The 72,089-nt window shown below is 38.9% G+C and overlaps 1 protein-coding gene across 5 annotated transcripts; it reads right to left on the bottom strand.

Moving 5' to 3' along the window:
- Positions 1-4,681: 4,681 nt before the first annotated feature.
- Positions 4,682-55,569, bottom strand: MACROH2A1 (macroH2A.1 histone). 5 transcript variants are annotated; one of them, XM_068959174.1, is made up of 9 exons: positions 55,374-55,569; positions 45,853-46,053; positions 30,045-30,151; positions 28,356-28,553; positions 25,761-25,871; positions 17,499-17,589; positions 13,481-13,570; positions 10,176-10,350; positions 4,682-5,409 (listed from the first exon to the last, which is right to left on the bottom strand). In XM_068959174.1, exons 2-9 carry the CDS (start codon positions 46,022-46,024, stop codon positions 5,244-5,246), a joined length of 1,110 nt encoding a protein of 369 aa, XP_068815275.1. In that variant the 5' UTR covers positions 46,025-46,053; positions 55,374-55,569; the 3' UTR covers positions 4,682-5,243. The 5 variants fall into 5 exon arrangements, with proteins under 5 accessions (XP_068815275.1, XP_068815273.1, XP_068815276.1 ...); XM_068959172.1 differs by lacking the exon at positions 17,499-17,589 and adding an exon at positions 19,107-19,206; XM_068959175.1 differs by having other exon boundaries at positions 25,761-25,868; positions 55,374-55,548.
- Positions 55,570-72,089: the final 16,520 nt, after the last annotated feature.

The following is a 72,089-nucleotide window of genomic DNA, read 5'->3' on the forward strand; positions in this document are numbered from 1 at the left end:
AGTTAGGAGGGAGCCGATGTAATGCACTCTCAATTTGTAGCAGACAAGAGATATCATTCAATGGATCATCACAACGGTAATTAATCTAGTCTGTGAGAAGAATGATCAATACTTGGGGAAAAACTGTGTGGAAGCAACTGAATTCGGGCTCGGAAAGTAACATCCTGTACTTTTTGTAGTTGACATTTGAGGTTATAATGCCACTTAAAAAGATGCTTGCTGCAGGCATTTCTTTGAAACATACATGTAACAAATGAAAATCCAATATAATCTGGAAATAACCATGTAAATAGAGCATTACAAGGAAATCCACCGTTCTCACCAGATGTCAGACCTCTCCTTGTAAACTCCCGTGAATGTTGGCATGTCTTAAAGGCCCAAAAATGTAACCTTGTCAGTAGAGGGGATTTCTTTACGCAGGGGATGAGCTTTTGGATAAAGTCTGACCACTGTTGTAACAGTAAGGCATACGGATGGACATTGCTTTCAAGACAGGAACCTAGGGCAGACCACGAGGCTCTTGGGATCTCTAGGTGGAAGCAGTGGGTTGAACTCCAGTACCCACCGGCAATCAGCAATGTCCATAGGGCAGCAGAGAAGTAGGGTAATGGTGAGGGACTGTACTTGGCGAACTGGCAGTTGTACTAGTGGTCAGTTTCCAGATGTTTTAAGATTTGTCCATCTAGAATTAGTCAATTTATTTCAATAAATCTATAATTTATTAATCTTAAAACAATTAGAACAATTAGTTGCTCTTAGTTATCCTAGAAGCAAAAATACTAATACTACAGTAGAAGAAAGACCGAAGACCTCCGAGCCAAACACAATGACTACAAAGCTATCCGTTCTGTTGCCTGCCCGTTTGTCAGAAAGCAAGGGAAAATGTGGTTCCCAAACTGCAAACAGGCTGCATCAGGGCGGGTGCAGCCTCCATCATATTTCCCTGCCTCACATCACCCATGTTTTATGAGGATTGATCCTTGCTCGGCATTTCACCAACGTCCCAGTTTCTACTGCCAGACAAGATGTCCAAAGCGCCATCTGAGCTGGAAGAGGTAAAACAGCTAGTTCATACCAAAACCCTCACACAAAGCACATCAAGGAACACTGGGGAAATTTCAGCCCGGATTGCAGGCCAGATGGGAATGCTAGGGGCCTGTTCATACCTTTGAATTTGCCAAAACACTAAATCCAAACTTCCTAAAAGTTGAGATCCAGAGAGGAGCTGAAGTTAATGGAGGAAGCTTGAATTTTAAATTAATCACGAAACATGGAGGGCTGATTTCAGTGGAATGTAACATAAGACTGAAAGTCTAACCTGTCTGTCACGGCACTCATCATCCAGAAGGCACATCTGCATTACTGCTCCCAAATAATCTGCTATTCTCAATTTTTTTTAGAAAAATAAAGGTTACACAAATGTCACTCGTTGCTCCCATTTCTCAGGAGGAAAAAACGGACTTGAGGAAACAAGGATTCAAAGAGGCAGATGATCTACACAATGCTAATGAACTCTCCCTCTTCAGGAAAACAAACAAACAAACAAACAAGAACTCCAACTTGCATGTTTGCTTACTTCCTCTCTGGGGCAAAGTGACGCTTCTGTCAACAGCTAATTGCAGCTGTAACCTAGCCTGGCAACTTGACCATGAACGCAGTGGGATAATTATATCAGATCAACAGATCACAGAGGCTGACAACTTAGAATGAGAAAAGCTGTGGGAGGATGATAGGCTGTAAAATCAGAGGGAACTTCTAAAGTTACACGATTTGATGCACCCTAAGGACAGTATTATAATGAATTTTCTCCTCTACAGTGGAAAAAGTCAGTGGACGACAAGCAGGGTAACAGTGAACAGGATTCGAATGCTATAGGCCACAAAATGCTTTTAACCCTTTAAAATATTTAACCCTTTGAAAATGGGAGGTACATTTTAACCTGTGTTCTTAGGTAAGACCCATAATGGATTTACCAATAAGAGAACAAGCTCTAAAGACACTTCGACTGAGACTTTCCATACATGGCGTTTCCTAAACGTGACTGGCTTTATTTTTGCAAACTGAGCTTGCACAATTAGATATAAGAAACAAAATGCTAAGAAGGTTCCAAAAGTAACGTTGGCTTGGCTGCAGTACATCTTAGCAGGAATTTCTTCTGTTTTTCTATTATGCATGTAACCTGATCTATTACTTTTTAGGTTCTTGAACATATGCCATAATCTACTCAGGACACATCATGTGGCTGGGTTCAAGCTTGTTCCTGGATCATTGGCTTCTTTCCTCTCTGACAGAGCCTGCTGGATTTTGGGATCTCAGAGCAGCATTCTGCAGACTGTGGGAAACATGGGTGAATATAGACAGGCAAGGGCCAAGTCACAGACCCACTAACTCATCCTCTAGGCAGATTTACCTTTCTACAAGAGCAGGGGGAACCAGCTGCGCAGCAGCTTCAAGGTCACCCAGGGAACAAACTGGGTCAGAACAACAGATTCATTGTATTCACTGCAAATACAGTAGGCTTGCAGGCCTTTGACTGAACTCCAGGAAGAAGGAGGATGCTCTGGGATTTGTGCAAAAGGAAAATAGAGGGATACTCCCTACGAGACCAGCTTCAAAACTGCAAATGATTTTAAACAGGAGCAAAACACTTTCTAAGAGCTCACAGGCTGCAGACTTGTCTGCCGTGGGAAGCAGATCATTCCATTGTTCAAGACAATGTAAAAAGTCCTTGAAAAACACTTCTGTTCATGTTGGGACATGACAGGTTAGAGTTTCCTCAGATGGGAGCTCTTCGTGGCCCTTCATTTGCAGAAGGCCCTGAATCCAGTGGAAGCAAATTGCACATCAGAAGCAACCCCAAGGAAATGTACAGAGCTACTTACGGAGCTAGTGGCTGAAAAAGCAGACAAGAGTCTAGGTCAGAAGACACAAATCCATGTAATTGGGATTACATTCCAGTTTGCTTTTGGGTCTTCTTTTAGTTGAAAAATAGAAGTTGATCCCCCCGCCATGCTGTAACAATGTAAGGATGGATTTGTTAAAGCCTGTTTTGGAGGCTGCATTTTAACTACTTTGAAAATACCTGCGGATGAACACATCTGGGGTTTTCAGCTATTGACATTAGCATTTTGCAGTTGAGACTTTACACATTACAGTACAGTCCACTACAGCGTATCTTCTTGGTAAAGAGGCCAGCAAGCTGTAAACTGTTGGGTACACACTCATTTTGATGTGTACATTCCTTCTGTGTTAAAAGTCTACTTCTGTGCTAAAAAAATCAGTGCCATCCTCGCACCAAGTGTTTACTCAGGACCCCCTTAGCCATGCTTTTGACTATTTTTCAATCCTTTTAGTGACATCTAGTGAAATTTATGGAAAGTGCAGTTTCAGTTTTCTGTAACTGTGAGAAGCAATGCAACTACAGTGACATAGGCATTTCACAATTAAATGCTATACTATTTATTTCACTGATTTCTTGTATTTCCACTTAAATTGTTGTCTTTTAAGGCTTGTGGTATCAGGTGCATTTTATTCATTCTTTAAAAATCTTAACTTTGAGCTCGTGGTATGGCCAAACATTGCATGTATTTGAGGCACAAAATTAATTTACTCGTTGCTCCTCTTAGCTTTGTGTACTTGTTTAAAATAACTTTCTTATTTAAAATACTTAAACCGTAGTATTTACAATAACAAAGTTATTTTCAAACTTATCATCTGCTGTTGCAGATGTTCCTTTACAGCAGTTCACTCCAAAGTTACAAGTATCCAGAATTCTATGTAAAAAACCAGACTCTTGCAGGAGCTCAAGCTATACATTTTTAATATTTGGTTTTCAGGACACATATCTTAGTGAATTTAGAGCTTACTGAAACCAGTGAGTCACATTCAGTCCACTCATTGCTCTGGATCAATCCAGAATGAATGTGAAGTACTCTTTCATCAGCAAATGAAGTTTTCAATAAAAATCGAAAACGTATGCCTACTATCTAGAAAGTAGGCTGAAGACTTCAAAGGAAGAACTTCCTATTCAGAGATAGCATTCATATGAAATAGCTTTTGAACATGTAGTCTCCTCTTTCCTAAAGTACAAAAACAAGTGGCTTCCGTAAAGGTTTATGTTGGTATGGATTTCAGCTGTGCAAACTATACAGCAAACAGTACAAACTGGACTCATAAATATTTGGAAAAAATACAAAATGGCTTCAAACAGACTAATATTAAATTACTGGAACTAGTTCAAAAAACCCCCAGACTTCACTTGAATCCTATATCTTGATTTGTGTAAACCAGAACGACCAAAAAAAAAAAAATTACCCAACTAACTCCAAAACCCAAAGGAATAGTGGAAGGGCTTGAAAGAATCTATACAGTGTGTGCAGGCAGCAAAAAATGTTTACCGTTAAAAGGTTTGAACCTCCCAAACTAAACAGTCAATTAGGTCAAATTCTGAACAGGAGGGTCTGAAGAACCTACTGGAAAGTCTGAATGCTCACTGGAAAAAGATCTGATTCGGAAAGTCACTGAGCATGCAGAAATCCAGCCAAAACCTGTACGATGCCCAGCATCTCCACGCAGTACACTGGTACGGATTTGGTATTTTTGTCATGCTTTTCATAGCTAACTGTTCAGAATTCGTAAAATGAATGCTTAAGAGAAAAATTAATTCAAATACACCAACAGCTACAGTTCAAACATTTTACTAAATCAATTCACACAATTTTAAAATTGCAAATATAATTAAGGACAACAGCGTTTCTGTATTTTTTCTTCCAGATTTATCATTAAGACAATAAACAAACACAAATTAGGTTTATAGCATCTGTTCTTTAAAAAAATGAAAGGAACGCCACTCGATGTATTGATAAAGCACCACAACACAGTTACAAAATAGGGTCTGCCTGATTCTTTCACAAGTAAAAGACTACATACTCCTAACAGCTTTCTGCTTCAATCCATACTTCATTAAAATAAAACTATAAAATCTCCTAGATTACACTAAATTCAGACGATGCCTGGTATACAGTGCATTAACAGCAGTAATGCCAACTATCAGTGCCAACATAAAACATTTGAGAAAGAAAAATAAAAAACAAACCAAAAATAACAAACAAAACCAAAAAAACACTTTTATTCCCCTAGATGAGCAAAATTTAAAATAAGGGATGCTCTGCTTCACAATGAGTTAAGGATTTGGGGAGGAGGAGGATGGCGGGTAAGGAGGCTGGTACTGTAGCTTTCTAGGCTTAGTTGGCATCTAGTTTGGCCATTTCCTGCACATATATCCCTATACTCTCACTGTCAAAGAGCACAAAATACACCGTCTTGATTGAAGAGGACATTGTTGACACAAAATAGCTGGAGATGGCTTTCAGGATCAGCTGAGCAGCCGTTTGCTTTGGGAAGCCGTTTCTAGCAGGAGAGAAAGAAAAAAGAAAAAGAAAATCAAGACTTGCCAAACAAGTTTTTGGTAGAATAAGCTTGCAAGGAATGCTCAGGATTTTCTCGTATGCAGCACGGTAAATAAAGCTACAGAGCAAGTGTTTACAATCGGAATTAGAAGCTACAAACGTGTTTGTTTAGGCAAGACTAACAATTTTTAGAAAGCTGCTTGCAGAAGAAAGCACTCTCAAAACACGAATACGGAGTCCACATACATTAATGGGTTGAACCTTACAATATCTGATGGCTCAGTTACTCTCATTTAACAGACAGGTAAATCAACGCTCGGTCAGGCTACAGGACTGAGGAAAGCTGCATATATGCTAGAGTCCTGAAAGCAGACCAAACATTAAAGAAGAAAAATAGGAAAGGATAAGGGAACTTAGTATAGAAAACAAAGTGTGAGAAGACACAAAGAACAAAAATGACTTTACCACTATTAATGGTTAATAATATAGTACAAAATTAAACAAGTTGCTTATACAACAGGCAACAGTGCTTTCATAGATGACAAATTTGTGCCTCGCTGAATTTCAAAGCTGTATACCCAGCCTGGGGATACTTCTTACAGGCTTTTTCACGTTTACATCTAGTAGCTCTTTCTTGTCTGAAAGTTTCATCTAATCTTAACACAGGTCGAACACAAGCAGAATGGTTTGAACAAAGCCGTGACCTGAACTACAACAGACGTGGCTATGGTTAACACCTGAGATTGCACCTGGCAACTATTTTGAAGGCGCTCTAAATTTTGGTGCTGTATTACTGATGCAGTGCCACTACCTATCTGGACCGCACAGCCTTGCCCTAGGCAAAATTTGCCCTAGCCTTTGCTGAGCATAGCCCCAGCAATGCACATTGCAGTAGTCAATCTGAAGGTGATGAGATGTGATCATTCTGTTAAAAGTAGTACCCCAACAAAATTTTAGAGACCTTGTTGAACATCACCTGGTTGCTTTGCACATGCACATGTACAAATACGCATTGTCAATACTCCCTGTTAAAAAGCGTGGATCTACTTGAATCTTTCTTAGCTGTAGGCTAATAAGGAGATAAAGAAACCATTTTCACATGAATTTTTGATAGTCAAAGATGGATGGTCCTTGACAGCTGCAGTTCTAGTAAGAGCAGTATTTTGTCCATCTTTGTTTCATTCCTTCTAATTCCATGCATTTGGTGATTTTTTTCTCCTTTATTATAATAGATGGATTTTTTTGGAGAGGAAAAAACAATAGCTGTTTTTGACTAAAACTATAGTTACCTGAAAGCTAGCAGAATGCAGCTACTGCTCAGAGTATGACAGTCTATGGAACTCCTTGTTCTCTCTGTACTATGTCTTCCAAGTATCTACGTTGCTCATGATTACTCATGGCAAGGATAAATTCCTCTCTCACTATGTAAGCGCAGCAGGAAGAGGTGGCACAGTTAGCGTTAATGATACAGAGGATAAAGTAATCTCTCTGGAAGAACTTCTAGGCTTACACAATGTCCCCTCTGCCACCGGTCACAGGAGGGCTATGCTAGCCAGCATCCTCAGCACAAAAGCTCTTGCTGGAAGAGCTCATGACATTAATGCTGCTTTTTTTTTTTTGGGTGCATGTGTGGAGGTAGTCTCATGGACAGCAGCAGCAGCAAACCACTGGGTGATATGGTTGCTTGCAATCAAAGTAGTATGAAACTCTCTGTGACAGGTCTGATGAGTGTGTTAAATGACATCTCTTTCCCCTATTTCACTTTACTTTGTAAAACTTCCTTGGATAGAAAAATGTAACTGATAGTGTTTTCTCTTCAGAGAAGAACAGCAAAGAAACTCAGCTGTGTGTGACCACCTGTGTCATGGACCACTTACTGCACATTACCTTATCATAAAATAAACTTTAAGAGCAATTCTGTGGTAGGGCTGCATGTAATGTGATATTGTACATGCTGCATGAAAACAATGCTCGTGATATTTCAGAAATGATGAAATAGCACATGCTGTTTCCCTCCTTTCTGAAAAGGCCCAATTTTTTCTTTTACTAAAATTTCTTCTACTTAAATAAAGGAAAAAACTTGTACTCTTCCAAAGGCAATTTAGCTGGCCAGGGAGAATCAGCTATCTGACAAGGTAACCCACTGAGAGTATATTTTGTGCATAGAAGCTACTTCCTACTGTTGGCTTGCACAGATAAAAGGGCATGCAGTGAGTCTGCCTCTGCATTCGATCACTTGTCATTTACTTATGGATGCTGCATCCTAGCATCTACTAAATAGACCTTCAATGAATTTTGGTCCTGAGCAGGAACAGTCATGCAGGTCAGCATCAAAATCGGGGTAAACACTGTTTCTGAAATGCTCCAAGGATAGTCTGAAGCTGTATGACCTTCACTCCAGTAGTGTTCCAGCAAGGTGGTCACAGTGGGGAAAACGACAGCAGAGCTGCCTCTGATTTAAAGGACGTATGCACACATGGAAGCTGATTAAACCGAATTGCTTAGGGCCAGTGTCTCAAAAAAGAGGAAGAGATAGAACGGAAAAATCAGAAGGATGCTGACCAGTGGCCATGTGTGGGCTGCAAGAAGCAACAGAAGCCTCTTGCCTTGGATCTACTGGTCTGAATTAAATTCTTGTAAAAAGGCAGCCAGAGACTTTAGCCAACTTAGTGTCAATTCAGATCAAAGTCAGAGCCTCAGAATGAAATCCCCACTCAGAGGTTGATTTTATGCTCAGTCCCAAACTCTTCTTTCCCTGTTCTCCTGCAGGCCCTACCAGAGTGAACTCCAGGCTACCTTTGTACAGCACCCAACTTGTGCTTTCCACAAGTTGGCTGCGGCTGAGCATCTGGCCCACTGAACGCTACAAGCATGCTATTTTATTTCCCCCCATGATTTATTTGAACTGCCCTCGTGTAATCCCATTCCTTAACCATAAAAGAGAATGAAACTGTTTATGTGGGTTTATTGGGTGATGTCTGCTTGACAGATGTCTGTACCAGAACAGCTGCATACATGTGCTGTCTTTGGCATTTGCTGTCCTTAAAAGCTTTACTTTTTTATGCTTTTGACTTTATAAAAACAAGTATTGTCAGAATATATTCTTTTTTCTTCAAAATTAATTTATGCTTGAGCATCTCCAAAGAAAAAAGGGGAACTACACAACCTCATATTTCCCAAGGCCTATTGATTCCTCTCCATCTTCCAAAATCACTACTTCAGCTGCCTCGAGTGAGAATTACGTACATATGCCAAGCTGACAACACAGCCACAAATCTCCTCTGTCAGTAACCAGATTTGATAACAGAACGTGATTCATAATTATTCAGAGTTTCATCATGTTCCAACACCAATCTAACTACTTCACAACAATGGTTGTGAATGGTTCCTTACTGGGAGCTATCCAGTAAAAAAGCAGTCTAGGGAAGATGCTTTACATAGCTTTGCCTTAGGTACCTAAACAAACAGTTCCACAGCGACTCTACAGTCAGTGGAGGAATACAGTTCCTCCCAAAAAGCAATTCAGAGAACAGTCTAATTTAGTTGTGCTGGATCACTGTCCAGAAGAGCTTCTCTTTTTACTGACTAGACAGCTAGCTTGCCAGCTAATTCAGCTGGTCAGTATGAATCCTCCACCACGTTTTCTCTGTGGTTCCACAAAGTCGGCTTATGTTACCTCCTTAAAACGACACCCATGTAAATCAACCTTTTTCTGAAGCTCGGTCTGATGCAAGCTGCTTAAATTTATTATCCCAGTGAAACTTCTATGTCTTTATTGTCATTCACCCAAAAAGCTCAAGTAATACTTTCTGCCCTACACCGAATACGCAGGAATTAATCTCACGTTGCAGCATGGCACAATGGGAAGAATACTCTTGCTGAAGGAAATCAGCCAACTTCTTTCATGGCAAATTGAAAGTAGCAGTTGTTCAGGGTTAAATACACTACTGTAATTCAGCATGGATTTGGTCCTTGGTCTTCATACTGAGCCATCATTAAGGGCCAAGCGCTCCAGCTGCACCCCCCTGCTTCCCCAAGAGCCTCAAATTAAAATTCTAGCCCATATTTAGACTTTTAAGAACGTGATCCAATTTTCAAAGGCATTAAGCATGCTATCACAGCTAGAGGACCTTAACTTTAGACTTTGGCTTTCAAAAACCTTGGCAAAGACTTTAAGGCCTTTTTTTTCTGGAAGAGTTCCATGATGTAAACTGTGTGGTATTCAGCTTATGGATTTTGGGAGAAAGTGACTCTGCAAATCCTGAGAATCAAGGCATTTCAAGTCTGATGCTTAAACTAACACTAAGACATGTCTTCTGGCTATCGTACGAAAGACGTATACAGTAGGTTTAATGATGCAGTAAAACTAGGTAAGATAGATCCCCCCTTCTTCATGTGCTCCTCCACATCCTCAATTTATAGGAACAAACTGATAGTCCAAAAAAAAGTCTTTTAATATACTCTTAAAAAGTTAATTTTATGCTCTTTAACCTCTTTAACCTATTTGTATGCTTTAACTTTCTGCAGGGATCACTGTTAGACTTGCCAAATTTGAACTAGGATTCACGATAATATTCTAGGCTTCATGTGCAGCTTGAATGAATCTGCAAGAAATATTTCATTCAGAGAATTGATCTAAATGAACAAGAATAGAGTTATTATTGGAGCAACGGGTTTTATACATGAGAAACAACTGGAACATCTATGATGGCATTAGAAAATATGACCTATTCGGCATGAAGTATAAGGTTTGCATAACAGCCTTACCTGCCACTGCCAATCGAAGGAAATGCAATTGATTTCAGCTTCTTTTCATCAGCCAGAGCCAAGCAGTTCTTCACTGTCTTTTCCAGCAGCTCCTCGCATTTGTCTGAGCCCCAACCTGGGCTATTACAGTGGATCACAAATTTTGCGGGCAATCCGTGGCCAGCACTGACAACAGCTAGTCAGAAATGAAAGTGAAACGTAACTGCTTTCCTCTCATTAGGATTAAAAGAGTGCATATGTGATTAAAATAGCAAACAATTGACAGACATTCCTTTAGCCCCTGTGAGTGTTTTAGATTACAAATCACACAGGCTTAAAATACAACAACATGATTACAGAGACTCTACATTTCCATTTCCAGCTGCCTTTCACTGTGGTAATTTATAAATCATAGCTATAATTTTAAAGAGAAAGCAAGAATTCATGACTGACATCAAAGGAAACACATTTATACTGGGGATTGTGCAAACTTGTGTAATGTCTAAGCAGAAAGGCAGTAATCTGTCAGAATGTAAACCCATTCAAGGGATGATCTTGTTTTGGTTCAGATTTTATTGCAGAGCTACAGTAAATGTCAGAATAATATAGTTATGACCTCTGTGACCTTTAGCTTCTCTTGCTAAATACACAGTTTGTTTAGCCAGCTTCTGATCAGACTGCAGCCCAAATTGGGATCAGTTCAAAACTACTGGTGTTCTGCAAACTGGTAAGCAAGGCTAGGAAAGAGGTGAGTTATCGAAGATTTTTGTTTTATTTCCAGCTTCATTTCTGAGTAAGTGTAAAGGAGGCATTTGGGACCTGTTCTTATTTAAGCTTTTTGTGTATGGGTCATCCTTCATTGTTTAAACAATTCTGTTTTCTAGTTTACCTCTTTCATCACATTTTTGACAGACTGTTGGACAGGATGCATTTACAAGTTTACAATGCTTGATTCACTCTGTTTATACACCAACAGGCGAGGCCTTGTACGTACAAAGAAACGAAAAAGAATTTTCACCACGGTAATTGTATGTTATCACCATGGTACTGCATGGATATGTGGGGATTAAGCAGACACGGGAGAGCCTGCAGGCAAACTACTGGCAGTCCCCAGAATGGTGGCCTTCTCGCAGCAGGACAACATATTCTGGATTCACCATTTCTGATCACAGAGCAGCAACAGATTGTGCTCTGCCTGCCAGAGAACAGGATCACTGTCATTCTGAACTCATAGGTCTGTGGTTGCAATTAAAAACTTGCAACTTCAGTTTGTTTAAAAAAAAAAAAAAAAAAAAGATGGAAGAAAAACACCCTATTCACAAGCTCATGGCACAAAAAACACGTAGTTGAAGTCTCGCAAGACCATACACTGAACCTTTACAAACAGTCAGCCCTCTAAGAGGCTTTGGGATACAATCATACACGCCCACAAAAGTATAGGTGTAAAATGGGAGCTTGCTTCTTTAAAAACAATAATAAAAATACCAGTAAATAAAAACAATTAGGTCTGTAAAGGTACTTAAAGGCCAGAAATTCCCTACTCCCTTCTGGAATGTTTATGAGGCATTTTATTATTAAATTATAACTCCTGGATCACTACCATCACACACGGATACTATTCTGTAGCTGCTGCAGAACAGCGAAAATAGACTTTGTCATGTTGCATTCTCACAGGAGGTTAATCAGAAGTGTAAATTTTAAGGGACAATGGAAGCACAGGCATTTATGTTTTTATAGGTTTGTAGATTCTCAACATATTGAATAACCTCAGCGTTAGGCAATTTTAATTTGTCATAATGTGAATCTAAAATGTTGGCAAACTCAGAATACATCATATATCCAAGAAAAAAAACTAATAAAAGCAGCTGTCATCTCTCTACTCAGATGTGGAATACTGATGACATCTTCATATGGAAAGAATAAAATACTGTATTGATACCCATCATCAACTTTAATATTTCTGAGACAGGCAGTGTTTTCTAGGGTAGTCACTAATTAACTCATTAAGATTCTGTTGTGGGCACCTCTGAATTGCTAAGAGCAACGGTCACTTATTTCAAATGGAAACACTCTGGAAGGGAAAGTACATTACATTTTTTTCTATTTAAAAAAAAGAATCATGGACGAATTCTGTGCTAGTTCCAATTACATGCACAGTAAGGATCCTGGTTATTGGTGGATTAAAGGAATATCCATATAATTGAGAAATCTGGGGAAATGGCTTGTGTCAGTTCTGCTCTAGAGTCCTCTAACATATTTCTAACAGTCAGTTTCTGCTGGTGTAATGCAGAGCTCCCTCGCAAGGTAAACTTGCCAAGCTGCCCTCGAATCGGAGGAGCGAATTGGTGGCTGAGAAAAAAATCTTTCCTTTCCAACTTGAAATCTAGTTCTGAGCATGGTTTGGCCTAGCGAACCAAGGAATACTCTACAGAAGTGAGCAAAGAATAGGTGAGTAATTCATTCTACTTTTTTTGCAAAATAAGGATTCCAAGAAAATGTTATTAAAAATTTAAATGAAAAGCAAATCAGGAAGAAAAAAAAAAAAATCACATTAAGCACCAAAAGTAAACAGTCGTAATTTCTCCTATCATAGTTGAAGTCTTAGATCTCCTCAGCTTCAGTCAGAATTCATTTACAAAACTGCATGCAGTATATTTATTTTCATAGCATAAACACAGATGGCATAATCAGAGTTCTATATGAACAACATTTATCAGCAATTTGACAGATGGCGTAAAAATAAAAAATGGGATTTATCAAACTTTACTATTTATGTATTAGATTTTTCTCAGATACTACATGTATTTTGATAGCTAGGCATGGAAAAATCATAAGCTTTTACAGCGATAACTTAGGCACTAATTAAACAAGGTACCTAAGCAGACCTTAATTTGGTTTAGTTGAGTGAAAGGCAGTGGCACTTCAGCAAGGCAGACGTTTAACCGAGTTGAACTTCAACTGCTCTTTAAAAATAAGCATCTAATTAAGTACTTTCCTGAACTGTGTCCTTAATAATCAACATTCACTGTGTATGTATGCATCTGTGAACAGCTTGTTTTTATTTGTAATATTACATCACTATACCATCTCCCAGATGTTTTGATAGAGTTACTTAAGATGCAATGTGTATATTTTACCATTTGAGAATACAAATGTCATGTAGTCCACCAATGCTGTCTGAGGACAGCATGAACCCAAAGGGATTCTCACACAAGCATTGTACTGGAACGAGTTTGGTTGACTGACTGCAGTGAAGACTGCGGCAGACAGCAAGAACACACTGCCCACCATGCTCATTTGTGGATTTCCGAAGCGCAGAACCTCACCTCCAGCTATGTCCAACGGCCCGTTCTTTTTGCGAAGCTCAATGACAGCTTCCACAAACTCCTTGCCGCCTTTCTTTTCCAAAGTGCTCCCTGAACAGAGAATTGTTATTTTACTCCTCTGATCCCAGGTTTCCACAGCACACACGTGACTGACCATTACTTGTGATTACGTAATTCTATATTTTTCTGCCCAAACGTTTTTTGGGGACTGCAAAGTAAGATCTAAACCTTTTGGGACTTCAGAATTAGCTAGTCATTAAAAACAACAACAACAACAACAAAAAGAAAAAACCAAAGAAGACAACCCTAGCAACCCAAAAAACCTCACATCTGTATCCCTTGCTAACATTCTCAGACTCTGATTTTAATGTCAATACATCTGACATGATATCCTTATCTCCTTCCTTATCACGAGCATCTGTTAGTGTGAAATGTTCCAGAAGAATGTGCTAGCTCAAGGGTGTTGAAGGTTCACAATTCCTTCCCCTAAGGTTCATTTCCCCTCTCTCTTATAAATTGTTTTAAAGAGCCATTTGCCACAATAAGAATTTGAAACTCACCTGATCTTGGTCCCTGACCCCAACAGGTGGCACCAGGAATGAAACAGTCTCGTGAGTGCAGCGGGCTGCTTTACTTGGTAACTGCCCAGCTTGTTGAGCCACCTTTAACCAAGAGGAAGAGCCTCAGAAATAAGGAGAATCTCTAAGGAACATATTCCTCCAATGAACTTCGCTAACTACAGCTAAGGAGCTGGACAAAGTCAGTCTGGGAAAAGAAGAGCTGTGCAGTGTTTCAGGGCAACCAAAAGGTATGCAGTTTACAAAGGCAGTCCATCACTAAATGGTTTAGATCTTATTTTGCAGCTCTAGTTTTAGATATTAATATAAAAAATAGCCCAAGAAAGCATTTTCCTAACTACATAAGCATCCCAAATAAATTTTTCACTGTGCATATTAATTATAAAGGTAGATAAGTAAGAAGCAGTGGAATCATAAAGGCTCTGATTTCTTACTTTGAAAACTGATTTCCAAAAATTCAGAACTAAGATCTCTAAATGTCCAGACATTTATTTGGTGAAACCCCTTACTTTCACTGATGAAGAAAGAAAAACTGCATTTTCTGATGGAAGTGCACATACTCTATGCTCAAGGAAGCAGAGCCCCTCCTCCAAGATCTAGTCTACTAAATAGGGCTATAGCTCTAAGAGCACCGCAAGATGTTTTTGCTTTGACGCCATTGTTAATTTGTTTCCAAAATGAACATTAAGAGTTTGTTGAAAATAACTGAATGCACTTGTTTGCTCATTTAAAAACCATCTCTGTGACCCTGCCTCTATTTTTGCTGTGAGCAATCTGTTGTCTTTGGGGTAAAAAAGCTGAGGACAATTTTTAAAAAAGCTCTTATTTTGCTTTCTTCATAACTAATTCATAACGTGTGTTTGCCGAAAGCTGGATTGCAAGGTCTGGCTGTGCAGGTCAGAGTTTAATTTGCTCCTTGCAATCATTTCAGCTTTTTTATATAAACACTTTGGTCTAAATTTATTTAGACACGCTCCTCGCTAAGATTTTTCTGAAACTCAGTTAACTATCCCTGTGCAACTGAGTGGAAGACCTCATATTACAAATCCCTGAGATAAGACGTTAATGGTTATATTTGTAGCAGAAAGGTGTCTCAGGAGAGTGTGCTAGGAAAAGAGATCTACCCCCAGAACAGAAGTGCTTGGCAATACACTGCCTTTCAAAAGCATAAATGCTATCATGTGCCACACAGCATGAGACACAGTGCCTTTTGCTGAACCTGTTTAACAGATACAGCTAACACTAGGGTTTTGTTAAATCACTCTGACAGGGAATGGATGGGGACAGATAGGGACAGTCCTTCATTCCAGTTATATTCTTGTTGTGTATTTTTCATATCAACCCAGTTTAAATATATATATGTATGTATATTCCAGTTATATTCCACTGGAGTCCATGAACTCAGTTCTAAAACTCATGACATTGTCAATCCTTAATATCTCCTGTTTCAAGGGGAAACATAATTAAGCCTTGCCTTAGAACCTGCAAACAGAAGAGATCTATTAACTAGATCATTCCTTTGCTGTTGCAAAGCTGTCATACATTTAATGGAATTTAGCCTAGTCTGGTTTAATTCAGTCTAGAAGGATCAGCTTTTTCCTTCTACTGGGAATTAATTTATAATTAAAAGCAATGAACAACCCAATCTGTGTACTTCACATAAACTAAGCTCTCCTTGCAGATCTGGTGCAAAGAGCAAAAGTATTTGGTATGAATCAGTGATGTTTTCCGCATTTACTCTACAATGACGTTCTTCTTGTAATTAATAGTGAAGGTTTACACTGAAATTACACTTCAGAACAATGCTGTAAATTAGCTTCATCTTGGTAAGGGCATACTGTATTTAACCATTTTCCACTACATTAGTAAGTTTCTTGACGGAAGTCTTGCTTCACAGCTTCAAGGTTAGTAGCTTATTTGCTCATAGGCATAAATATGTGTCACTCCCATGAGAATTAGGTCATTATCTCATGCTTTCCAAGCAGGCATTGGAATCAGTGTTGAAAACAGCGTTAGAAGAAATTTAGGCTCTAAAACTCTCAGGATAAGCCCCCAGTACATTTAAATTGTTAGGGAAAAAAAAAAAAACAAAAATTAAAAAAAATTTAGATGGGTAAAAGTTAATCATTGGAAGCTAAGCATTTGTGCACTTCTATTCTTTCTTACAGCAGTCAGAAGTAACAGGAACCTACACTAAAGTATGAGTAGTGCAGCTTCGAGAATTTTCTTTGCAGGGTAGCTTCGAAAGCATTTCTTTGTCAAAGGATAAGAGACAAGCACATTAGCTAAAAGAATCTGACAGACATTAGAAGCATGTTCCTGAGATACAGGGCTATTATGACACTTCTCTTCTCTTAACGTCTCTGCAAAAGGTTGTGTAGCCAGCCAAGTCACAGCTGTTCCTGCTTCAACAGGATATACGGAGCTGCATTTGTCCGGACATTACTCAAAAAGCAGCCCCTTCAGAAAAAAAACAGGTGTTGCAAGACATGCCAGCTCTGCAGGAGGACAGACACACGACCCTCCGAGCCAGTAATGAAGCACTGCCTCTGGCATGAAGGGACACTATTTGCATAGTGATGATGAGGTTAAGATGAGATGTAAAACAGAGGCCAGGATTATGCAGCATTTTTGTAAAATATGGTGGGTCATCACCATTATCGGCAACTTTTGTATTCTGCCCAAATTCTGATTTGCCTTCTTAAATTACCAAGGCAGTTCAATAAAGCAGTGTTACCCATTTATGAAAACCTTTGAAATACTACACTGAAAGGTGCATACAGAGGTGTATTACTAAGGTAAGAGTCGCTCAGGGGAACCATAAGATACTGAATTAAGACTTCTGTCATATGGTCTATCATGCCTTCTCTCATCAGTGTAGTTTAGATGACCGCCTGAAAAACGTATGTAGCAACACTAGACGTATGCCTGTGCTTATAAGGTCAGCTCAGCAGGACTGTGAAGGTTGACTGGTCCACAAATTAAACTGTGAAAAAACTAACTGATCTTAAGAGTTCAGAAATTCCAGATGGGCGAGATCCAGCATGTCAGATGTGAACATCTGAAACTTGGCATGAAGAGAGCATATTGGAACCAGTCAGAAATCTAAAGATCAAGACTCAAACTTTGTTCATAACAACACATTTAACATGTCAAACAAATAATGCAGTAACTCATTTTCCTTGATCACATGTCTGTGTTGAACATACTGTTCTTGCACTTCAAATTTTGGCGGTGCATTCCATTATTACTTTTAAAAGTCTGATTTGGTGATAAAAATCAGAAATGTCTATTGAGTTGGCACTTACTCATTTCTTTTCATCGGTCAGGACTGCTGGAAGTGAGAAATGAATGCAAATCTGCATAGCTACAACAAGCTTGTGGCTGCTGATTTACCATGCACACACATACAAACTCCGCAGCACTGAACTTTCCATTACCTACTTCACCACCGGTGTAGAAGTCAGAGTTTGTCGGGTGAACGACAGCATCACTGTCGATCGTGGCAATGTCAGCCTGTACAACTTGCAACTACAACAGGTAAACAGATGTATATCAACCACGTTGGACAGAGACCCAGCACAGGCTCTACATTTACACATGTACCAACGTCCATATTTTCCTACCTTTACACCTCCAAACCTTGCGCCAAAGGAGTATGCTGAGTTGTGTGTGCAGGTGTGTGTAGATAAAGGGGTATAGGGAACAGGAGGAGGAATACTGAGTATGACATGTTCAAATAAATGTTAAAATGACAAGTCAGAGCAATTACATGAGATCATTGCCAAAGTTTTAAAATCAGCTAATACCCCGTTTCACTTTGCAGAAACCTAGAACAACCAGTACCCCACAGACCATGACACTAAAATATGGCATCTGTTTAAGAAAGAAATTCAGGATCATCAAACCAAACAAAATAATTAGTTTCTCCATTTTGTCAGCATCAATAAACCGACAGGTACTAATTTTAGAAATTATAATGTTTCATAATTTTGTTTCTAAAAATGATATATTTGCAGGCAGGTGGTATCGTATTCACTTAAAAAATACAAATGATCCATCTCCTATTTTAGAGGTAAGGCTTATTTTCTACCTGTGTGTTGGGCATACAGTTTTTCCTGCAGCATACCATTTCTTAATTTTTCTCTTCATACAAGACACTATATGGCTGAGACAGATGTAAAAACACACACATTTCTGAAGATGGCTGATTTATAACTTCACCTTCTTAAATCTTTTTCTTGTTGATTTATACATACACTTCCCCTCAGGAAATGCAGTATTTGAAGAATTAAATGCTGTATTCCATTAAGGAAGTTTTGAATATGATGACAGCAGCGGGTATAATCAAATAAATATGGAAGACAGTACATAATACGTGAAAGTTAATTCTGTTTTACTTTTGATGAAGAATAGGCTTTTGTCAAAGAAGGATTTTTTTTTTTTTTAAATCTGAAACAAGTGAGAAGCTTTAAAAGCAATACACCATCTATCTATCTTCAAGTTCAGTGTTGCTCTAATACCAGTATTTGTTTTCAGCTGAATGTGAAAGTCAGAGAGAGGAAGTAATTTAAGCATAATGAAAACAAATTATTTGACTGAATTGTAAACACAAAATCAAGGTAAGAAGAAAATTTGGGGATAGTTAATTATTTAATCATCCTGCTTTAAAAGTTTCTATGCCTACTCAGGAAAAAAAAACAGAGGTTGCAGTTAGAATGGAGAAACTGCTTATTTTGAAAACAACCTGACAAAGTAGTATTTTAGTCCTCAAAGAATCCACATAAGAAACCCCCCAAAATAGCTAACAGTCACATATGATCATTATGGAAAAGAATTTAAATGATTTTAATCAAAATCAACTTGAAAGCTAGCAATAGATTCGAGTATTCAGATTTGGTGAAAAGTCTTTTGAATCTAGTTCTTCAACAGAACCTGGAAGATCTGAATTTCCGCTTTTAGTTCAATGTATGAAGTCCTAGAGAGTAAATTCTGGGTTCCATAATTTCCATGTGACCGTTAGTTGTGTCAACCCATGCCCCATTTACCTAGGTCATCTTTAAGGTCAATGTCAGCATTGGTAGGATTGATAATGGCCTCCACCTCGAAGCCGGCTAAATTACTGATTTCACTGTGAATAAGGTTCAGCTGAAAAGAAAAGCATGAGGTGGGAAATAACAGGACAGCTGGGAAATCACAGAGAAGCTGCAGAAAAGTGAGCTTTGCAACACAGATGGAGATAGCATCACTGCAAACAAATATGCAAAATAAAAGGCAGGTCATAAAGGAGGGTTATTATCAAAAAAAATTCAAACACAAGACTCAAACATTGTTCACTCTGGAAGAAAATGATGTACCTCTTAATAAGCTCTATTTTGACTTTATGCTAACCGCTATTTGGGATTCTTATTTTCACTTTATAAAAGGGTATTTGTTTGTCCTCAAAGTATAGATGACAGATGTTCCAATCCTTTCTTATGCATCAGTTATAGGAACGTGTCATGACTGTTCAGAACTGAAACTGGATAAGGGATCTGGCTCTTTATTTAAGCCAGTAAACATGAGCAAGTCTTTGCGAAAACAGGCACTTGCCTCCAGAGATACCTCCATCCTAACAAGGGGGTATGCTTCTTTTTCCTTCCATATTATTGGTCACCATAGTCTGTATTGCAGTCTCTTCAGTTTTCAATTGCACAGTTCTGCTGCCTTTGTGAAACGGCTGGTGAAGTACTTTCAACAGGCATGGTAATGCACTTATTTATAATACAGGTGCTCTGCCGCCCAGTGGAGAGCTTTTGTTTGCTTTACTTCCTCTAGTCATTCATGAAAATAGCATTTTTAACCCTACCCACTACTGCCCTTGAACCCCACCCACTAACACTCATATATTTTAAATAAATCTCCAAATCGCTATCTTGATCATTACAAAATTAGAAGGATTTATTTTGGGCATATAGGAAGGAGCTCAAATATCTAGAGATTAACCTCAAATCTGCGCTTCATGTTCTCCCCCCTCCCCCCCCAAAAAAAAAGAATTAATGAAATACAAGGAAGTGCAGATTTCAACTTCTAACAACATATTTTGAGCAAGATTTACAAACTATTATAGAATTATATCAGAAGTCAAGTTCGAATGAGAAAAACAGCCCATCAGTGGTAAGGGACTGACACTGCCACACCATACTACTAACGATGTTTTTTATAAATGCTTAGAGTGTAATGTGATAGCACAATCTGTTTACTGCTGACAGTTTGGGAGTCTCATCACAGTCTGATCCACACCACAGAAAAAATTCCATAATTTGAGGTAATTTGATGTAAAGTCCAGACTCAGCAAAAGTAAAAACTGCAGTAAACTGGCAGGTATGGGGGGAAGCTTAAAACCAGAGGCTTGTAACACTGCTTTGTAGCCAATGTTGGGAAGTCTAATTTCACATGCACCAAGTTTACTACCGCCCAAGTTAAAAAACTTTTAAAGTGTATAAAATCTTCCAGACCTTTTCATATCTGGAAATATATTATCTACATTATAATTTATTCTTATATCTACCAACCAGCATGTACATGCATTTAAAATGATTGTTTCAATAGCTGATTAGGCAATATGGAAAGCAACTACTAAAGAGAAAGTTCTCATTCATTTATGCAGGTCCTGAAGGCTGCTGAAATTAAGTGAGGCTTTTCGTCTAATCCAAAGTTCACTGAATTCAACCTATTAACCATAACATTTCAGTGTAACAAAATATATTCAGATATGGTAATTATTCTCATCAATAGCTGAATTTCATCTGTTGGTTTGTAATCCATTTTTGTAAACTTAATTCCATGTATATGTGAGTTTACTAACATGGAATATAGAGTCAATTCATGAAACCAACATGAGTGAATGGATCATTTAAGGAGGCCAACATTTATACATTTAAATTTTATGGAGAAAAAAAAAAAGGCATTTACATTTCATTCATGTGATTACATGAATTGACCTTCTTTTTCTTTTTAAAAGCCTGCAATTTCATGCAACTTGCTAAGTTGCTTGAGTAAACTTTGTTCCCTCAAAATAGGGTGATTTTGGCTACAAACAAGCGTACTTCAGCCCTGTATGGGTCTGTGTGGGAATGTGTAACAAGATCTAAGAAAGCTTACTTTCCAAGTAGCTTAGAATCCTTTAATATTTCACACGTGGCAAGTTATTTATAGTTGAGTTTGAGTCTTGAGTTTGACTACAAGCAACTGCTGTTTAAAAAAAAAAAAAGAGTCAAATCAAATCAAACCAAAATGTTAAAGAAACTTTATGAATTTTGAAATTAAAAAAAAAAAACAACAGAACACATGCACACACCAAAAGACTGTTCTGTGGAGTTTTTAATAGTAATATGTACCTATTTTGTTAAATTTTATAGTTGACTTTTTTTGATTCCTAATTCCTTTTGTTCTACAATGTTTTGCCAAAGATCTATCAGCTGCAGACTATTCTAGTTTTTACATCTTTATGCTATTTCTGCATCTATTCATATACGGGATTTACATAGCAACCAATTGGTACTTTAAGTCTTAATTTAACAACCTTTCAGAAGAAATACTGAAAAAGCTGACCATTACTGATAGGCTTGTGCTGGCAGCTAAGTATTATTTTGTTAAATTTTGCATTTACTGTTCAACAGGTTGCTAGCTAATTGCCAAATACTACAGTATAAATCAAAAACTTTCTTACAGCATTAAATCCTTGGATAAGTCATTGCACAATGTTACTATACAATAGTATGAAACATGTATTTTAGGGGGGGCACTTTATTCCTGTAAAGGGCCACATTTTATAAAAATAGCCACAACCTGCACGTACCTGTGCAACAAAGAATAGACATAACTTCAGGTAACGTTTAAATTAAATGTTAGTTAGATAAAATGCAGATGACACTTAGCATGTCTGTAAGTGCTTTTTGAGCCAAGCCTTGCATTTCTTATTTCAGATAAAATTACCTTTAAAGTTGTGGAAATTTTGCTTGAGGGAGGACTTGACTTCATATTATTTAAGAACAGTCTCACAGAAAACTGAAGATGCCTGTTGCAAGCCAACAGGTTACCTGAGGTCTCTTAAGTCCAAACCCCAACGCTTAGGCCTGAGGACTTACAAAACTGGGCCTCTACTCTGTAATTGTCTCAGAAGAACGAACTGCTTAATATGCCGAGTAGCAGATTTCCATGGGGATGTCATTTGTAGAATGCACAATCATTTAAAAATTAATTAGATTGTAATACTTTACGGTGTAATACTAATACATTTCTATAGGTATAACGGAACGGTTCTCTGCCATTTCCTGATCCCTAAGAATCTCTGAATTTGCCTGAATGTCAGCAAAGCTATCTAAAGATTTTATGCAATAACAGTACATTTTAAAATCCGAACAATACCCAGGTTTGCAGTGTTCTCAACTGTTTTCAGTAATTACATTTGGGGATATTAAAGACGGAGAGACCATTCTTGCAAGTAAAACCCTTCTCTTCTGCAAACATGGAGTCAAGAAGACAGACTTTTCCCATTAAAGCCTTATGAGTGACATGATAGGAAGAACAGAATTATTTTCTGGCTTCTCCACATTGAGTAGATAATTTCCTGAGCTAGCAAATACCAGCTCTGCAGTCCTACTAGACATGCTGTTATTGTGTTCAAGATGGTCACAGGAGGTATGAAAAAGATTGGTTGTTGTTTGGTTGATTTTTTTGCTTTTCAGTTTCTATGTTTGCACTATAGTTTATATTTCTATTAAGAGCACATAGACCATTATAATATACTGAAAAAAAACCAGTGGTTTAAACTCAAGAACAATTAAAATAATTGTGATTAATAAGAATATTTCTGCTTTTCAAATGGAGTAGTTCAAAATGTCTTAACCTATTACGCTTTCCTACCATCCTTGTGAAGAGTGTATATATATATCTCCACGTCACAGATGGGCAAGGCAACAGAGAAAGATGAGGTGATTCACAGTATCTCTGAATCAAACAGAATTGAAGCCAGGAGGCAGTTTCCAGGCCTCTATCTGAATTACCTAAGCACGCTGTACTCTCTACCCATGCAACTAAGGGGTTTTGCCTTCCCTCAGTTCACATTAAGAAGAGTGAGGCTATGCTGAATAGAGAAAAGTTCTCCTCCAGACGGGCAAGCACCTTCTGTCCTCATGCTCTTTGAAAATAAGTGACATGCACAGTCCTAAGAAAACTTCTGCTTATCATAAAGCCAAGCTGCAATAATATGGTTTAAAATAGCTATCTGTGGTTTTAAGAAAATTATTAGATCATTATGTTTATGAATAGCATGTGGTAATAATTTGAAAAATACAGCAAAACAGATTTTTTTTTTCCTGGAAAAATAGCATCAGACTTCACAGATTTATCTAAACACTTAAAACCAATATTACCTTTTTAAACAGCAATTGCATGTAGACATGGCTAAGCAGAAGCATTTAACTGATTCAAAGTCACTCAAATTTTTTAAAGATAATTGTTATATTTCATTTGTAAATTTTCAAAATAAAGCAATTATTTGAAAAGCCCATGTGTCCTTTAAATAATTAACAACTATCACCAACAATGAGGTCCCAGTCTGCTAAACTTAGCGACAGACATCCTGTCATAGCCGTGAACTTCTCACCTGGACCATGCAAAACGCAGCTAAAGTTTAGGAGACAGGAGGCACTCGAGTCCCACTGATTTCATCATTGTTACTGACAGTTTTAGCTTTGCCTTTTTATCACAGAAAAAAAATCAAATACATACTTTGATAATTTGGAAAATGCATGTTTTGAAAAATAATTTCTGTGGAATGCTCGAAAAATGTTTACAAATGAGCCAACATAATGGTTTTTCTTTTGCCTCCATGCTAAACAAAATTTCTCTGATCACTACAGTGCAAGTTTTCTTTGCATTTTAAGCTTTCCACATTTTCAGTCTTACCATGAACGCTTAAAAGAATTCAGGTTGGTATAAATGCGTTATTTGGGGGGTAAATCAGACCGAATAAATTAATATATTATTTATCGGCTCAAACAAGGTACGACTTTCACTTTTAACTCATAGATGAAAGCATGTGTTATGCATAGCATACTTTCTATCTTTACATTTTTACACTAACCATTTACTACTGCCTCTAAAGACAGTTCTTCATATGGAGTCAAAAGCAAAATATAATCTATGCTAGACACATCTCAACAATATCTATGCATATCCTATCCTTCAGAAGAACCACCCCTTTTATTTGGAGTGTTCCCAGGAGGCAAAAGTGGTTTTCATTTTTTCTTTAATTAGATGCATACTATGTTACAAATACAGGCCAACACCTGGCCCCTCTGATGTCAATGGAAAAAATGCAGGGCTAACTGACAGTGAAACAGTGTGGGGATGGACACTTAGTACTAGTAATCTTTTCAGGGGGCTGCACTCCAGGTGAATGAGAAAGCCAGAAAGTCCATTCCCCAGTGCAAGGCACTCACTGGAAAGCTCTACAACAGATACCCTGCAGCTTAAAGCGGTCTTAGAGCTCACCCTTCTCTTGCACTGAACTTAACAGCAAAGCCCCACTGATTTGCTGGATCTGGCTTGTTAGAAAACACAACCTTAGCCTTATTACAGTTTTCCTATGGTAATTAAAAGGAGTGCAAAATCAGGTTCAAAAGCCTTACAATGCTGTCTTTCTCGAAACAGTAATTTAGTTTTAAAATGTCAGGTTCTAATCAAGCCTTCAAAATGCTTTAAAACCCAAATATATGCTCAAAATCATCCCCCTAGAAGTAGCCAAATAACAAAACCTACCAAACTGACAATCTGGTTCCAGTTGTAAAATTACATGTAGAAAACCAGAAGTCTTGCAAAAAATAATGTTACTTTCATGCATGTTAAACTTAGCAGACAAACTGTGCAAGGGTAAACAGAGAACAACCTCAATATGAAGTAAAAATGAGTCAGAGGAGATACATTCCACAATGGACAAAAATGGCTCATCTTTTATGACTTACAACACAATGATCTGCCTACTGAATGACAGAAGAAAGATGCAGTTTTACTTAACAAAATCTTGTATCACAAACTAAAGGCAGGTTTCAAGATAAGAGACCAGATTAACTTATTGCACTGTCTCTTTAAATGGCTATATATTTGATTAAATCATCCCAAGTCCCAAAACATTCACAGGGAAAAAAGGATCATTGACTTCTAGCTTTTCATAAAAGCATCATTTGTTATTGCACAGCATTAACTTTTGTAAAAAACAAAGCAGAATAAAGCACAAAACCACTATTATAAACAAATGTCTAAAAGAGAATTTGATAAAAGCCTGCAAATCACTTATATCAGCAATGAAGTGGGCTGCTCTTTGGAAAAGCCATTTCATCCTTAGAATAATTTTTAAGCAGCTTAGCTGTAACAATTATGCTGTCTATAAATAAGTGAGATAGATTACAAGCACACAGGCTTTCCTTCTATCTGAATATTTAATTATGTAGGCATATAAAGACCCATTTATATATGTTTAAAATGTTGCAGAAGTTGTTTCAGGGAATTTCTTTGTTTAAGGACACACCTCCACATGTGCTCAGTAGTGAAATGTCAATTGTACATAGACCTTTTGGGAAGAGAGGGATAGTGGGAGGGGGTATTCCCTAAACAGCACTGAAAAATAGGAATTCATTTATAAAAATGCAGGAGCATACCTTCTGGCCAAGAAACAGACTTTTGGTGGACAGGACTGTGAAACCATCTGCAGGAGTTCCCTCTGTTGTACTGTCAGCACTGGCTGATTTGCTCACTTCTCCCTGCTTCTTCTTCCGAAAATACAGTTAATTAGTTAACTCAAGGCTGAGAGAAAAAGATCGTTTAATAACACTACAATATATGACATGCCATAAATGCTTACCAGGCAATAAAATGCCAGAAAAAAAACTGGTGTTTATAGTCTATCCTTTAGTCTAACAAGTGACTGATTATTGCTGAGGGAAGCTATGCTGATCAATAGGAAAGATGACCTTAGAATTTGTATATCTACATAAGCCTTTCCTGCCTATGAAATTGCACAATTTAGATGACAAACGTTTCAAATGTTGTAGGGAAAATTATAAACAATGCCATACTTTTAACAATTTTCTAATGGCCTATTTGGAAAAAGATACGTACCTATTTATACATATGGGCAGACACTCATTCTAAAGTAAAAAATGACTAGTCAGAATGCAAATTTTGGTCCTCTATGAAATGAGGCGCTCACAGATTTCACAGAAGTATTTTTAGAAATACTGTTGTGAAATCTGGCTGTCCTCAGAGTCAGGGTCAGAAGAACTCATTCTACAGTCTATCTGTCTGGTAGTCAGAAATGGGCTGAACAATTTTCTCTGTCTTGGTTAACTTGACCACTTTCCTTTATCTCCAGGACAACTGTACGTTCTTTTTCCCCCGCTCAACCAGCATTCCTTTAGTTCAATTATATCACTGAATTAAATTGACAGGTTTCAGGATTGAATTAACTTATCGGACAAATATGAGAACTACCAACCTTTTGAAAAGGATGCTTCATGAAGATAGTACACTGACTACTGTGGTTATCAACTCAATTAGTGCCAAACATCATTCTGTATTTTCAATAATGCATCACTTGTACTTTTGTATAAATATTTGATGCCTCAACAATACCCTTGCTGATGCTCAAAAGCATACCTGGAACACTAAGTAGGCTACCGTGTTCTCCTAGCCTCCCTTTTCAAAGCATAAAAACTAAATCTGTGGTTCAGCAACTAAGATGGCTTTGATGCAAGCATATATTTGTGTTTCTAGGAGGTGTAACCTTGCTTTGCTTTACACAAATGTTTTGAAAATTAGATTTTCATGGGTCCTATTTCAATTCCCCAGGAGTTTACTGTTAGCCAAATACCAATATAGTAAGCAGACAATATAGTTTATTGTGTGGAAGAAAAACAGAACCCCACAACAGACTTCCTGCTTTTGTAATCAACTAGGAAAAAAAATTTCCAGATTTAGGGAAATTATTAGTGCATGGTTATTAGAAGCACTGCACTTGAAATGTCAGCTACTAGGTGTTCTAAAGGGGAAAATTAAATGCAATAGTTAAAAAAAAAAAAACAAAAAGGGGGGAGGGGGGAAACAATCAGAAAAGCGACCAAGTAAACAATAACGGAGACATACAGGATGAATACAGAAGCTTTGTTTGACTCAGAAGGCAACATTTTCAAATGCACTGTGAATTTCAGGCGAAATTTGTGTACCCTTCTTTCTACATTTGTAATCTACTGCTTGACGGCATTTGCTTGGCAGAAAAAAATCCCCTTGGTTACACGCGCACACATCAGAAAGATTCCCTACTCCTACAAACTGAAATTGAAAAAAGGAAAAAAAAAAAAATCAGCTGTGTTTTTCTTATTTTCCTAGTGTAAGAAAATCACATGTTGATGGCCTTGCTCTTCCCCTCCCTACCTCCGCTCTTCATTTTGAATGAGTTTAATTAATCATTAGGAATTGAAAACACCAGGGCTAAATATGGAAGAGTCTCACCTATAACATGCCAACAACAGAGGGGCAGTTTTGTAGGTCCTTAGCTCAGCCAAAGGAATTCTGTGCAGCCATAATAAACACAATTTCTTTGACGATGAAACACTGAGCTACCTGCTCTAAGAGAACTGCATCCTACTTCAGAAGGAGTACTTCACCCTCTTCAAATGTCAACAAATCCACTAAGTGAGAGGAATCATATATACAATGCAAGTGACCTAGAATGCTGTTTTTATTTTATATTCATAACTGCAGAATTCTATTTTAATATGATTTTACTTCTGAAAAAAAATACCCAGATCACTTATTTCTAAGGGACAAGTATATTGATATTATTGCACAAAGTCCAAGAAAGTTTACACCACCTAACCCAAGGTACCTATGGAGTCACAGCAAAGCTACCCCTATAGCTATGTGAGACTTCTTGTTCACTCACCAGTAAGCCACAACCCTAGTCTATCACCTATACATCCTCCTCCTCCACCTCTTGGTGCCTCCAGGAAGCACCCACCCCACTACTGCTTCATATAAAGAATGCAGTAGTTGGGGCTTGACTTTCTGTCCTGCAGATCTGTGCCACTTCTGAGACTTCCGCTCACATTAGGAAGAAGGCAGTACTCCACCTTTAGCATTTGCTATTGAAATCACTATCCTAACAATACACCAAATAGAAAATCTATTGTACATGATGCTTCCTGGAGCTACTTCTATCAGGCCTGTTTCGGTTTAAAATAAATAGATTACTCTACCTTGGATTTCCTTGCCCCTTTCTTGCCGCCTGCTTTCTTTGTTACAGTTTTTTTCTGTGATGGAGACTTTGCTTTCTTTGCTGGAGGTGGAGTGATGATGGCTTCCAGTTTTCCTTTTGATCCTCGCTTCTTTGCCAAAAGCTCTGGGTGAATATTGGGTAACACTCCACCACTGGCTATGGTGACTCCTTTCAAAAGCTAATAAAAAAAATAAAAGTGATAGATGACAAATTCCAGCATTTACTCACCAATAAAGAGAAAATGGCATTTGCTGCAAACTTTGTACATTGCCTTGAGTTTTAAATGATTCTTTTATGTTTCTCAATACATATTATCTCTGAAGAAAAGAGAAATGAAATGTATGAAGTGTTTGAAATGAAGTTGATCATGTAGTGAATTGCAACTGCACAGGCAATATGTATTCTTCTTGCACATATGCTTGTTATTGTGAAAACTGCTATGGCTCACACAAGACCTGTTTCTTCATTAAGCTGTGAAGCCACGCAAGGATGACTGTTAACCAGCTACTAGGAGAACAGAGGATAGCCACACACCTGTGGGCTTTGCAAGGTAGTCTGTGCGAGAGGGATGAACCCCAAAGTCCACAGCATAGGACTGCAATTGATACCACATAGTGAAGAACACAACATCTTGCCCAAGTTTTCTTGAGAAGGCATTTTTTTTAAACTTTTTTTTTTTTTTTTTAAAAAAAAGAAACTTCAGATGAAGGGTAACATTTATAAAAGTCACTATATCTGGAAGTCTTTAAAAAAAGTCTGTAACATAGTTGGAGAAAAGCAGATCAATAATCAGAACTGTGCAGTTCATTTAAGCCTTCAAAAGTAGAGTTGAACCATATTGTGTTCTATATTCAAAACCACTAAAAAGGAGACTAATCCAATATTAGTTAGGACACAAATGATGAGTCCCTCAGGTACTCCCACCTTCTGCTTTGTGTTGACTGCTCCTCAGCCACAACTCAGTGAGGCTCTGAGCTTACAAATGGATGATGAACGGAAAGTATTATCAAATTTCCAGGCCAAAGACAGAGGCAGAAGGAGGTTAGTTTGGGGATTATCTTTTTTTCTCTTCCATCATGATACACAGGGTTGGAAAAGTGTCTTTTCAGATGTGTTTGTACTGCATCTCACACAAAAGGACATTAACCCTGGCCGGTGCCTCTGGCTGACACCACAACACTGTAATAATTATACTCAAGCTTTTCTGGATAAGTTAAAGACATCTTAAAACCTGCAACGGCCACAGACTCTCAAGAGTTCCAGAACTGTTACCTCTGTGGTCACTATGACAGACTTCAATGGGAACAGGATAAGTCCCACTGGGGCCCCAGTTAAGGGGGAAGAAAAAGTAACGACATGATTTTCTCCACGTCTTTGCAGAATTTATGACAATTCCCCATTCTTTAACATAAGGGGTTGTAATAGTGCAAGCAAATGTCACATTACACACCTCTCTTGCATTTTAACACATTAAAAATGTACTGAAGTACATAATTAAGCTGAGCGCTCTAGCTAGTTACATAGCCAGTATCTTAGTGAGTGAATGAGCTGTTTCCTGGTGGGCTGTTCAATAAGCAGAGGTCTTGAATTGCAATTCAGCTATATGGAAAGACAATTTAAAAAGCCCTAAAGGAAATTCTGGCCCTCACACGATGGAGCTTTTTCTTACCTGATTTAATTCTTCATCATTTGCTACAGCCAACAGGATGTGTCTAGGAGTGACGCGACCCTTCTTGTTGTCCCTTGCTGCATTTCCAGCCAATTCAAGAATTTCCGCTGGGGGAAAAGTAAGCCCTTCTTAATTACATTGTGATCATTAAGAAAAAAAAAAAAAAAATCAATAGGTGTTATTTAGCATCCCCACAAAAGAGATGTGAATTATATCATGTTATTTCTAACTGCTGTCTCAAGACATCTAAGCCTAAAATTACCATTTTCTTTTAATTTACGTGATCAGAGAAGGCAAAACGCGCACTTAAGTATCATGGTCCAAACTATGTTTACTTTTTTTTGGTCCTTCTAACATAGTTACCTTAGATTCTTGACTTTTTAAGTGTACTTCAAGGTTACTTTTTGTTCATTTCCTAGGATTCTCCTCCTATCAGGTATCAGAGTACTAGATATACAAAAGCTGTATTTTTCCTCAAATCTGGCACAAATGCGAGTTCTGGCTGGCACTACTTCTAGTTTTTTGTTCCTGAAAAATATACTATTCTCAGTTTCTCACTTATGACACTATGGAAAGATGTGAGCACACATCCAAATTAGGATACTAAACACAAACTCTGCTGCTACGCTGACTGAATGATTTTCTGTCTCTTTGAGAAGAGGTTTCTCTCCAGAAAAGGTAATTGATGAATCATGTTTGTTTGCTCCTAGTAGATTATCTCCTTGGAAGAAATTTCTAGTCCTGTCATATTGTGTTTAATAGCTGTGCATATGATGGCTTTTGCTGGAATTAGGAAAGATTAACTTGCTCCCCTGCAAGGGTCTGCGAAGTGAAAGGCTGGAGCATTACCTGCTGACTTATCAGTCTTCAACTCAACAAACCTTAGGTAAAAAACATAATTAATTACTAGGGAATAATAATAAACAAAAATGACAGCACATATTTATCTGACTGCAATTAAGTGCTATTGCCATCTCCATTATACAAAACCTTTCATCTCCCCTCTGCACAGACTGTTTCCCTGTTGCTTTTGGTATACAGCCTTTTGTAAATCTGGTAAAATTTGGAGAAAAATTAAAAAAAATGCTTTTAAAGTCTGTTACTTAGAAATATATTTAAAAATTGAACACTAGAACTACTGTATGAGATCTCTTTCACATTTAACAACTGACTACACCATGAAAGCTGTCACCTAAGCTTGCTTTACAGGCAAGTAAAAAGGAATTAAGACAGTAACCTAGACATGAAAAAGACTAAAATCAAAGCTTACATCATAACATGCCTTCACTGTAACATACTGTAAATCTTAAGCAATACTATATGGCAACATGCTATGGTTTTTCAGTAGACTGAATTTAACATGATTCTCCAATTATTTATTATCGTAAGTCCCATAATAAGCTACTTATGACATCTACTGCCACTCTTAGAGCTGCTTCTGAGCGTTCTACAGAGTGCATGATTTACTTCATTACAGGGCAAGACGGTATATGAAGCCTAAGCCCAAAGAAGTAATTCTTGTCAAGTTTCACATGGACAATTATTTTAATTTATTTTTAAAGCGGGATCAGCAAGGAAAGCTCAGCTTGAATATGCTTTCCACACTCCAAAGAACAGAATTAAGCTGGCATAACCCTTTTCACATACTTCTCCTAAGCCACCGTTCAGACATTTCAGGTCTAGTTTACATTCACTACAGAATGCAACCGCCTGTTGGGACAGCAGACCTCTATCCCTTGCCAAAGGGCAAGCTGCACTGTCCGTTACACTTCGTGCATCCCACCGACCTCAGCAAGACTCTGTGTCACTGTAATAACGCCAACACCACTTCTCCGCAGGCGGGAACTGCTTTTTTTGTATCTCAGAGCTTAGTACTAGCTGAGAAGTATGGGGGTGATTTGCCACAAACAGCAGACTACTTTTTCGTTTGCCTGTGCTTCCCCCACCTCCACTTCTTCTTTACAGCATCAAGCACTGCTAAACAGTTGGGCCGTGTTATTCTCTGCAACTGATCAGCATAACTATGCAGACAGGTCATTTTGTAACTAAAGAGCCTCAGAAAGTGTTATGCCTGTAAAGCACAGAGGAATGTTTTATTTGTTCCTCATAAAACTAAAATGTCTGCCTCGTACAGTGGAGAACTGTTCTTGTAAGTGCTAAGCCCTCTTCCTTGGACAGGAAACTCATTTTGAAATTACAGTTTTCTAATGGTCCTTTAGGGAAGTTGAGGTACCCCGCTTCCTTTTCAGGAACAGAAAGCTTTGCACTGGCGTTGAGGACCACAAAAGAGGAGCTTGGGGAGAGGAGGAGGAGGAGGAGGGCACGGAGGGGTGGAATTTTTCTTCTGGCCTTCTCCTCACAGCGCTCCAAAAATAATCAAGCATGGCTAGGGCACGCAGAGACCCACAGCACAGCGAAACTAAGCTATGCACACCCGTCTCCTCTGCGCGGGACTCTCCCCGTTTGAACACAGACGTTTGGGAGGTATTAGAGCTGAAGCCAACGCAGGCAACAGAATTTTTTGATTCAGCTCTGACAAAGGCAAACTGAATCCAAACCCAACAGATCAGAGCACCTATAAATGTTAGGAACGAAGTCTTTCTGGATTCGGATGGGACCTGAACTGCTTGGCTGGATTTTGCTTGTAGCTAGCTTTCCTTTCACATCTGTTTCACGCTGCTTTAACTCTAAAGATTTAAATGGTGTTTCATCTGTGTTTTAAACCAATTTTAAATGAGATGAAAATCTAGCTCTCTCTGTAAGGGAGCTGACTCAAGTTTCCAGAATAATCTCTCTGGATTTAAGTACGGCGCTGGACAGAGTACTAGGTGGGAAAGCATATTTAAAATTAAGATTGGATCTCAGTTTTCAGGTCAGACCCATCCTTAGAGGTGCCCTTCTGCCAGGTTCAAAGGTTTGAGTCCCTAAAGAGCTTTGTTTTATTGCAGATAATCCTGAAACCGTGGGAAAAAGTGTGCAGCATCCCTAGTTAGGGAGCATCATTAGACTGGGTCACAAGCAGTCAAAAGGAAAGCTCAAGGCATAGATATAAATTTTTCTAAAATAATGAGGCAGATTTAAATATATGCAAGTTTAGCATTTGTAAACACAAGCTAATTTTAAGCCTGCCTGAATATGCGAACAAGTAAATATCATCTATGAGAATTCACAATAAATGGATCTTAAAAAAAATAAAATAAAAACCAACAAATGCAACTGAACAGGGTCAAGACAGAAAGTTTTCTTCTAAAGCATCAAAAAAAAGAAATTCCTTTTAAGAGCTTCATCAGTGACAACAAGATTCACTCAGCACGTATTTATCCAGCCAGAAGACCAAAACAACAGTATTTTACAAAAATGAGGGCTCACAGAAAGGATGTAAATAAGTTGCATAATGTCTATTCCATTCCATTCATACATTTACTTAAGGCATTCCCTGCTCTGGGAATAACAACACTCCAGGAAAGGGCAACTATGAGACATATTTTATGAGGAACACAGTAAGTTGTTCGATATTGTAAGCTTTTGAAGGTGCAATTCTGCAGTTCTTATATACTGAAATCCTAGGCTAATATGAAGAAATACTCTTTATATTTGAACAAACGACTTTTTCTATGCTTTTTTACAGATTTAAAAAAAAGGCAGAACATGTATTGCTGTAATTGCAGATGTAAAAAAAAAAAAAAAAAACCCAAAAAACTTCCAGTGAAAAAGCTGTTAAAAGTATATAATTAGGGAAGAGAAATAAAATAGCAATGTCACATCAGCGTTTCATATAGTCACGCACAGACAGCTGTTACGTAGCAAGAAAAGCGCTGGATGCCTTAGGAGTCAGATTATAATATGCACACATCAGTATGATTTAAAAGACATAGTTATGATTAATATTTTTCTTTTTCTTCATCTTTAAACTACATGGTTTAAGTGGGAAGAAAAAGTCTTAAGAGAAAATTTCATAACTTTTAAAAATCAACTAAAATGCATTTCTCATACTTATCAATTGAAAAAATCCTTTGCAATATTTAGAACAGGCAAATGGATATGGGTGACAAAAACGAGTCTAAGCCTGTTCTGAAAACTTGAACCAAAACTGCTTTTTTCTGCTGAGGTTTTTAAAAGTTCAGTTAAATATTTTTAAAGGAGAAAAGAAAACAGGCTGTATATCTCTGTACTTAAGCCTGAGATAAGACCACAGGAAAAGCTGTTCTCAAGGCATTTCCTACTCAAACTCAACCAAAAAGGGCTAGAAATCTCCACAGAAACCTCATCCTGGAGCAAGTTTTCAGAGCAAGTTCCTCATCCTTGCGCGGGCTTATCTAATCTGATCTCTGGTCACCTCTTACACATTCAAAGTCGTTCCCAATTTCATTATTTTCATTTGCCTATTTTACAGTTGTACCGCTCCGCCTTGAATGCCGTTGCTCCGGTATTTCAAAACACTCGAGAATTTTGGAACAAGAACTCATCAGTGAGGTTGAAATACAACAAATTAATATAAGACCTAAACAAAGCAGGCACAGTAGCAACTGCAGACCTGAAGGGAAACAAGTAAATGCATTCTTCTCCCACTCCTGAACAATGTGCTAGTTCATTTAGACTAATTATCAAACTAAGTATTATTGGTGACTAACGAATAAGACTCCTTTAAAGCCTAAGTGACAAAGCCTTTAGCTTAGCATATATTCCAGACTATAGCCTCACTTTCTAAATGTAAATATTCAATTCAGTCTAGCCTCCGAAGTCATCCTCAGAATGTTTTTTTCTTTGTTTGTTTTACATCTCAAGCTAAAACACTGCTGTTGCATTGAATCCCTTTGTCCACCTTCTCTTCAGGGAGATGAAATCATAGCTTTGAAAATTAAACTCTTAACAACTAACAGGTGACGTGTTGAGACAAAGCCAATTTCTGAATACAAAACTTCCAACAGGAACAAGTCAGGGTTTTCTAAAAAAAAAATTCTGAAGCCTCTCTTCCAAAAGAAAATTGAGAATAATATCCAGAAATCAAAGAAAAACGAATGTTGATATAATCCCATTGAGAAAATGTGTATTTGCTGCAAAGCCAACTATATGACAGGGAGTCTGTTTATCGTACTTTAAATTAATCATCCTTCCATCAGCATTTTATTGACTTCAGAATCATTTTACATGATTCCGGAAGGTTTTAACCCAATCAACCCCAATCAACAAAGATTGCTAAGAGTTTCCTGCATTCTTCTCTCTCCATATTCCACCCAGTCCCCCTGGAATTTGCAGTCCTAACAGCAAAGGTAGAATCATTTAGTAACACTTTCCCTTGTATGCATTCCAAAAAAAAAATTCTCAGCCTTGATTCAAAGTCAGGGAAATCTGATGCAGTGAAAATCAACTCAAGAAATTTTATTACTTTGAATGAGCCTTGATGAAACCTCAACCCGCAACAGGGCAATCATCCTCTTAGGACGTGATAAAAAAAAATCCCCAGCCTTTAATATCTGAGCTATATCAAAACTGGGCCCCTTAAAGGAGAAACTGTTAACTTTGCCAAGTTATTGTAAGTTTTGCATTTCTGTGAGGCAGATGACAGACTGCTATTTACATAAAACTCAAATTCAGGCCACAAAATCCACTTCCACTTAGAGCTTTCTGATCCCATTCACACTTCTGTTCAGCTCTTTTCTCTTTTCTACACTTATACATCATCCATTATTCTTTGTAGGAAGTCCAGTGCTATTTAACATCCTACTTTTTACAAACTTCTTGGTTGAATATTGATCTGTAAAAGGCATATGAATTCATTTTTCAAGGAAACCTGAAAGTCAATTTATTCTCAAATGCTGTTTATGACAAACAATCATACTCTGAGTACCAAGTAAAATAATCATAGTCTACTTTTTCTCCACTGACTTAAAGAATTCTGATTTAACTCAAATTAACCCTCTTTCTTTTTCAGTGGTGCTTCCCCTACCTAGCAGTTTACACTTTGCTCCTAACAGTTTACATATGTTTTAGAAATGTACTTAAACATGATTAATTTAACTGCTGCCAGACGTTGGTTGATAGCGTGCAGCACGTATGCTTTGGTCTGGCTGCTTTAGAGGACAGGAGACTACTATCGCCTGAAGACTTGGTCTTAGTTTAGTCTTTGACCTTCGCAGGTATGTGTTTTGAACTTACATTTTCAAACATCAGAAAAAGTTAGGTGCAAGCTGCCAATCATCTAATGAAACTAGTGAACACCAATAACGCTATTAACAAAAGAAAAAGCAGAGTCAACCTTATATTGAACGTTTGCATTCTACTCAATACGTATATCAAGGTTGTGTGTAGCCATGCCTGTGCATGGCACAGCGAGATGTACAAGTCGATGGCAAGGACTTCACTAAACAATGACCAAACTTGATGCAATCTGCATATGCCGCGCGCTCATTTTAAAACAATCTGGTACTTTTCTCGGACACTACCTCTGACACTGAATAAAAGGAAGTGGGAATCCATGCTCATTACTGAAAATATTACCATACAGATATCATTGTTGTTGTCTCAAAGTCTTTCTCCCGTACCAAATCTTTTTTGTATCAAGACTGCAATGGAAACCATAATGAATATAAACATCTGTAGGCAAATACAGCTCTTATTATTTAGAGGAAAAATATTTACCAATATTTTTCCCTATTACTTTAAAGAAGCGTTGTAGGGGTGACTATATAGCATGTTCGACATAATTTTTTTTTTTTGAAAAATCTATTTCTGGAGAACATATCATGTAAAAAGTTCTATTACTTTGAGTGTTCTGGGGTAGGTTAAATTAACTTAATATAAGACTGGCTCTAACTTTATCAGAGCAAAAAAAATCCACCTAACCCAATATCCTGTTCCCAGCCAGTGCCCAAGAGCTCAGGAGGATTAGAAGAACAGGCAAACTTAAAATGGTGTTTTTCCAGAATATTTCCTCCGATTCCAGCCATCTGCAGCTTAGGGACTTCCCAAGTTAGAAAGGCTATCTTTGCATTTAGCCCCCCAACGGATTTTTCTTCTATGAATGTGTCTAATTGCTTTCTGAAGCCATTCAAGTCTTTGGCATCCATAACATCTTGTGATAATGAGCCTCATTACATCACAGAACTGCAGAACGTCTGAGGAAAAGTACCTCTTCTCTGTTTGTTTTTAAAAATATTATATTTCACTGCATAGCCCTTAAATTTATTTTTCCGCCAATGAAGTTTATGCTGAGAATGGAGCGTTTCATCCAACTGCACCTAAGAATCCATATGGAGTTTCAACCCTGAAAGAAAATTAGGGATAAACATAGTGTAGAAAAAAGACTGAAGACCCAAGGCAAACATGTACCATGACCAGAACTCAAGCATGCTTAAAGAATCCTGATGGAAAAAGAAAACCAGTGTTCTTAGAACTCTTGATGTTAGAGCCTCTAAACTTTTGAGAAAGTCAGAAGAAAGAAACTGGCCTTTAGCTATGATGTCATTTAAAAAAAAAAAAAAAAGGAAGAACAAAACAGTTCTGACATTCAAGTCCAAGTCAGAATTCACAAAAGTTAAGTACTATCTACTTTTGAAAATCTGTCTCAGAGCCCTGAACCAGGATTCCTTCAAACTTTTGCAGAACTACCATACAGATACCAACCCTGCAAACTAGGCTGGCTTGCAATTGCAACTCATTATTATAGTTCATGGACACTCAATAACACAAAAGAAATATAGCACTGATTCTGGGGACAGGAGAAAGTATTTGATAATTTGGAATAATGGAAGCATTTATATGTATGGCTTCTGAGATCTAAAGAGTTAAAAATAATTACTGTGCTTGATATTTTCAGAGCGTGTCATGAGTGCTGATTTATCCTAGCAATATCCTGCAGTATTTCACACGTTCTACAACGCAGGGATAATAGAGATGTTATGTGAGAGGAGGGACCGTTCCCATCAATGCCAGCATTTTACTGAGACCAGTCTTCTTTCTCTCAGCCTAACATGAGCTCACGTATCTAAAATGGGATAAAATTGAGGGAAAGTTAGAAGTTGGTTCAGGGCAAATTCTATAGGGAAAAAAGATCAGGAGATCTAGACCTTACAGAATGACCAAATTAGGCCAAATCTTTTCTCTTCTCTAATAAGATTATGGGACTTACCTGATATAATTTGCATCTGAACTACAATAAATCCTGCTTAGAAAAGAGTCCAACATATATTTTAAAAATGCCCAAGTCAGACAGGACACTTTATGAGTGACAAAGCACAGCCTTACGATTATATGTTGCATTTTGCATCTAGTACTAGGCTCACTTCAACCCTTACACATAGAATTTTCTTACAGTGTTCTTCAGTATAGCAGAAACATGCTGAAATACTGTTCTCCTTATAAATACACACTGATAAAACCATGCTTTTACTTCTTGAAACATCAGTATAAAGGCATGATTTTTGAGCAGGCAGGACTGGATTTAGTCCTAATCTGAACCTGATCTTTAATTAGCGTCCTGCTTGAATGAAAGACACCACACAGGTATTACAGTTACAAATGCAGAAGTAATAAAGTTTCTCTGTTTGCACCTTTGATGTCTCTGTTTTTACGCTTTTGGACTGCACCAACCTATTTGGCTTAATAATGGGCTTAGGAGCTCACATCCAGGTCACTAACTACAAAACTTCCAAACCTGCAACCTTGAGCAGAGTACACAGCCCCACAAGCATGGCCCGTGACTTTTAATCCTAAAGGGAGACTGCTTGCCTTTACTGAAATGTATGGTGTTTTCATACAGCTTTACCATACAAATAGAGACTTCTCAGTGACCCGTCTTTTTCAGTACAGAGCATTTCAATACTTATATTTGTAAATAATAGAGAACGTCAAAGATTTGTTCTCAGAGCTATCAATTTTCTGTAATGTAAACATGGAAACAATAGTTCTTTTTAACCTAGGCTGGTCTGGAAGGGAGATACTAGTTTGGACAGTCTCATCCTGAAGAATTGTCTAGCTATCATCCAGGATATATACAAGCATTATTTTCATGACCCAAGAAAAGAAATTCAGAATAGTTTTGCCCTCCCAGTCAACTCAAAATCTAAATCTGGTTAGCTTGCTAAATATTGCATGCTACTCTATAAAGGTAAGATGTCTTCCTGCTTTCTGTGCTGCAGCTGTCAGTCCCAAGCATACAAGGCCAAGAAGGAGAGTCTTAAGCTTTACACATTCTTTTGTTCTTCTCAACAAGAGATACATGTTCTTATGACAAACATAAGAGTAGGACTAGAAGAAGTGTAACAAAAATCAGTAATTTTTTTGTTTTACACTGTATTTATACAACTCAGTTCTTCAAACCAAAAGGTTAATATCAATATTAAACTAAGCAGCAACTGACAGAAGTCATTACTTAGTTGTAACTTAGCCAAAAAAAATAAATGCAATGACTGTTACTAGAATAAAGGTAAAAGGAAAAAAATATACATTTTTAAGATCTAAGACTACTAAAATAACTTCAACTTAATAGTTATCATGAGAAAAAAAAAATCAATGACAAAGACATAAAAAACAAATCAACCTGGCCTATCATTTTGTACATTATCTCTGTGTGACACCCATCATAACGTGAATCCTGACACAAATTTATCCTTTTGAAAGAAGAATCTATGCTGGCATATCAGTATGTAATGTGAGGGCTTTAAATGTATGAAAATGCTTTTGCTTTTACTGTTTTTCGACAAACATGATCTGTGCGGCTTGGAGAATACAGTAGGACCCTGATCTGGCAAGTCCTTTTGTGCAAGCTTAGCTTTTATAACTAGCAGATCCGGTGAAGTTTATGGGACTACAAGTTAAATTAAGCATGTGCTTAAGTGTTTACAGGGTCGAAGTCAAGGACAGAGGCTTACCAGTGAAAGGAAACTCTTCATTTATATAAATTTGAAGCATACCAATTCATGCATTTTAAGTTCAGAAGGAAAGTTAGACATTCAGTTGATAACAATACAAAGTTTTAAAGCTAAAGAGGTACGTCTTACAAGTATAGCAATTTTGAACTGTGACAATCTCACTTCTGCTGAAAGAACGACACAAGTTTCACGTAAAAGAGAAATGCCACAAAGGAATTTTGGAAAGCTCGCTGCTTGCAGGGCTACTGCCATAAAAAAAACAAAACAACAAAAAAACAACAAAAACCCCCACTCCTGTATTTTAGGTCAAGTATTAATCCAAATTAGAAACACACAGCATCACTTAGATGATTTTTTTTCATTTTCCAAGTATTTTGCAATCCTAGAAGTGCACAACATACAAATATAGCTCACAATTATAAATACACTATCAATTTGAAACATCCTGTTTCTGATAGAACATTTTCAATCATAGGGAGTAACCAGAATCACTTACGCTTACTGAAACTAAATTAAAAATTCATATTTCCTCTATTTTTCAGTTGTAGGTATCAGATACTTGACATTTTTGCCTTGTCAAGATTTTTTTTCCCCCGAAGAGGTAGTTTCATGCTTACTGAAGAAAGGCATGGGTCCTACAATCCTCTTAATTTATTTTAAACCTCTTGGGACACCGTTTGTGGTATGACACTGTAACAGGGATTAGTGTTTCTAAAGCTGCCTGTTTAATTAGAAGAAATGTATTTTGGTTGCGAATATATATTTCGACTAGACCAAAAAGATCCTATTGATTAATTCTCTTCTTGAATTCAATTACTCCCCAAGGACCATTATTTACGGTAATCGCAGAATGCCTGGAACCTGAATCTGCTTCTAACCAAATGCTTTTTTCTGCGGAACTCTGTGTTACCCCTCTGCCTCAAAGAGGAAGTTCACTAGTACATCTGCTTTGAAAAACAAGGCAAATCATTGTCTTCCTCTGTGACCCTGTAAGATTTTTCAGCAGCAAGCAGAACACAAGAGGTGAACAGCAGTTCAAGTTGATCAGCTTGCACATCAAAAAGCGAGCATCTAAAGTGAGCAGTTAAACTTACTGCATTCAAGGACTTTCATTTTTCAGCCCATTAGCAGCTGACATAAGAAAGTTCTCCACATCTAAAATTAATCAAGATGAAAAAGCAAACAACTGAACTCCAGCGCATGAACCTCCATTAAGAGATTGTGGTGGTGTCAAAGCCTGAAAACAAAAGCTTGGGTAAGCACCAGAATGCCTCAGATGGAATTCTAACTCTAGCATTCAAAAGGTGCTTATTTTACATTTTAACAAAATGCATGACCAACAATACACAATGAGCAATAAAACCCAGCTGAGAAAAAAGGTTTAATGGATAAAACAGATACTGAATGTTTTCTCCTACCTGACTTCAGCAAGTACAGAACAAATATAAATCAAAGTCCTGTTTCTTCTGTATTCCTGTTCTCCTGCTGTTTTATATACTTCTCCTTCTCCTCATTTGCTATGACACTTTGGCAATTGAAAATTATTTACAACGTAGAGAAGACCACTGGAAGGGTGGAGGCAGAAATCACTTGCAGGCCTGGCTCTTACTGCCTTTAAATATGCTCAGGAGATTTCTATTTCTTCAAGGGCAAAAGAGTATCTTTTCCAGTTAGTAAGACATTTTGTAATACAGGATAGCTTCAGCAAGCTGTAAGTCTGAAGGAAAGACATCTGATTACATACATAGCTGGACCAGTTCTGAAAAACACAGATCATAAGACTTCAGCTGAGTGGCCACAAGACTCCAGATGAAGTCTGCCTCTATCCTTTTGATCGTCCTACTATTTCACTTGAGACAAACTGACACTGATGCACTGCTTCAGAGGAAATAAGGCGTGGATTATAGTTTTCTGAAAAACAGGTTAGGGGAGATAATTAGGCAATGGACCATTGTAAGACAAGCACCACAATAAGGAAGATGACAAAAGGAATTATTAACTAGCTTCTGCTGGCAAGAAGTTAGGTGTTAGTAATTCTTCAATTAGTTCTGCAGCGCAAACAGAACTTGATCAGACATTTTGACTGTGGGATCCCCCTAAGACAGGCAGGACTATATGTACTCCTGCAAATAAGGAATGGAAATAAGAACACTGAATTATAGCTCTTCAGCATCCATACCATTCCTTCAGCGTACAGAAAGGAAGTACGGCCACTTGCTTTGGTATTGGTAAAACACAAAGCTATCTTCTCCGTATTCAACCATAAACACACGTTTGCACCCTGTGTACAGTGCATGTTACACATTATTTCCTTAGATGACACACAAAAGAAAGACTGAGCTTGAGATGTGGTTAAAGAAACCAACATCTACATAGACTGGATGTGCTGATGACAGAATTACTTTGTAGTATTACTTCTAGGCGGCAAAAGAATCTTTAATGAATACGTAGGAGAAGGAGAATACTCACTGTCCAACTTAAGTTCTATTTCAGATACAAAGTATATTGAAATGTGAGCTAAGGAAAATCACTTCATTAGCTGAGGAGCAGAAGACAAATTGTATGTCTAATAATATAGTAGTTTTTCTTGTTCTTTTATTACAGACAACACAGGGAAGATGTACTTCAGCCAGCCCCTGCAAAAGAAGCTGTCAGAACCCAAGCGACTGAAAAGCAGCACAGCAGAGATGCACACTTTTTAGTTCACAGCAACTGCAGCAGACAGAGCAATTCCTATGTGCTAAAATTGGGTACGTTCTTGTTAGTGGAATTGTATGGTATATAAACATGCTAATATAACAAGCATAGTAAAAACAGAAATGTAGTTTGAAAAGCACTTTGTAGCACAGAGACTGAAAAAACGCTTAAATTACAAATGGGTAGGTATGCTAAAAGCAATTACAGAATGTGTACCTCTACCGTTTGATGAGAAGCAGTGCAAATACGGTAACAGTAAGTTACCTTCAGAGTACAAAGTGTATAAAGTCAAAAGTACAGATGGATCCAGAACAGAATTACAAGTCTGAACAGCTGGAAGCATTATGGAAGTTCAAGTCCCAAGCTGAACCAAACCAAAATCGCAGATCTGAGCACATTATGGGCTAATTTCAGATTTATATCCAGAGTTAAACTTTAGAAAAGGCCAGCAAAATTTAGCACCTCATCTTCTAAAGGATTAAAGTCACTGCCATATTCTGTACACACATGAAGTAGTTTTCAAACTTTAGTAAGTTCCTTTCTATTAGATCATGCCTCATTTCCCCTCCTAGTCTTCTCTGAATATTTTCTTTCCTACAACTGCTTTTAATATTTGAAGTTTTTCTTTTCCTTCCTGGATACACAGGATTGCCTTTTGGACTCTGCCAGTTTGTTAACGTGCCACTTTGTATGGGTCTCACTTCTATCATGTCACATTCCTGCTTTTATTTTGAAGCGGTTCAAACTCCTTGATTTAGTCTAAGATCGTGTGCGGACATGAGCACCTTAAACTCTCCAAGACAGAAGTCAAAATTTCTCTAGTTTTATGAAGTAATAATTGCCAAGAGGTAAATAGAGCACAAAACAAAAGTCCTTAAGCATCCCATTTCAAGGGAGTGTTTCTGAGTCATACTGAAGAGATGAATGACTTGAAGTTCAGAAGACACTTCTACGCATCAAAGGCTAAAGAAAAATCATGCTATGTGGAGTATGAGAAGTTTACAAAAAGAGAAGGGAAAGAAAATCATCAAACAGAAGCAGCCATAATACATACAACTATTACTAACTCAGTATGGAAAGAAAAAGAGTATCTATGTTTCCGAGATGCATCTATGAGTAAAAATGAAAGAAAACCTCAGAATACTAGCACTAGCCACCAAACCTTTAGAGAGAAAAGTACTTAGGTAAACAAAAGTCTGCCTTCATAAAATTAAAAAAATTAAAGGAAAAAAAAGGTGCTTTCCCCTTTTGTGCTCCTTCTCCCTCCCCGCTTTTTTCTTTTCCCCTTTTTTAAAAGGGTGCATTGTGTGATGAGCTTTTATCTCCTCACCCAGTTTCCCAGAATATGCAGAATTTAAAGAAACACCTTTCTTGTCCCAGCTTATTCTCCACCACCTAAACTATCACTGCTTGGGAAAGCCTTTAAATCAAATATTTAACTAATAACATGTGCTGCTCATTAGCAGTGCCTTAAGCTCACCTGTGCTGCTCTGTTTCTTTAAAAGGACAGCATTCAAAGCACCCTTCATCCTAAGAAGCATTTTATTTGAGTGGTTATAGCTGTAGGCAGGAACCTAGCCTGGAGGAAATACTTTTTTTTTTTTCCTTTTTCTCTTTTTTCCTAAAGACATCCATGAAGTTTAAAAGCATTCTTTCAAAAAAGAGGCCCAAATAAGTAAAACTGAACACCAACACATGAAGGAAAAAAGTCTGATAGCTGAGGAAGAAAATTCAATACAGTAACGTAAATATTTTACAGAAATCAAGCTCTCTTTTAATTGTTCTCTTATGCTACTGGTCTTTAATTTTATGGGAGGAAGAAACTTCATAGATTCTTTTTAGACCATTTCTGTTCTTTTTTGCTAATATCTATGATAAAGTGTATCTAAAACTGTTTTAAGTATACATAATCACAGTTGTGAGAGTCAGGTCACTTCAGTTTTAAATACTCCCAGCAAAGTTAAAACACTGCGCTTTGCTACTTTGTGCTCAAATCAAAGAAAGAAAGAACCGTATCTCTTCCTCTCCACACAGTTTACCATTACAGCATAAAGGCTATTGTTCTTTGACATATTTATATCTGCTGGAACAAGAACAGTGAATTAAACAGACGCACTGCAAAAAGAAACGCTGCTATGAGAAGCGAGAACCCTTTCAAGCTTTTTCTTAGTCATACTAATAGAATCTGTTTCCAAATATCAGTCCACTCAGCACTGATGCTTTTTGCTAAATCCCTAGCCTACAGGTATACATTTGTGAGCCAAATCTGGCCATGTGAATGTAGCTCGGCTGACAGAGAGAGAAAGAACAAACTTTTTTTTTTTTGGCAAACCACTGTTGATGGAAGTCCCTGTGTGCCATAAAAATGGCATTCACTTTCCATTGGGAGACTACTTTTAGTGGTGAGGGGAGGGTAAACTTGCAATGTCTTAGGCCTTGTGTGAGAGGAGAACTGCCATGTAGAGATCTTTACTTGCATGTCTGGGCTGCGTATCTCAGCTGTTATACACTGCCCTTTATGTCCTTGGCCAGGCCGTTTTCTTCCTTCAAAGCTTTTTTCTACTAAATGGAGAAGAAGTCCTTTCTTCTCCAAAGGGACACTGTGAGGATTACATAATTATTCAAGGTGTTTTCATTCTGATGTAATGAGAGGAACAGAAAAAGGACTATAAACATGAGCAAATAAGCTATGCTGATCTGGGGCAAAAGAACAGAATATGCATTTATACACAGATTCAATCAAACAATTTGCAAAAGGCATATGTAGACTCAAATAATCTGTAAATTGAGGGAAAATGTTTAAACAATGCTGTAAGCAATCTCAGCCCTCAGGAGAAGCTATTTAAAAGGAATGTATGCTCTTAACAGACAATTATAACCCAAACAAAGCCATCAGTCACAGAACAGGAGCAGGTAGGACTACAATGCCGAGGGCCCAGTCCATAACGTATGTTAGTAAGAATCCTTCTGGCTGCCAGTGCGGAAAAAGCGTTTACAGTAGGTCAAATTATATCCAATATTGGAACGCACAAAAACCATTAAGGCTCTGAAGCAGGGCTGAAGGTGGCTGTACCTTCATTTAGGCTTAGATGCACAACCAGCATAGCAACTACTTCATCTATAACTTTTTCAGCCCTCTATAAATCAAAGGATCACTTTATTTTTTGTGTCAGTATATTGTGCAAATTCAGCTTGTATTCTCACTTTAACTGCTGCTATTTCACATTGCTTTGCCAACCTACCAGTCAGATATTCAAGTACAGCAGCCATGTACACTGGAGCACCAACACCAATTCTGTACTTTGGGTGACCTTTCTTAATATAACGTAGCATTCTTCCAACAGGAAATATGACCCCAGCCTTTGCGGAGCGGGAAGTCTTGGTTGACTTCTTCTTTCCACCCCTGCTGGACATTTTGTCTGTATTGGGTCTGGAACAGCACTCTATAGTACAAAAAAAAAAAAAAAAAAAAAAAAAAAAAAGGTTACCAATAAGGAATAAAACACTTGAATGTTTTCAAGTCATAATTTCACTCTTTCTATAAAACTGCAAATAAGTTCACTTATTTTATAAAATAAAAAAAGTTTTTTGGACTGATGCTGAAAGACCATATACTGAACTTCAAGATAAATTCTGAGGTAGGCAATGAATTAGGGTGCCTGAAACATATAGACAAGTTGCTTTTTTAGAGTATGTACAAAAAGAATCTAAAATATTATATTATGCAAAATGATTACTTGCCATTGCAATCTTGGCATAGTTTTATACATTAAAAACATAAGCTAGAGAACTAATTTTCTACAAATCTGTTTTAGAACCACTTTTCTGTAATTCCTAACAGATTAATACTGGCACCATTAATGGAGTGAAGTGTGATAACTACCTAGCATGTAAAACAGACCTTCAACATGAAAACAGAGAATGCTTTCTCCAAGCAGACCGATACAAACCTCTGCTCTCCTGGAAAAACTGTACACTGGACATTTGAACTGTGGTATAATTGCACCACTCATTAATGACTGTGACTATTAAACTGGGTAACTGCATCCACTACGACTTTCATAACGCACATTTATCTCCTTTAAAGAACGAGATTTTCAAGCACGTGTGACGTTAAAGAATAAAGACCTATGCATGGTAAACCACATCTCCTGTACTTTAAAAGTGCTATTTTTGACAAATACTTGAGATAAACCCCTTGAGATTTGAACCTACTGGAAGCCAGCTGTCTCCACACTGATGCTTGCACCACTAAGACATGCCTTCTGGGTATCTGATAAACTTCAGTTTGCTACCTTTCCTTAACATGACAGTGGTCTAAACATCCAGCAGATATCTGACAACTGTATCTCCGTTTATCTCAGTGAAAAAACCTGCCGCCGATACAGCTGTCAAACGTACTTTTTTTCCTCTTTCATTTTTGCTCAAGCTGTAAGTAGAAGCTGGCAAATCTGAAGTGGAGGTCTGCAGGCTGCCAAGGTATTTTTGAAGGATTAGGCAACGCTGTGTTTTTTGAAATTAACTCAGAGGAAAGGAAATTGTGCACATCTCTCTCTCCCTCCCTCCATCCAGCATGTCTGAACTCTAGGGAAGCCTAGAGTATGCATTAGTGATACAAATACCTATGTATATCCTAGATCTTTCCTCACTGGCCAAATCCTATCTGATACAAACGGGAGGTTAGTGTGTTTATAGCCCTCTCAGTGCACCTTTTTTCAGCCTGCTTTTCCATCACATCAATTCTCTGCTTCCCTTTTTAGTCTTATCTCTCACATTTATTCTGAAACCTAACAGTTTGCCAAACCTAACAGTATTTGCCAAAATTCTGAATCCACAGCGACAGAGAACTCAGGATTGGGCTAAACAGGTTCACTCAACCCTACTTCTGAGTTTTGCAACTTCTGCTCTGACTTTTGATCTGTGCTGACATGTCCTGCACTTCATCCACACTTCGTAAGCACCAAACAAATTCCATTCAGGGTGACTAAAGAAACATTTGAGTAACGATCATTTCTTGTCCTCTCCATTTCCACATTCTATTCTACGCTTGGATAACAGAAAAAGCAAAGTAAGTATAACGGGCTTATTGCTTGCTAGAAGTAAAACAAATATTCCCATTTTATTAGCTCAGACACAGGTCAGATTACTTTTATGAAACTGATGTTAAAAAACAGACAGGAAACTTTGCAGGGAGGAAGCCATCAAAAACAATGCTTCATCTTTCTTCCACTGTGAGCTCAGTGCTATAACAACTTCTATTCCATACAGAACAAAAGTCAATTTCTTTGTCTTGAGAAATTGCCTAAAACTGAAGCACACAACTGATTGGAAAAAACCAAAAATCTTCAATTTAAAATTTGCAGTCTGTCATTTAGTTAGCTATGTCTTTGCTAGCAGGAGAGCTGATGTGGCTTTGAGTTGGCTATGAACTTTATACTTGCAAATATTCATGTGGTTCCTAAGCCATTTTCATTGATACTATAGATGGTCAATCCCTCAAATGTTAAAAATGTTTACTGACTCAAACACTAGAAAAACAGGCATGAAAAATACCTGTGCTTCTACCTTCCCCTATAAATCTTTCGTTTTCTAACTTAGAAGTGAATGTTAAGGACATAATTTTCCAAGGAAAACTTGTAGGCCTTAAATGGTAAACTTCTATTAACCAGCTGCCTAAATGTTCAAGGCTGTCCTCTTAGACACCAGAAAAGTCATAGTATATGGCATGTTCTTATATTCTAATGACTTTATAGTAAGATGTATAGGTAGGATCTATATAGGAATCTTAAATAGCTTGCAAGCTTAGCTAATGGAAACAAACATCAGGTTCTTTTCTGATGCAGAGGAAGCCTCACTAAGCTAAGCATGCATGAGACTTCCTATAGTGAAATATTAGCAATGTTTACAGTTAAGTTATGTTACTAAGACTTCATTCATATAAAGCTGTGCTAAACAATAATTTCTAGTGAATCGAGCATTTAATAATGAAGTGTTTCCATAAGAAAGAATCTGGATTTTACACACCCTCAATGCACAATAAAATGTATTTTATATTATGCAACCCTTCTAAAAAAGGGTAATTATTTCCTTGGGAAAAAATCCATCCACCTTCCACAGCTAAGTGAGGACCCTGATGCAGAACAGGGTAGTCTGGGGAAATAAAAGCTGAAACTGAATGCCCTGCATTAATTACTGATGCTACCTTATAACTAGTATAAGTATGAATCAGGATGGGCAACACCGAACAGTATATTTGCACTTTTACAAAATACAAATTAAATCCAGTAGAGCTTCTCACTAGAATCAAGAAATTCAATCTGGACTGTGCATTTTCCCAAAATGAGAAAACAAAACTTGTGTTCCATGTACAAATAAGATGGGAATGGTGTAGAAAAAAAAGGAAGCAAATAACAGCCCTGACTTTTCCTAGAAAAGTTCAAAAAGCTCCACTGTGTGTCCCCTGCTAGCGGAGTAATGCCAGCTGAGGGGTAGAGAGGGGACAAGGCCCATGGAATCCCTATTGAACCTGGTCTCCTTTTGGAGTGATGTGGATAGGAGATCTCACAAAGCTTCTCTGCAGATGGTTATGGTTTTCATCTACGGAATTTAGTTTACTGAGTTTATGGGATAGTCAGAAAAGCTGGAAGAGAATATCAAAGTCCTTATACCCTAAAGACGGTGGGGGGGGGGGGGGAATGTCATCCAGCTATGAGCTGCTAGAATATTGGGAGCAAACTATGAGGAAAATATGTAGCAATACAGTATTATTGCCAAAGCAGCTCTAAGGAGCTGAGTAAATGCAACTCACCCTATTTAAAAATCTAAATGGAAGATATATGTGGATGGCCATGCTGAAGCCTGTTATATAAGGAGATCAAAGAGCATTACCCTTTCATTTTTAGTTCCAAGGCAACGATTCTCTTCACAGGCAAGAGTTACGGAAGTAGTTCTTTCACATGTGGAAAAAAATGGGTACTGCATATCACTGTCTCTTGGTATATTTTCATCTATCTAAAGTGATGCTAAGTTTGTTGTACTGCTAATTGTCATGAGTCATATCAAACTAACTTCCCTTATCAGGCTTGAGCAAAAAGCTTTGCTGTTGTTTTCCAATACCTTTAATCCGGTGTTCAGATGTTCTTCCTTTTAAATATACTATTTTCTACTTAATACCTGCAAGCCTCCTGTCATCATCTGTGGCTATCTAAAACCCATCCAAACACCTAACCATATACAAAATAGTGCATTTTTTTATTTCATAATGAGCTTATTTTACCATTTCTGCAAATTCTAAAGGCTGATGTCCCCTTTATTTCATACCACTGGTCACATTTCTCTCATTAATACTTAGGATAACCCTGGACCTATCTTGACAACTAACCTGATCCTCTCAGGCTCAGCATTAAAGAACTTTCTAGCTGTAAGTTTATTTATGAGGAAAATTTTAGCCCAAACTAGAAAGGTGGGAGCATATATATTGAACAAAGCAAGAACGTCTGGAACTTTTAATACCAAAATTGAAATGGGATAATGAGCTCGAGAGCTTCTTGTCTCAAGGATCCCATTCTTCTTACAGTATATAATGAATTTCTAGCTCTTTGGACGTTGGGGGTGAAGGGAGGAAATCTCCAGTTTCAAATACCACTTGTAATTTTGCCAACCACCTAATTTGGAAGGGAAAAAGAGAGCCTGGCATGGAAGAGCTTTTTCAGGTTTAATTACAGATTCACGATCATCGCTTTGTAGAATCTGTTTGTCTGGCCTTTGAGCAGAAGAATGACCCAATGAGCTCTCAAAGTCTCTTCTCTAGTTCTAGTCTAGAGCCAGAGAGAAGGAAAAGAGGAGAACTCACTTGCAACAGCCAAAACAAATTTCATTAAAGTTAAACGTGAAGGAAATAGCAACAGATCAAAAACTGAAGAAAACTGTGTGCTTTAAAAGTTCTCAAATGTTATCTTTGTAACACCAGAAACTCTGGAACACTGCCAACGCTAATGAACCAGAGCTGCTTGCTGAGTCATCGCTAGCCACCAAATGAGGGAGGCAGTGCCAACCAAAGGGGAACTTTATCACATGTACCATTGCAGCCAAGATTTGAGCAGAAGGAAAAAAAAAAAAAAAACCACACACACACGCACACTTAATGGAGCAGTCTTTTCCTTTCTTTCCCTTCTCCTGCCTTTGCAAAGAAGTTACTGAGAAACCTTCACAAAATGCACAGGGTCTTCAAAGATTAGACAACAAAATGGTTTCATTTCGATGTGACAGTTCACTATCACTGTGATAATCAAGAAGTATCACAGAGAAGTGAACTTACCTAGTTCACCTTTGACTTTGAGTCAAACTTAGCGCTCTAGCTTTCAGTGGCTCTGCTGTGTTTGGCTATAGATTACCAGTGCTGCAGAACTTACTACCTGATTCACAGCCTTTTGAAAAATGCACTTTATGACTGCATTCAGATTCATACTGCTTTCTGTGCTCTCAAAATCCACAGAAATGAGAATCTGATGGTATGTTAACTTGGCTCACAGCAAAGATTTAAGCTACTGGACTCTTCTGCTGTATGATCTTTGAACCAGATAAAATTCTCTAAACAAAATAATATTCACAGGTACTGATGAAATCAGTATAATAAACATTTTTCTGTTTGAAATTGGCTGTTCCACCTCTGGCCATATTTTTCTGTATGAAGAGAGATACTTCACTAAAAGTATACTTAAACACCATCTTCCTAAAATGCCTACAGGCATCTTTTTTTCTGAAAGGTTTAACATCATCTAATTCAAGAGTACAGCCTGAACATCCTGGTAAAACGATACATAATTCCTAGTGGCTCAAACACCAGTACTTCATTAGCTCAGTTAATTTGACCCTTTTATCAAACAATAGCAGTAAAAAAAAAACTTGCTATTAATAGCTGTCAGGTACTGGTTCTTAAATGACTTAACAAATCTCTATCAATGCTATTGCTGTCAGACGGTGACTGTTCCGATCACGAGCTCACATTTGTATAGTAATTGCACTCAACAAATATAGATGATTAAATTTAGATCTACAGGATCCCATCAGTAAATGTAGTGGAATGCAGGAGACCTTTACTCCAACAGAGTAAATACTAAGATTAAGTACATTTTCCCTTCCCAGTGTAAGGACTAAGCTGAAAAGTTTATTTTTGTATCACAAGAGATTAACTGCAACACTCTTTTCTTTCTGTTTCGAAAGACTAACAATGTAAGGGCTGCCATTCCATCTTAAATCTATTTATGTACTATAATAATAGCTGCTCAGTGAACTCTTTTTGAAAAGGTGCATTTGAATTTGCTTTGACAGCTAACTTGCTCTATTCTAGGCTAATCAAAAACTAGTCTGGCATATTTATAAAATGCATTGCTTATAGAGTCTGTATAAAATGGTCTCTAATAATGCCTGCCTAGCACAACAGAGTCTTGGTCTATGACTGTGGTTCCTAGGTACCACAGTAATAAAAGAAGAGTTTGTCACTAAGTAATTATTTGGTCTGACGTGATTTCATTTTTTAGCTGAAGTGTTCTATCAAAGCAGTAATTCTCTGTGGTCTGAAAAGGTAAAAATAAAAATAGTTCTGCTAGAACAGAACTAAAACTAGTTGCAAAACAGCTATTAATTTCTCATCTGAAGAGGTAGCACTACACATGCATTTTTTTTTCCACTTGAAAAACTGAGAGAATATTCTTCATCTAGGAATGCCCCACAGATCTTCATTTTGTTGAAGGCTAAAATCTTCCCAAAATGATAAAGTGAAAGAAGGAGGAAGAAGGCTCTTGCCAAATCTGTGTACAGAACTGAATACTGTTACACAATTTTATTTAACTGGCAAAAGTCCCTCCCTCCCACCATGGCTCTGAAACACCAAAACAAATACCCACTTAACATGCAGACCTTCTGTATGAACAGTACTCGGAGTGAGAGAAGAGTTTTAGCTGGGCATCCTGCCACCAATAATCAGGAAAAAGTAAATACAATTGTCTTCACTGACCATTGCTGGGAGTACTAACATAAAAACAAGCCCATTTGTACATTTCAGCATTTTGTATGTTAGGAAGCATAAAATTCAGTAAGAAAACCTTAAATCACTGGACCATTTATGAGTTCAATCTATGTTCAGGGAAAAAAAAAAACTGTTTCAAAGAACATTTCAAGAACTTCTTTGTCACTTGACATTTTTGGAAGAAGGCAAAAATTCAACACAGAATTAATGTGTACATTTTCAAGGCAAAAGCCAGATGAAGAATGAAACTTAAAACATACTGTATATGGCTGGGCGGTCCTGAGGGGAAGGAGTGCAAGAACTCAACCCACTGAAGAGGCCAAGAATTATGTGATTCTAGCATCTGTACTCCTCTGAGAACAAGGACCATGAGCTGGATACTTCCCATCATCTCTTTAGGATGGGACTAGGTAAGGAACTATAGCCTCCCTGTGTACAGAGCCACCTTTCCCAGATAAATGAGCAGAATGCTACATTCTAAACACTGGATCCACCATGTTTCTTTTCCAATTCCACCTATAGGAAGCACTGAGTTGATAAAACCTAATAGTCACTGGACTGTCCACTGTATTAATATTCCTTCACCCAAAAGACCTTTTCAAATTCTGGGGGGCTATGGATCAACTCCATCCCTCTTCTCCTTTATCCATATCCTTACATTATAAAAGGTAGCTCTGCCCCAGCAAGCTTATGTAGAAAATACAGTTGGCCCTGATCCTGATTGACAAGGTTGCACAACAATACCTCTGAATTGGAGTAGACAAGATTTTGACCATTCTTCAGGAACGCGAATATTTCATCTATCTTTTCAAGAAAATATCTTTTATCAAAACCGCTTGCGGTGTATTGGAATTTTACCCACAGAACGAGGAAAATCCTAAAGAGAAATTTAAATACGTAGATTTCTTTTAACAAGTACTTAAGTTTGCAGTGACAGGGTCTTTTTTTGGTACTGCTGATCTATAAAATAAGCAGTGCCTAAGCACTCTTCCTATGTTAGTGCAATCAGGTAAAATTATAGTTTTATCATCAAGTTATAGACCTAATTGGGGTTAATTCTGCACTGTCAACGTTTGACTTTACTGATAATCAGAAGTGTATGCCTTACGCATGAAAGGTTACGATAGATAACACAGCAAAATAACCTGGAATCATCACTTGGTTGAAAACAATGCAATTCCTGTCTTTCAGATTGCTTAAAAAAGAAAAGAAGAGAAAAAAGAGCATTGTCTAGGGACCCCTTGATTCAAAGTCTCACATAACCAACTGTGTTAAAATGTTTGTGAATGCAACTGTAATTGTCTTGTTTATGCCTAAATCTTTCAGCTCCAAGTTGTGCATAAGAACCCAGGTGCTGACTATTTAATTACTCACTTGCTTTTTATTTCACTTATTTTTACCTACTCTTAGGAATGGGGGAGGCAGTAGATCTGAACAGTTCCCTACAGACCTGTTGCTAAGTGACAGCCACACATAGTCATGGGGGAAAAAATGGTTGTTCATTTGTACAGTCCAGAGATAAATAATAAGCCTCATCCAAATGTACTTCAACAACCAATCTCCTTTCAGCAACACAAATGAAGCAAACTCAGTCTTACACATAAGCTAGTTCCAACTGCCTGCTTCATATATGCAAATACAAAGGCCTTTTGCAACTTACTTCCAAAGATTACAGAGGAAACAAAAGGGCTATTGGAAGATAAAGTTACAGAAACAGTTTGTTCCCATGACTGTCTCCTACATGCACAAACATGTCAGCTTTCTCTCTAAATCTAGGCATCCATGCAATACACCTTGTGCTTACTCTGAAGAACCTGCGTCTTGCAGTATTTGCAGTCCCCTATGAGAAACACCCACACCCAGAGACAGTCTGTATAGGTTGCTCAAATCCTGCAGGCAGACATATTGCAGGCTATACAAGTGACAGTTCTAAAACAATAAAGGGCCCCATTCCTAGCACAATGTTTATTTCTATCACTCTTAGATGCTTCTGACTGCTTTGCTTATGGTTTTAGAAGTGTCATTTGGCTTTTTTTATTAAGTCATTAACATTTGGCAGATAACTCTTATGCCACAGTTTCCTCATCGCAAACTAGGTTTTACTGAAAATGCGTTCTGCTGCTTTTTAGCTGTGCTTTTTGCAGTAATCTTTTCCTGTCCAGTGACTCGAAGTGGAAGAGAGAAGAAAAAAAGTCTATATGTACATACAGAGATACAGGAAAGAAATCCTGGTTCAAGACATCTAATCTTTCCTTAAAATCACTGTGCAATGCAAGTGTATGCGGGGTGTTCACTGGACTCATTCCAATCTTAATACCATAACCCAGATGCAGATTCAATAAAAATAAAATCCCACTGCCATCATTATGCTGGGAATGCAGTCGATTTCCTGGTTTCAGCAAGGAAAACAAGAAGACAAAAAAAAAGAAAAAAAAAAAAAGACAAACCTCTCAGCTCAGCCTGACTCCCCAATTTTCTTTCTAGCAAAGGGGGAGGGGGGGAGCGCCAAGACTCTTTTCTCCCTTCCTCGTCCACCCCGGCTGCCGAAGTCGTCCCCGCCCCGCTTCAGAGGATGCGGGCGCCGCCTCAGGCCCCCGCACCGGCCGCCAGGGGCCCGAGCGCCGCCACCGGGCCCCGCGCCCCGCCGCCTCCCCTTCCCCCCCACCCCGCCCCAAGCGCAGGGCGGGTAACGGCAGCCCAGCTCCGCCGGTAACGGCGGTGATGGCGGTGACTTACAGCGCGGCTCCCGGCAGCAAGATGTCTCCCGGCGGCCGGCGGCGGCCCCGCTCGCGCTGCCCCCGCCGCTGGCGCTGCCTCGGCTCAGCCCGCGGGGCCAACGGCGACGGGCTCGACGGGCTGGCGGCGAGCTCCCACAATGCCTCGCGCGCCCGCGCGTCACATCCCTCCCCTCCCCTCTCGCCGCGGCTCCTCTGCCCGCGCGGGGCCGCTCCCCCCCTCCCCGCACACACCCACGCGGGCGCGTTCTCCCCCTCCCGCCCCCCGCGTGGCGCGCTGTGCGGGGGGGGGGGGCGGCCCCGCGCGGCGAGCGCGCGCGCTGAGGGAGGCCCCTCCCCCTCCTTCTCCTCACGGCGGCCGTTGGGGCAACGGCTGGGCGCGCGCGCTCTCTTTCGCCTCACAGCGCGGTCCCCCTCACAGCGCGCCCCTCAGGGCCAGCTCCCATCTTCCCTCCCCGCACCCGGCAGCTCCAGCAAGGGCTCGCCCTGCGGCGTGGCGAGCCTGGCGTGGCAGGCGCGGGAGGCCTCCCGCCTCCCCTGCGCTGGGGAGCGCGGTGCGGCAGCCCCTGCGGCTGGGCTCGGCCAGCTTGTTCAAAAGCCGCGTCCCTGCGCGTGGAGCGAAGGCCTTGGCACCGTTTCTGCCGCAGCTGCTTGCTTCCCCCCCCCACCCCGCCTCAAGCCAGACCATTGTGTAAAAACGTGCTCACTCTTAAATCTTCGATGGAAAGGCAGAAAAAAGGAGGCGGGTGGGGTGGACAAAGCGGATGGCTAATGCTGCGTTCTTCCCTAAAGGAAGGTTTCTGGTTTGGGGTGTGTGTACGGGGGAGACTGATTCTTTACCGCTGTCACAGGACGCGCGTGCGCTTTCTGCTCTCTTCATCCTGTACAAAAATGGCTTTCTGACATTTTATAAAGGCCCCAGATGGAGCTTGGGGAGGAATTTCTGCGTTAGAGACACAGATGTCCTTGAGCGTGCCTTGTCGTGTCCAGAGAGCCCGCTTGCTGCCGCTTCCCATGAGGTCTTGCCCTCCATCCTGTACCAGCAAGTGTGGAGGGCAGGTGCCTAGATCCTTGCACTGCTCTCTGCTCTCCAGCCTTCTTCCAGCTGCCCTGCCTGCCAGCCAGAGAGGGTAGCTAGCACGATGGGTCTTGGCTGCAGGACCGACAAGTTATGACAGATTGCCTCTGCGTTTGTGGTACTGGGACTGTCGGAAGCTGGTGTCTCGAATGCCATGGAAGATGCCTGAGTCGCTGGCGCTCCCTGACCCTTCTGCTGCGACCATCTGGGCTGAGCGTTCCCTCTCTTCAGTGCCCAAAGCCCTCCATAGGAGGAGGCTGCCGGCCCAGAGCATCCAGACAGCCTCTTCCACGCTGTCCCATGCTGTTCTTTCATGGCTAGAGCTGTGACAGGCGATAGTGGCCCAGTGACATAGTATCACTGGTGTTAGCTCTGTGGGGCAAAGGGTGAGAAGGGTTGAGGGGAACAGGTAGCGGAGGCCAGGAGATTCTCTCCCTCTCTCTCTTCACATTAACCGCGCCCCGCCATGCTCCGGATCTCCTTATTTTGCTCAGTATCAGCACATATTTATGGTTCCTTTGTCACAGAAATTGAAAGCAGAAAGGAAGAAAGTGGCATAATGGAAGAATGAAATATGGGGAACTGGGGACAGCTTGCGTAAAACAAAAGAGGGTTACACATTACCCCGGCCAGAGAAACATCACTCCAAAAAAAGTTTCTGAAATAAGGGGAGAAGAGTCATTGCACGTACAGAGCTGCGTGCAATGCACGTGGCCTACAAAAGCAATGCAGTGTTGCAACTACACTAACAAATCTCATTCGCTCTAATTTTGATATTCTCATCCATATAAACAGCCAGGATTGTTTTTTTTTTTAATGCTGCTGAACTCTTGATCTCCCAAGATATCATCTCTCATTATGTTTCTGCGCAGCACACAGTCACACGCAACCTTGATCTGACTGTGCTCCCTGAGTGCTAATTGTAAACTGAATACTATTCATACATTCAATTTTGCCTAACAAAGACTCCCTGCTAAGTAAAGTACCGTATAGTCCATGATTGCCCTTAACCTGAGGATATAGATATAATACTTAATAGGCCATCTGCCGTGGCTTATGCACAGCTGAGGATACGCGATGCTTTCTCTGCGTTATCATCCACACACACCACCACCTCCCTCCCACCTCCTCCTCCGCATTCACACCACAGCGTAGCTCCGCTCCCTTTTTTCTTACGGGTAGTGCTACCCACACAGCAACCCTTCCTGTACGCTGCGTGCAGAGCACAGAACAGAAACTTGTCCTCCAATGCTTGTCTCTTCCCGCCCCATTCTTCTGTCGCCCACACAGATTTTATTAAAAAAATAATACCGAATATCTCTGTTGACAGGACAAGCTGCAAAGGCCCATGATGAATTTAAAGTGTCCATAACATTGTTTATCTAATGGGGTTGATACAAGGCTACATTTCAAGGTGAAGGGAGCTGACCTGCAAGGGCAGATGGAAAGAATTATCTGGGAAACCAGTGTAGGTAGCTTTCGATGCTGCTTTACCATCATTTTTCATTTTGTCTGTTTTTAAGGGAAGTCTAGATACTGTGCTTTTGAAGAAAGCCTTCAAAACAAAATTGTTGAGTAATTTCTGGAGCGACAGCTGCTTGAATTTGCAGAGGGCCTGAAACAATTTGTCCGTGGGATAGCTTAGACCATCTATTAGAGCGGATGCTAGCATGGAGATTGGTGTTGATCATTTTAATGTTAACATTGACTAGCTCACCTCCCACCAAAGCGCATATTTATCATACTGAATATCTGCTGGGTCTGCAGAGAGTGCTCAGTTTGGATTGGCTTTGAAAGCACACAGCGTGGCAGAAATGATTCTCTAAAAGGGAGCGCTGCTTACAAAGTCTGTGAAGCTGCAGGACATAAACTATCTCACTAAAACAAATCTTGGCTTAGGTTTTATTCCGTTTGCCAGGTTAGTGCTGTATTTATTTAGATATAGAATGATAAAAAGCACCTTTCCAGAGTTCTACCATCCTTATAATTAATACAAACAGTCCACATTCTTACATTCTTGCATTCTTACCTTGTTTTGACACCCTGACTCCGTAACCGATTTCAGCAACCTCAAGGGACTATTTGCAGAAGACAGTAGTTCTGAGTGATTGAGAATATAAACACCTAACTTGTTTATGCAGCATAGGTGGCAGAGAAGGAAATACTACTTGGGAGAGGACAGAGCTATGTGGGAAGGGTTGTGGCTGGTGGTAATCCTCTTAAACTTAGATAAGCATTTTCACTTAGGATAGCTGTGTAAATTCTCAATGTGTCACCTCATTTGTCATTGGCTTTTCATGTGTTTATTATATCGGATAGTCAGAACGCGAGTCCTAGGTTACTTCAGTTTGCTGAAATATTGTTCCAGAATTCAGTGTGCAAAGCTCACAGATTCCTGCTGTTTTCCTTTCATCTTCGTATGGTCAGGAGAAAGGACAGATTTCCTCAGGCGCAACCTATTTCTCTGAATGGGGCTATCTGAAGCTATTGCTGTTTGCAGACTATACCACTAATCCGTGCTTCAGTTAACTCCTTGTAGTCAGGTAACAATTACATATACGTACCTGTAATATTTTTTATGCTATTGACATTCTTGCATTCTGTATCATTCAGGCACAGGGACCTCTCTTACCAAATCCAGTCAATGGTCATCACCCTCTTAATGCAACACACAGAGGCCTAGTATCTGTCCCATTGACAGCAGGGAGTATTAGCTGTGATTTCCATAGAGCTGACACTGGCCTTTATAGACTGCTCTAATCCACCATGATTGTTACTGTCTTGAGAAATTCTGCACTACAGTAGTTGAATGTGTGTGGAACAGGTCTTTTCTTTTCTTTCACTTCACATTGGTTTCTAGCCACCATAAAGATATGCAGGTTCCTTATTCAAAACTAGCACATCAAGATCATGAGCAACTGCAAGTGAGATCAACCACAAATGCTTGGGACTGATGCTGGAATCATGGCATGAATTTCGATACCTATGCAGGGTCAGAACCATTGATCTTAATGATCCCTTTTTAGCTTTATAACCTAGACAGAGGACTGTAGTTTGGTTTGCAGCGTACTTCAAAAACTGACAACTGACTACTTTGCTGAAGTGGGCTGCCATTTTTCATTCAGCTTAAAAGATGACTATTGCCATTCTCTACCACAGACAGAGAATTCATTCCATTTTCAGATAGACACTCTTTGCTTTGGCGTTCAGGTCCTGACGATTGTGAGCCTGCTTACCCGCTTCTGGACATGGAAAATAATTATTTTTTCCTGCTTCGACATTCTCAAGGCACGGTCGACTCTATATTATTTCCAGATGTGTTGTTCTGTAGCAGAAGTGCCAACTGGTGCTAATATGTTATGGTTAAGAGTAATACATTCAGGGCACAAGAACTGGATGTCTGTGATTCATTTCCCAGGTTGCTAGGCAGAGATAAGTTAGTACAGATAAGAGACGCTGGTTCAAAACTTTTGGTAAACAGAGTACCTTTTATTTTTTTCCAAAAATGAAGTTCATGACAACCAACTCTTCTGAATATAAAAATATGAACTATGGAAATTTTAATCAGTGGTTGCACCCTCTTTCCAAAAAAGCTTTAATTATTTTGAAAATTGAAAGTTTTTATAAAATGTGTTTTTTTGTAAAGAAATGGAAACTTCATCCATTTTGAACCTGGAAAATGAAAACAACTGTGACACTAGCACTTTTAAACCCAGGTTGTGAAATTACTTATGCAGCTCTGACTCAAAATAATGCCAAAATCTGTAAAATAATAATTGATCTGTAGAGTAGGGATAACATTGACCTCTCATATAATATGTTTCAAAACCTACTTCTTCAAAATAAAAGCTAAATGTCATTATTTTAAGCTATAAAATGGGTAGCAATATTGCAAACGGACACAGGAAATTTAAACGCTTGTCTCGCAGCAATATGGAATAAGCTTGCTCTAAAATAACGCCGAAGCACGCTGAAGCACACAGAGAGAGACATGTCTGCCTCTTACATGTAGTCAGCCTTCTGCTCTGTGCATAACTTGATTCAGGTTGTACATTAAGCAAAACAGTTCATTTCCTTCTGGTATTCAAAAACAGCCCCTTGCAGGACTGCATTTTTAATGTCAAGCGGCTGGGGAAAGTTCTGTGCAAATTGTGCAAATAAAGCACTCGGTCTAAGAGCTATGATTTATACTAATAAGTCTGAGGATCCAAAATTATGTCCCATGATGATCAGTGGTTACTAGTAGCTGGTGGAAAGCTTGGTGGATACTCATACAATAATAACTCATATTTCTTATTTTTAGTTATTAAATCCCATTGCTTCCTCAACATTAATTTTCCATGTAAGCAATAGCTCTAGTTGCTAGAAGGATTTTATATAATTGCAGATGGTAGGAGATGTAGTTACTAACTGCAGAAATTCAGAGGGACATGTCCAGGAGATGATCTTCTATTAAGATGTGGCCGTTGCCATGGAATACTTTACTAACTGCTGTTCTGCATGAGAGCTCTATGATACATCATTTCAAATAAGAGGTTATTTTTAAAACAGTCCCATTTCTTTGCCTGCAAAAGCAAAATCAGATCACCTCTCTGGGGTATATTAATTTAAAAAGCTCCTGTGCTGGACAACAGACACTGGATGGAATATAGTTCATGAAGGAGTCAAGATAATTAGAGTCCACCATAACACCAGGCAGCAATGAAACCAGGCGGCTTTCATAATCACCCCATGAATCAAACCTTACTTTTTGAATTAAATAATTTTTTTTGTTGTTGAAAATGTAGATATAAAAATCAGCAACCATCACAGGAAACAAAAGATTATTAGAAGCTAGCATCCTCAGTTTAAAATGAACTTCATAAAGTCATTCAGATCAGAGAGACTGTTGTTTCTTCTGTTTATTTTGATGCGCTGTTCTCTGTGCAGACCAAGGAGTACAGAATGAAGAGATTATGGTGCTGGATGCTTGTTTGCGATGGAGACAAATCTCAATTGTGCCTGCATGTTCATGTCAAAAGTAGTGCCAGTCCACATGGTCACGGTGGGCCTGCTGAAGGACCCAAAGAGCTTGGTAGTGCTGAGAGTACAGTGGCTGTCCTATCACTTTGTGAGGGACAGTTTCTTTCTCCTTCTCTCTTTGGGAAATGTAACGAGGGTGGGTTAAAAAAACTGTCATGAATTGTAAATTTAGTAATGCTAGCTCTACAGCTTTTGCCAGTTCATTACTGTCACTCTTTAAGTCTATTTTTGGCTCTCTGTGGAGTCAAAAACTCAAGATTTACATGAAGACAATGGAGAAAGTTTGAATCAGTAATATACATGAATGACAAGTTCTAGTGCGTGTTTTGCTCATCTTAAATCTACGTGTTGAGATATGTTTGTGCGATGACTGAAACATGAACTTTTTCCTTGGCATGGACAGAACAAAACTTTAAAATAAAGAAGAAACAAAGCAACATCTCCCTCTACGGGAATCACCTGTATTGCACCCCAGACTCTTGTCAGCCGAAATCTCTGGCTACCTGTTTGGAAGGCCTTATCAGCTGCTCCTGCCAATTCCAAACAGGCTGTGTGGGCTGACAGTGAACAGATGCTAAGGGTATGAACTATAACCAATTATTTCTAACTAAAGTCGTAATTCCCTGACAACTATTCAGAACCTGTGCTTTTTAAGAGTTTACACATGTTAATGAGGAACCAAATGATTGTTGCTGGGTTTTGTTTTTTCTCACAGACTTTGGTGTTAGCAATATGATTGTGCTTGTACGTCCTGCTTTTGATGGGGTAGCTAGCATGCAGCTCCAGTCAATTGTGTGTCACCAAGTGAACAGGTCCCTCCTTCTGTCATTCTGCACGGCTCTGGAAGAAGAAGGAACCAATTTGTTTCACTCATTACAAAGGAGGAAAATATCGCTATCCTGAACCCAAGCAAAAATATAGGGATGTCGGGCAGATTTTTTTCTGTTACCTTTTGATTATAGGACTGGACACAATAAGAGTAAGCAGATGCCTGTACTATAATATAATTAGAAGAGAAAAAAATGTTGGCAGAAAAATATTCATTCTTCATTTATTTGGATAAAGCCCTGCAATTCATTGTGGGATACGCTGTTCTGTTCTATTTGCTTCTTGCTGATTCATCTGATCACATATTTGTTCATAAAAAATGGCTTATGGAAAGCATTGGGATGAATATCGATGAAGAAATATGCCAAGATATTTGTTTGGAAGTGCTTATAGGGTCTGAAGCTTGTGAGTCAACCGGTCAAGCAGAATTGGTCTTGTGTGTCTGTTGACCTGTCCCATGACTTGAATTATGGAAAGCAAAGCATTCTCCAGGTGATAGTTGTGGTGAATGCTTTCCAAACAGTCCATGCAATAGAAATACTGTTGCATAAACCATTTATTAGATGATAAAAGAGTATTAAATATGAATATGAAACACGTTAATGAAAACCTAAATCTTTCCATCTACTGTTTTTGAAAAGAAAATATTTAGCATTTGGTGACTTGCTGAGTATACTAATTATTGTGAATAGCTCCCATAGCTTAGGAATATGCCTCTTAAATTAATTTTTGATTTCCCTACATGCTATGTACTAAATTCTCAGAGGTCTTTGTCTCATTAATGTGATAACGTTTTTCTAAGGAATGGCCAGTTTCTGGAAAACAAGACGTGTAGTTTCCTGCTAAATTACCCTTAGCAGACATGGAAACATATACTAGTGCACAGCGATTCTCCTGAGTACACCTCGTATTCTTAAACTGTGCTGTAGATTATTTTTCCACTGAGCTAGCTTTTTAGATACTAAAATAAAGAAGAGAAAACAAAATCCTAATTTTGTTTCAGTGCATGGTTTGGTAAAAACAGAAGCATGCAGGAGTCCTGACAGAAGTTAACGTCAACACACTGCCCCAGTCCAACTACCTTCATTATCATATGTATACATCATGTGCTTTGCATGTGTATATGCAATTAATTAAGTCTACAATTATACAATTATTTGAAATACATCTGTGGAAACTGGATTTGGCCAAAGAAATAGCATCTGGTTACTCAAACCACTAGTTCAGTCCTTCTTCATAAAATAATTTTTTTTTTTTTTGGAATTGAGAAAACTGCTTTTCTTGCTTCTTCTCAGTCCATTTCAGAATATGTCTTTGTTGCAGTGGCCAGCATTTTGGAAGTGACTAGCGATTTTGCAAATCAGATCCTTCAGACACGTATCTATTAGGCACCTGGAAACAGAGCTGTAGAAATCATCAATCACTTTAGAAAATCTTGCCTAGTACTTTTTTTTTTTTAAATGGGATGCGTTATGGGATCATTCCTAAGCCCCTTACTACTGAAAAGGAATGCTTAAGCACCTTTACCATGTGTTTGTGAGGACATGATGCCATGAAGGAGCTCAGCCAGCAGGTGGAGTTTAAATTGCATTTAAACAGCAGAGCTTTTTCTTGATTAAGGCTTACCTGGAACTGTGGTGCTAGAAGTCTCTCACTGACAGTTCTGCAAGAGCTTCAGGGCCATTAAAGCTTCTATCAGCTGTCAAACCATCTGTATGTAGGCTTCAAAGATAACACATACCGTTTATGAACTTGCTCACATTGGTTTTGGAGTAGTGTGGAGGAGTGCTAAATAATTGACATTATGTGTAAATTAAAAAAAAAAACCTGCCAATTCTATGCACACCTGAATTGACAAGAAAGGAGAAGAAGCACTCAGCTGAACTGAATTCCCAGTTTCAGGTTTTTTTTCTTTTTTTTTTTTTTTTTTTTTTTTTTTTGCCTCGGTTCCTAAGAGGATAAAGAACAGACAGGAGCTGAAGGTAATGCTCCACTCAAAGCCGTACTGAGCACAGAAGAGACTAGAGGGTCAAGAAATAGCTGATGAAAGACATCATGCTACATTGGTAGCAATGGGAGGTAGATTTGGAAGGGGTTTATTATATCTGTCACTAAGTTTTATTATGGATATAGTTCTGAACAGCAGCCAAAGCAAGAGAAACTAGAGTTGGCCAATCCTTCTAGGCAGGATCTGTCGATGGCTGGCATCTGCCCGGGAACAAAGCCAGATTCCAAGGCTTATTCCTCCATCTTAGAGATGAACTGTGTGGTCTGGCACTGCTTTGTTTTGCACTGCAAGACCTGGCCGAAGTTAAAAAACAAGGCCTGTCATCTAATTTATGAATGCCGCTACGATAAGCTATTCTGTTCTGGAGGCAGTTGCTGCTGTTACCCAGAAATCAGTGTGAAAGGTGTGTAAGACCGTGGAGAAGATCATAATCGAGGCTATGCCTTGGCTAATAGAAATACAAGCACTACTGGCATTTAGCAGAGTCCTCATGTCAGAGTTTGAGGCAAAAAATAAAGTTGCTCCAAGCTGTAGTGATTTGAAGGGTGCAATTTTGCACCTCCATAGCAGGAATAGCATGCAGAACTTCACAGAGGTGCAGTCTATCAGACCTGAAGTCATACTGGACCCAGAGACAGGCAGGAGCATGCAAACAGGAAAGGGAAAGCCAGTTAGGCAGGCAGACTGGGGCCTGCCAGGTTACCCTGACTTCCTCTGACTTATGCAAGAGAAGAAAGGAAATTGGCAACCATTAAAAGCACGTGATGACACAACCCTGTTGCTGCAGAGACAATGCGAATTACAGACAGAATATTGAATAAAAAAATGCAGGCCAAAATGTCAGTTGTAGGGACTACAGAAAAAGCTACTGCTTTAATCTAAAACAAATATGTTCTTGAAATGGTGATGCTAAACCTGTGGCAGAAGAGTTGAAGAAGTGATGCAAAACCAAATGAAAAGCATATTTGGAGCAGGTGGCACAGGCTGCTGTGCGTGCAGAAAAACTACTGAAAAATACCGAGGTTTTTTGAAGAATTGAAACGTCCTTCAGGCCCTTACATCTGAAAAGAGCTCATATACTCAAATCACTAAGACACGTGCTTAGCAAAATGCCTTAGAGGAGGAAATAACGGGAGCCATAAAATGAGCAGAAGAATACTTGAATTGTTGCTAAAGTCTCCAGGACTTGTAACGGACAGAGCAGCTAGTGAGCAGATGGACAAACTGCACTTTTGCTTAGACCCGAGTAACATTAAACAAAGCTCTAGAAAGAATTTACTACCAAATACCCTGGCAAGAAGCAAAATTTCCTCCGTACTTAGTGCCAAAGAAATGAAAGTTGGCAAATGCTGCTGGAGAAGGAAAGCAGCCATGTCTGCAGAGGCTGTCATAAATAAAGCAATGAAGCCTTTCAGGATACCGGCCATCCCAGACTGTGTGGTCTCAGACAGCAGGCCCCGGTTTATTCGTGCAGTCTAGCTGGCAGCAAGGATTAACAATATTTTGGTTGCCGCCTTAACAAACCTCAGTAATCTGAAAGACTGTATGATAGATATTCTTTCTGTCATAGCACAAGATTGGCTTTGCTGATCCAGGGATCTCTTCCAGTCCTGCGTCTAGGGTTTCAGTTTCACACCATCGCTGTATCATAGCTAGCCAGGAGGCAGTTCTGAATCAGCAGCTCGCACCACTAAAACTTCTTAAAGAAAGCTACAAAAAGCAAAGAAAATATATGGTGTTCCACCCTTGAAACGATACACTGTAAAATGCCTTCTCAGTCTCCTGGTGCAATGCTTCACGCCTGATGTCAGCATACTTGTGTACTGCAGCGCTTACAGTCCCCACATTATTACACCTGCCAGTATGGAAAGGAATTGCAGACATGAAGGAAGAGAAATGTGCAAAGGATGAAGGCTTTAACTACTGGTAAGCTATAAACCTCCCAAAACTGTAAGTAGGAAATTCTGCCAAGATCAGACTCTTTCCTTCTCTACTTTAATAAACTTTTCTCATATTATTTTCTTCAGACTCTAAACAAAATCCAGCAGCCAATGTGTGCAATATGAGGTCAATGCGATGCATCTCAAATAAAATGGGATCCCAATAGTAATGCGATGGTTGGATTCCCCCATATTAACTGCAATATTTCCAGCACACTGATTTTTATTTCAGACATCAAAAGAAATGAACAGGCATTATAAAAGAGAAGAGGGAAGGAATTCAAAGTCAAGGATGGTGGGTTGCTGTATAAGATGAAAGAAGGGATGATGAGGTAACATATGATTTTACCTTTTGTGTTGCATCTCAACTTTAGTCAATCAATTCTCCAATGAACTCCAATTTTCCTATATTTACTATATATTCTATGGGTTTACTATATATTCTATGTGATCTTGTCCTTTACTGCCAGCATACCAGCTCATCATATAAGCTGTCAGGCAGTGGGGAAGGGTAGGGGGAAATTTGCTATTACCATATTGCAAAACTGACTGTGTTGCAATGCTTTTCAGTGAGGGCTGAGCTAACCTGGGGGATGTCGCGTCTGCCATGGGTGAAGAGTGCTCGGACGGTCACTGGGAAGGGCTGAAACACTACAATTAGTTTGTGTGCCTTTGCACCCAGAGGCCTCTATAAGAGACCAGTGAAACTTTATAGAGTGCCACAACAATGGAAAATTGCATTGAAACTGGGGAAGAACAAAGCTTCACTTCATTATTCTGTAGATTGCAATAGGTGGCTTTAAGATTTCTTCATCTGTAGTCATTTCTTGTTTTCTGCAGAGACCCATGCCATCACCTCAGTCTGAAGACCCAGTAGATAGACCTGGATGTTTTATTATTATCATGCTGCTGCCCGCTTCTACCAGTCCTCCTGTGTGAGAGGAGGGACAGGAAAGAAGAGAAAAGGGCCAGGGAGGGGACAGAGTAATGAGAAAACCCCTGGGTAGTGGAGAGAGGCAATGGAATAAAGCGAGGGGGGAGAAGTCGAAGGTGGGGAACCGGCCATGGAGGGGGATTATAGAAGATCATCACCAGGAAACTGGTGTCTTTTGGTTATGCAGCCCCTACTCCTGTGCTTCATCCTTCAGCATGTAGCTATAAGTGTGCAGGAGATCTGTAGTAAGTTGTCACCCATTGCTTTGGCTATTGCTTTTTTTTAGGGTATTCTACTTGACCTATGTTCATGAAATTTTCACCTCCTGCTGCAAAGAGAATGGTTTGTCACCGTTGCTGCTGTGTTCATGTGTACTATTGCCGTGCAGATGGCTGTGCTGGAGTTGCTGTGATACCAATGCAGTTCTGATTTGCAATGCTCCTTTCTTTAAATCTGGGAAATAGCTCAACAGGCCAGGAAAAGTAGTTACTCAAAAGGCAGGTGGAAGCCTTCATTTTCGCTATCTGACTGGATTAACTACTGATGCTAAAACGAGGAGCTTGTGATCAGTTAGCAGTGTGTAAGGATTGCTGTAGACTCTTTCTAAGAGTGGATTATAGGGTGAGAAGCAAACAAATACGATCTGCAGCTGGAATGAGCAGATATAAGTTATATAAGTTATTAAGGCTGTAAGATGATTCATCTGAAGAGAGTTTACTGAGTTTATCTAATAAAGATTTCTGTCAGATAAACATCTTGGAAGATGGGGATTTTCTCATTATAGGCAGTACCTGCCGTGTATGTCTTGACGTATTTATTGTTTTACTTTATATCGTTATTTGTCAGTGCTCTGGACTCTGTAGAACATGTTCAGCTACACCATTGTCCCTGGCTCCTAGACTCACATTATCCAGATAGTGTTAGCAGGCAACATCTATTCCTCTAGAAGGTATACAGGAGACTTCATGCATTAATAAGGCATTTAAATATGCACTCTCGATGACCATATTTTGATTATCAGGCAAGCTAACAGCTATAAAAGCAGAGTAAATGTAATTAAACAAAAAGTCAATGTTAATATATAAACTTGCAGGGAATAGAGCAGGGTGTTAAGACAGCTTACCTACAGGGAGGTCATTGACTGTGATTGTATCTAGGACTTAGTCTGTACTTTCAAGAAGGAATAAATCCTGATTGTAGCTGCAGGGCTGCCAGGGAAATGGGAAGGAAGGGATGCTGGGCCAGTTTTCCTCAGGGCCTGAGGAAGAGGGTTAGAGAAATTGTGAATAAATCCAGTATTTTGCTGTAGATTTAAGGGTACAGGAGGGAGAGAGTGGCATGACAGAAGGTCATGTCCCATTCATAACCAGCATGACAGAAGGTCCCAGGTTTGCTCAAGAGCCTAAAACAGTTCAGTCTTACTCAGCTCTGTTTCTTTTCTTCTGCGTGATCACCAAATCCAGAAAGGCCTCATGCTGAAGGTTTCAAGTTTCATCCCTTTCACAGTCTGTTTGATGCCCATATATGAAAATTATTAGCAATATGAGCTGAAGCTGTCCACATCCAGCTGGTGAAGAACAGAGGTGAGATTTTTATTCTTGGGAAGTATCAGCCGTTCCTCATGAGCCAACTTAATTCCAGCCTGTGTCTAAAGTTTTCATCAAAAAGGTTCAGATATGAGATGGAGCCAGAGCCTTTGTCATCCCAGAGATGCTTGTTAGGATTTTAGACAGCTCATAGCAAGATAATGCATGTGCAGCAAAGATTTTCATATAGGTATCAGGAAAATACAGGGAGAAACTGATTCGTTAAAGAAACAAATTTAATCTTTTCGTCATAAACCTCTCAATAGTGCTGTCGTTCAGAATGAAACTCTGAAGCCACTCTTTTTCTAATGCCAGCAGGGAAACCAAACTGCATTCTCCTAGTGAGAGAATCATCTCCTTTGTACATCTATGAAGACATGTTGGCGTCTCACCCTTCAGGAAGCAATGGCTTTGAGACACTTGGATTTATTTTCATTATAGGTTGATGCCTTGCCACACATTATTCTATTTTTCCAAACTGGACACAAGAAGACTAAAGTAAACCAATAAGTCCGATGAGCAAGCTCATTGTTTTTCCTTTTTTGCTCATTTCTTCCTAGAGATGCTTATCATATTCTGTGGGAAAAGCGAGTTGTAGTGGAAAGGTTGCTTCACCTTCAAACAATTAAAGGCCTTTTTGTGGCAAGCCTTTACTGCTGTGCCGAGTACTCATACGCATATGTTCACCGCCTCTGAATGGTGTTCAAGCATTAGCAGAAGAGTTAATTTACAATATAGTTCTTCGGGTCAAATTTGACCCCTCAAAGAGGCTATTAAAAATCTTAAACCCATAACATGCCTAGGCTTACAATAAAGAATGGAAGCACCTGAAAAGCCAAGCAGAACAACATGAAGGTTTCCTGTGGATATCTGTAAATGACTGCTCCAGAATCCAAATGACTGCTTGGCCAGATACGCTGCCCAAGAGGTGGATGGATCTCTGCAGGCTGACTCCAAATTTTGAACTCTTCCAAATTGTACAGAATGACAATCAAGATAACTTACTTTGCTTGGTCTAGTCTCATTTTCAGGCTGACACCACAGAGAATAAACAGCAAAGAGTAAAGGACAAGTTTTAAGTTGCTTTGGATTAATCTAAACTGGCATCAAAAATAGAAGCAAGCTACTACACTAATTGGAAATACAACGCACCGAGTTGTCCGTTGGGGTAAACTGGCACAGCTCCACTGAAACAATGATACTGCACCATTTGACACCAGAAGGCAATTTGCTCATGTTTTTTTACCCCAGTGACACTTTGAAGATTTTAAGTCAGTCGTTTTAAGGAGATGTTCATTGCTTAATATGAAGCAGATTGCATCTACTCTTATCTTCATTTCCCATGAGTGACCTACAGACGCTGCAGATTTGGTCCCTGTTCAATCATGTTTATGAGTCACATCGCTGTGGTATGGAGGCACCGGCAGTGTTGTACATTAGCTAGTAGGCATCAGTTCTGTGAGAAGAAAATTACGGCTGTGATTTTTATTATCGCTTTACCACAACCTCTTTTCCTATGATTCATATTGCTTTAAGAGATTAGTTTTCTTTACCATTTAACCTCTCTCAATATTACTGCCTGAACCAAATTTATGTCTAGGATAAAGCTATGTCCTCTTTTTATTGAATCCAGGTACTTTTCATAATGAAACTAAGGTCATGTGATCTTTGATTGTGGTACTTTGAATTCTTTATTGAAAATGTATATTATATTTTTTTATGACATTAATTAAACGTCTCAAAATAAACGACAACATAAAAAATAATTAATGTCCCTGTTTGGCTCATTATCTCTTCAGATTTGATTTGTGTTCAGAGAGCTGGAAACTCCTCTGACCCATATAGATATAGATATTTGGGAACACTGCCTCATTACAGTGAAGTTAGGGTTGAAGAGAGAGGGCTTGTTTGGTATGGTACTGTATTTTTTTTTTTATTCGCTTGCAAGTTCCTTGGGTAAATTGCCTTCTCATTCATACAGGATTTTATTCCACCTTCATCACCAGAGTATGAGAGTGCCTTCCACTAAGCATTATGTGATCCAGCTAACATCTGCCATGTTCATTCTCTCTTTCATCCTTACCCAAGCGTGTGCATGTTTTGTTGTTGGTTTTAGATCTACATGCTGCCATGTGTCAGTGTTACAGAAAGTCATATGTGCATCAAACACTCTTCTAAATAACTTGCATATTGGTCCTGCAAGACCCCTCTGGTTTATGACCTGAGATTCAGAAAACTGAAATAGGGGTATGAAGCTATTGTAATCTTGCAGGCCAGAAATAATTATAAAAACCATCAGGATTTCATTATCTGTATGTATATTTTTATATGATTCCAGCATCTTGGAGACCTTTAACCATGAAGTAGATCATTTGTACTAGAAGCTGTGCTATCTGTACCTCCAAATCATTTACAATCTAATTATAAGACAAGAGATCTTGTCTTTTGATAAATTTAACCATCTCATTATAGGACAAGGATGCACTTTCCTTTTAAATCTCATAAAGAAGTTCTGAATCTCAGTAGAACTCAATTTCTGTTAAGTCTTACAAGTCATTTCTATTTGGGTATTATTAATATTGTTGGTTTTATTATTCTTCATAATAATAATGTGCTATGCACACAGAGAACTATGCCCCCCCAAAATCTGTTTTTGGTGCACGGCAAATAGTTTAGGTGCTGTTAAGATTCCAGTTTAAGTTAAAAAACAAACAAAAAAAACCCCGAAAAACCTCGGAGTTCTGTTTCGGGCTTCATCAGGGAAACCATCTGAAGAAGCATTTGCAGTAGAACATGGAAGAGCTTGAAAGACAATTGTTAGAGACCGATTGACATTTATTGACTTCCTGCACCATCTAGTGGGGATTAAAATTAATTGCTCATATTTTATGAAGACTCTGAGCAGTTCAGAATGCCCATGGCTTCCTCTTTCCAGGCTCTGGGAAAAGCACCAGTCACCCAGTTCTCGCCATCCTTTGCACAGCAGGAGAAGGCTGCATGGGGATCATCAGTGCCACCTGAGAGAGCATAAACGTGCCACTAGTGCACATTGCATCCAGAGAAACTTAGGAGTCAATCCACAGTCATTAAGGCCAAGCAGACCCCTGAGGAGGGCTGGCCTTGGGTAGCATTTCTGGTGTGTCATTGAGCTGGGGAGGGAGCAGCTGATGCAGGGTCTCCGAGTCAGGCCTGGCTGCTGGAAGCCGAGAGTACAAATAAGACCTTGAGAAAACTGTTCTGGTAGGCTCCTGGTGTGATCAGGGCACTGCGGTGACTTTCGAGAGGTCTGAGTATGATTTGTCCCTCTCTCTTGTGACCTGA

This window comes from Struthio camelus, chromosome 13, assembly GCF_040807025.1.
Source record: "Struthio camelus isolate bStrCam1 chromosome 13, bStrCam1.hap1, whole genome shotgun sequence".
In the NCBI taxonomy this organism is placed as follows: Eukaryota; Metazoa; Chordata; class Aves; order Struthioniformes; family Struthionidae; genus Struthio; species Struthio camelus.

Coding starts and splice junctions, on each gene's coding strand:
- MACROH2A1 (XM_068959172.1), bottom strand. CDS start 46,024: ATGTCCAGCAGGGGTGGAAAGAAGAAGTCAACCAAGACTTCCCGCTCC. Junction 13,571..19,106: donor TGACCTTAAAGATGACCTAG/GTAAATGGGGCA, acceptor TTCTCTGTTCAG/GGAGCACTTTGGAAAAGAAA. Junction 10,351..13,480: donor GCCGTTGGACATAGCTGGAG/GTGAGGTTCTGC, acceptor ATTTCTGACTAG/CTGTTGTCAGTGCTGGCCAC.